Below are 72,089 nucleotides of genomic sequence, written 5' to 3' on the forward strand. Positions count from 1 at the left end.
ATCCTCCTCCCTCAACTCCCTCCTCAACTCGGCCATCTCCTTTCTCCACGCCTGGCTCGCGCGGGCGCCCCCCGTCGGCGGCCTGGACCGACGCCCGGCGGCCCTCCGAACGGACCCCCGTGCGTACGGGTTTTACGTTGGGGGCGTTGCCGTTCCTGTGGCAGCCGAACTGAAACTTTATCCCAGGAATCAACTGAATCGAGGTCAGAGGAGGCCTTGTCCTCTTCATTTGATTCTACATCCCAGGGATCAAGTGTATCGCTGTTAGGGAGGGCCTTGTGTCTACCTGGATGTTATTAGATGGGGCCTTTTGGAGTGATTGGGCCTCCTCGTCTGAATCAGAGAGGGCTTTCTCCACCTTCTCTTCCTCTTTTCTCTTTTCCCTCTCTGTCTTCTCTCTATCTTCCTCCTCTTTCAGTTTCTCCTCCTCTTTCCTGGCCTCCGGATGTTATTAGATGGGGCCTTTTGGAGTGATTGGGCCTCCTCGTCTGAATCAGAGAGGGCTTTCTCCACCTTCTCTTCCTCTTTTCTCTTTTCCCTCTCTGTCTTCTCTCTATCTTCCTCCTCTTTCAGTTTCTCCTCCTCTTTCCTGGCCTCCCTCTCCTCCTCCTCTTGGTATTGGGGCCTCCTCCTCTTCCTCCCTCCTCCTCCCCTCATCCTCCTCCCTCAACTCCCTCCTCAACTCGGCCATCTCCTTTCTCCACGCCTGGCTCGCGCGGGCGCCCCCCGTCGGCGGCCTGGACCGACGCCCGGCGGCCCTCCGAACGGACCCCCGTGCGTACGGGTTTTACGTTGGGGGCGTTGCCGTTCCTGTGGCAGCCGAACTGAAACTTTATCCCAGGAATCAACTGAATCGAGGTCAGAGGAGGCCTTGTCCTCTTCATTTGATTCTACATCCCAGGGATCAAGTGTATCGCTGTTAGGGAGGGCCTTGTGTCTACCTGGATGTTATTAGATGGGGCCTTTTGGAGTGATTGGGCCTCCTCGTCTGAATCAGAGAGGGCTTTCTCCACCTTCTCTTCCTCTTTTCTCTTTTCCCTCTCTGTCTTCTCTTTATCTTCCTCCTCTTTCAGTTTCTCCTCCTCTTTCCTGGCCTCCCTCTCCTCCTCCTCTTGGTATTGGGGCCTCCTCCTCTTCCTCCCTCCTCCTCCCCTCATCCTCCTCCCTCAACTCCCTCCTCAACTCGGCCATCTCCTTTCTCCACGCCTGGCTCGCGCGGGCGCCCCCCGTCGGCGGCCTGGACCGACGCCCGGCGGCCCTCCGAACGGACCCCCGTGCGTACGGGTTTTACCGCGCTCCGGGGGCGATACGGGCCCGTTCCACAAGAGGGCGACCATCCCTGCGGAGCCTGTGAGCGTTGTACGTTGGGGGCGTTGCCGTTCCTGTGGCAGCCGAACTGAAACTTTATCCCAGGAATCAACTGAATCGAGGTCAGAGGAGGCCTTGTCCTCTTCATTTGATTCTACATCCCAGGGATCAAGTGTATCGCTGTTAGGGAGGGCCTTGTGTCTACCTGGATGTTATTAGATGGGGCCTTTTGGAGTGATTGGGCCTCCTCGTCTGAATCAGAGAGGGCTTTCTCCACCTTCTCTTCCTCTTTTCCCTCTCTGTCTTCTCTCTATCTTCCTCCTCTTTCAGTTTCTCCTCCTCTTTCCTGGCCTCCCTCTCCTCCTCCTCTTGGTATTGGGGCCTCCTCCTCTTCCTCCCTCCTCCTCCCCTCATCCTCCTCCCTCAACTCCCTCCTCAACTCGGCCATCTCCTTTCTCCACGCCTCTCTCTCCTTCACCTGTTAAAAAACTGTGGCGGCTGTACACTTTTCGAGGGCTGTATACTCCACTTCCGTGGGCCACTGGGGCCCGCCAAAAATAGGCGGCCGGTCTCTAAAAAGCCGCCCGGGTCCATGGCTCGCGCGGGCGCCCCCCGTCGGCGGCCTGGACCGACGCCCGGCGGCCCTCCGAACGGACCCCCGTGCGTACGGGTTTTACCGCGCTCCGGGGGCGATACGGGCCCGTTCCACAAGAGGGCGACCATCCCTGCGGAGCCTGTGAGCGTTGTACGTTGGGGGCGTTGCCGTTCCTGTGGCAGCCGAACTGAAACTTTAACCCAGGAATCAACTGAATCGAGGTCAGAGGAGGCCTTGTCCTCTTCATTTGATTCTACATCTCAGGGATCAAGTGTATCGCTGTTAGGGAGGGCCTTGTGTCTACCTGGATGTTATTAGATGGGGCCTTTTGGAGTGATTGGGCCTCCTCGTCTGAATCAGAGAGGGCTTTCTCCACCTTCTCTTCCTCTTTTCTCTTTTCCCTCTCTGTCTTCTCTCTATCTTCCTCCTCTTTCAGTTTCTCCTCCTCTTTCCTGGCCTCCCTCTCCTCCTCCTCTTGGTATTGGGGCCTCCTCCTCTTCCTCCCTCCTCCTCCCCTCATCCTCCTCCCTCAACTCCCTCCTCAACTCGGCCATCTCCTTTCTCCACGCCTGGCTCGCGCGGGCGCCCCCCGTCGGCGGCCTGGACCGACGCCCGGCGGCCCTCCGAACGGACCCCCGTGCGTACGGGTTTTACCGCGCTCCGGGGGCGATACGGGCCCGTTCCACAAGAGGGCGACCATCCCTGCGGAGCCTGTGAGCGTTGTACGTTGGGGGCGTTGCCGTTCCTGTGGCAGCCGAACTGAAACTTTATCCCAGGAATCAACTGAATCGAGGTCAGAGGAGGCCTTGTCCTCTTCATTTGATTCTACATCCCAGGGATCAAGTGTATCGCTGTTAGGGAGGGCCTTGTGTCTACCTGGATGTTATTAGATGGGGCCTTTTGGAGTGATTGGGCCTCCTCGTCTGAATCAGAGAGGGCTTTCTCCACCTTCTCTTCCTCTTTTCCCTCTCTGTCTTCTCTCTATCTTCCTCCTCTTTCAGTTTCTCCTCCTCTTTCCTGGCCTCCCTCTCCTCCTCCTCTTGGTATTGGGGCCTCCTCCTCTTCCTCCCTCCTCCTCCCCTCATCCTCCTCCCTCAACTCCCTCCTCAACTCGGCCATCTCCTTTCTCCACGCCTCTCTCTCCTTCACCTGTTAAAAAACTGTGGCGGCTGTACACTTTTCGAGGGCTGTATACTCCACTTCCGCGGGCCACTGGGGCCCGCCAAAAATAGGCGGCCGGTCTCTAAAAAGCCGCCCGGGTCCATGGCTCGCGCGGGTGCCCCCCGTCGGCGGCCTGGACCGACGCCCGGCGGCCCTCCGAACGGACCCCCGTGCGTACGGGTTTTACCGCGCTCCGGGGGCGATACGGGCCCGTTCCACAAGAGGGCGACCATCCCTGCGGAGCCTGTGAGCGTTGTACGTTGGGGGCGTTGCCGTTCCTGTGGCAGCCGAACTGAAACTTTATCCCAGGAATCAACTGAATCGAGGTCAGAGGAGGCCTTGTCCTCTTCATTTGATTCTACATCCCAGGGATCAAGTGTATCGCTGTTAGGGAGGGCCTTGTGTCTACCTGGATGTTATTAGATGGGGCCTTTTGGAGTGATTGGGCCTCCTCGTCTGAATCAGAGAGGGCTTTCTCCACCTTCTCTTCCTCTTTTCTCTCTCTGTCTTCTCTCTATCTTCCTCCTCTTTCAGTTTCTCCTCCTCTTTCCTGGCCTCCCTCTCCTCCTCCTCTTGGTATTGGGGCCTCCTCCTCTTCCTCCCTCCTCCTCCCCTCATCCTCCTCCCTCAACTCCCTCCTCAACTCGGCCATCTCCTTTCTCCACGCCTGGCTCGCGCGGGCGCCCCCCGTCGGCGGCCTGGACCGACGCCCGGCGGCCCTCCGAACGGACCCCCGTGCGTACGGGTTTTACCGCGCTCCGGGGGCGATACGGGCCCGTTCCACAAGAGGGCGACCATCCCTGCGGAGCCTGTGAGCGTTGTACGTTGGGGGCGTTGCCGTTCCTGTGGCAGCCGAACTGAAACTTTATCCCAGGAATCAACTGAATCGAGGTCAGAGGAGGCCTTGTCCTCTTCATTTGATTCTACATCCCAGGGATCAAGTGTATCGCTGTTAGGGAGGGCCTTGTGTCTACCTGGATGTTATTAGATGGGGCCTTTTGGAGTGATTGGGCCTCCTCGTCTGAATCAGAGAGGGCTTTCTCCACCTTCTCTTCCTCTTTTCCCTCTCTGTCTTCTCTCTATCTTCCTCCTCTTTCAGTTTCTCCTCCTCTTTCCTGGCCTCCCTCTCCTCCTCCTCTTGGTATTGGGGCCTCCTCCTCTTCCTCCCTCCTCCTCCCCTCATCCTCCTCCCTCAACTCCCTCCTCAACTCGGCCATCTCCTTTCTCCACGCCTCTCTCTCCTTCACCTGTTAAAAAACTGTGGCGGCTGTACACTTTTCGAGGGCTGTATACTCCACTTCCGCGGGCCACTGGGGCCCGCCAAAAATAGGCGGCCGGTCTCTAAAAAGCCGCCCGGGTCCATGGCTCGCGCGGGCGCCCCCCGTCGGCGGCCTGGACCGACGCCCGGCGGCCCTCCGAACGGACCCCCGTGCGTACGGGTTTTACCGCGCTCCGGGGGCGATACGGGCCCGTTCCACAAGAGGGCGACCATCCCTGCGGAGCCTGTGAGCGTTGTACGTTGGGGGCGTTGCCGTTCCTGTGGCAGCCGAACTGAAACTTTATCCCAGGAATCAACTGAATCGAGGTCAGAGAAGGCCTTGTCCTCTTCATTTGATTCTACATCCCAGGGATCAAGTGTATCGCTGTTAGGGAGGGCCCTGTGTCTGCCTGGATGTTATTAGATGGGGCCTTTTGGAGTGATTGGGCCTCCTCGTCTGAATCAGAGAGGGCTTTCTCCACCTTCTCTTCCTCTTTTCTCTTTTCCCTCTCTGTCTTCTCTCTATCTTCCTCCTCTTTCAGTTTCTCCTCCTCTTTCCTGGCCTCCCTCTCCTCCTCCTCTTGGTATTGGGGCCTCCTCCTCTTCCTCCCTCCTCCTCCCCTCATCCTCCTCCCTCAACTCCCTCCTCAACTCGGCCATCTCCTTTCTCCACGCCTGGCTCGCGCGGGCGCCCCCCGTCGGCGGCCTGGACCGACGCCCGGCGGCCCTCCGAACGGACCCCCGTGCGTACGGGTTTTACGTTGGGGGCGTTGCCGTTCCTGTGGCAGCCGAACTGAAACTTTATCCCAGGAATCAACTGAATCGAGGTCAGAGGAGGCCTTGTCCTCTTCATTTGATTCTACATCCCAGGGATCAAGTGTATCGCTGTTAGGGAGGGCCTTGTGTCTACCTGGATGTTATTAGATGGGGCCTTTTGGAGTGATTGGGCCTCCTCGTCTGAATCAGAGAGGGCTTTCTCCACCTTCTCTTCCTCTTTTCTCTTTTCCCTCTCTGTCTTCTCTCTATCTTCCTCCTCTTTCAGTTTCTCCTCCTCTTTCCTGGCCTCCGGATGTTATTAGATGGGGCCTTTTGGAGTGATTGGGCCTCCTCGTCTGAATCAGAGAGGGCTTTCTCCACCTTCTCTTCCTCTTTTCTCTTTTCCCTCTCTGTCTTCTCTCTATCTTCCTCCTCTTTCAGTTTCTCCTCCTCTTTCCTGGCCTCCCTCTCCTCCTCCTCTTGGTATTGGGGCCTCCTCCTCTTCCTCCCTCCTCCTCCCCTCATCCTCCTCCCTCAACTCCCTCCTCAACTCGGCCATCTCCTTTCTCCACGCCTGGCTCGCGCGGGCGCCCCCCGTCGGCGGCCTGGACCGACGCCCGGCGGCCCTCCGAACGGACCCCCGTGCGTACGGGTTTTACCGCGCTCCGGGGGCGATACGGGCCCGTTCCACAAGAGGGCGACCATCCCTGCGGAGCCTGTGAGCGTTGTACGTTGGGGGCGTTGCCGTTCCTGTGGCAGCCGAACTGAAACTTTATCCCAGGAATCAACTGAATCGAGGTCAGAGGAGGCCTTGTCCTCTTCATTTGATTCTACATCCCAGGGATCAAGTGTATCGCTGTTAGGGAGGGCCTTGTGTCTACCTGGATGTTATTAGATGGGGCCTTTTGGAGTGATTGGGCCTCCTCGTCTGAATCAGAGAGGGCTTTCTCCACCTTCTCTTCCTCTTTTCCCTCTCTGTCTTCTCTCTATCTTCCTCCTCTTTCAGTTTCTCCTCCTCTTTCCTGGCCTCCCTCTCCTCCTCCTCTTGGTATTGGGGCCTCCTCCTCTTCCTCCCTCCTCCTCCCCTCATCCTCCTCCCTCAACTCCCTCCTCAACTCGGCCATCTCCTTTCTCCACGCCTCTCTCTCCTTCACCTGTTAAAAAACTGTGGCGGCTGTACACTTTTCGAGGGCTGTATACTCCACTTCCGCGGGCCACTGGGGCCCGCCAAAAATAGGCGGCCGGTCTCTAAAAAGCCGCCCGGGTCCATGGCTCGCGCGGGCGCCCCCCGTCGGCGGCCTGGACCGACGCCCGGCGGCCCTCCGAACGGACCCCCGTGCGTACGGGTTTTACCGCGCTCCGGGGGCGATACGGGCCCGTTCCACAAGAGGGCGACCATCCCTGCGGAGCCTGTGAGCGTTGTACGTTGGGGGCGTTGCCGTTCATGTGGCAGCCGAACTGAAACTTTATCCCAGGAATCAACTGAATCGAGGTCAGAGGAGGCCTTGTCCTCTTCATTTGATTCTACATCCCAGGGATCAAGTGTATCGCTGTTAGGGAGGGCCCTGTGTCTGCCTGGATGTTATTAGATGGGGCCTTTTGGAGTGATTGGGCCTCCTCGTCTGAATCAGAGAGGGCTTTCTCCACCTTCTCTTCCTCTTTTCTCTTTTCCCTCTCTGTCTTCTCTCTATCTTCCTCCTCTTTCAGTTTCTCCTCCTCTTTCCTGGCCTCCCTCTCCTCCTCCTCTTGGTATTGGGGCCTCCTCCTCTTCCTCCCTCCTCCTCCCCTCATCCTCCTCCCTCAACTCCCTCCTCAACTCGGCCATCTCCTTTCTCCACGCCTGGCTCGCGCGGGCGCCCCCCGTCGGCGGCCTGGACCGACGCCCGGCGGCCCTCCGAACGGACCCCCGTGCGTACGGGTTTTACCGCGCTCCGGGGGCGATACGGGCCCGTTCCACAAGAGGGCGACCATCCCTGCAGAGCCTGTGAGCGTTGTACGTTGGGGGCGTTGCCGTTCCTGTGGCAGCCGAACTGAAACTTTATCCCAGGAATCAACTGAATCGAGGTCAGAGGAGGCCTTGTCCTCTTCATTTGATTCTACATCCCAGGGATCAAGTGTATCGCTGTTAGGGAGGGCCTTGTGTCTACCTGGATGTTATTAGATGGGGCCTTTTGGAGTGATTGGGCCTCCTCGTCTGAATCAGAGAGGGCTTTCTCCACCTTCTCTTCCTCTTTTCTCTTTTCCCTCTCTGTCTTCTCTTTATCTTCCTCCTCTTTCAGTTTCTCCTCCTCTTTCCTGGCCTCCCTCTCCTCCTCCTCTTGGTATTGGGGCCTCCTCCTCTTCCTCCCTCCTCCTCCCCTCATCCTCCTCCCTCAACTCCCTCCTCAACTCGGCCATCTCCTTTCTCCACGCCTGGCTCGCGCGGGCGCCCCCCGTCGGCGGCCTGGACCGACGCCCGGCGGCCCTCCGAACGGACCCCCGTGCGTACGGGTTTTACCGCGCTCCGGGGGCGATACGGGCCCGTTCCACAAGAGGGCGACCATCCCTGCGGAGCCTGTGAGCGTTGTACGTTGGGGGCGTTGCCGTTCCTGTGGCAGCCGAACTGAAACTTTATCCCAGGAATCAACTGAATCGAGGTCAGAGGAGGCCTTGTCCTCTTCATTTGATTCTACATCCCAGGGATCAAGTGTATCGCTGTTAGGGAGGGCCCTGTGTCTGCCTGGATGTTATTAGATGGGGCCTTTTGGAGTGATTGGGCCTCCTCGTCTGAATCAGAGAGGGCTTTCTCCACCTTCTCTTCCTCTTTTCTCTTTTCCCTCTCTGTCTTCTCTCTATCTTCCTCCTCTTTCAGTTTCTCCTCCTCTTTCCTGGCCTCCCTCTCCTCCTCCTCTTGGTATTGGGGCCTCCTCCTCTTCCTCCCTCCTCCTCCCCTCATCCTCCTCCCTCAACTCCCTCCTCAACTCGGCCATCTCCTTTCTCCACGCCTGGCTCGCGCGGGCGCCCCCCGTCGGCGGCCTGGACCGACGCCCGGCGGCCCTCCGAACGGACCCCCGTGCGTACGGGTTTTACCGCGCTCCGGGGGCGATACGGGCCCGTTCCACAAGAGGGCGACCATCCCTGCGGAGCCTGTGAGCGTTGTACGTTGGGGGCGTTGCCGTTCCTGTGGCAGCCGAACTGAAACTTTATCCCAGGAATCAACTGAATCGAGGTCAGAGGAGGCCTTGTCCTCTTCATTTGATTCTACATCCCAGGGATCAAGTGTATCGCTGTTAGGGAGGGCCTTGTGTCTACCTGGATGTTATTAGATGGGGCCTTTTGGAGTGATTGGGCCTCCTCGTCTGAATCAGAGAGGGCTTTCTCCACCTTCTCTTCCTCTTTTCCCTCTCTGTCTTCTCTCTATCTTCCTCCTCTTTCAGTTTCTCCTCCTCTTTCCTGGCCTCCCTCTCCTCCTCCTCTTGGTATTGGGGCCTCCTCCTCTTCCTCCCTCCTCCTCCCCTCATCCTCCTCCCTCAACTCCCTCCTCAACTCGGCCATCTCCTTTCTCCACGCCTCTCTCTCCTTCACCTGTTAAAAAACTGTGGCGGCTGTACACTTTTCGAGGGCTGTATACTCCACTTCCGCGGGCCACTGGGGCCCGCCAAAAATAGGCGGCCAGTCTCTAAAAAGCCGCCCGGGTCCCTGGCTCGCGCGGGCGCCCCCCGTCGGCGGCCTGGACCGACGCCCGGCGGCCCTCCGAACGGACCCCCGTGCGTACGGGTTTTACCGCGCTCCGGGGGCGATACGGGCCCGTTCCACAAGAGGGCGACCATCCCTGCAGAGCCTGTGAGCGTTGTACGTTGGGGGCGTTGCCGTTCCTGTGGCAGCCGAACTGAAACTTTATCCCAGGAATCAACTGAATCGAGGTCAGAGGAGGCCTTGTCCTCTTCATTTGATTCTACATCCCAGGGATCAAGTGTATCGCTGTTAGGGAGGGCCTTGTGTCTACCTGGATGTTATTAGATGGGGCCTTTTGGAGTGATTGGGCCTCCTCGTCTGAATCAGAGAGGGCTTTCTCCACCTTCTCTTCCTCTTTTCTCTTTTCCCTCTCTGTCTTCTCTTTATCTTCCTCCTCTTTCAGTTTCTCCTCCTCTTTCCTGGCCTCCCTCTCCTCCTCCTCTTGGTATTGGGGCCTCCTCCTCTTCCTCCCTCCTCCTCCCCTCATCCTCCTCCCTCAACTCCCTCCTCAACTCGGCCATCTCCTTTCTCCACGCCTCTCTCTCCACCTGTTAAAAAACTGTGGCGGCTGTACACTTTTCGAGGGCTGTATACTCCACTTCCGCGGGCCACTGGGGCCCGCCAAAAATAGGCAAAAATAGGCGGCCGGTCTTACAGCCCTGGTCCTGAATGTTTCAGAGGGCAGATGATAACCTCCTTCTAATCAAGGAGCAGGTGTTCATAACTCTGCATCACTACACTGGTGACATTTTGGTTGTACCGTCTGATCACAACACTAAGAGTTCTAATCTAATTTTTTAACCTATCTGTCTACATGTCTGTCTGTCCATCTCTATCTTTCATTGTCTGCCCGTTTTATTATTGTATCTGAGGCTTCACGTTTGGTGATGGGACCTCAGTGGGTGAGAACAGACATGCTGAATAGACATAAAGATCTAGGCATGGGCAGCATCTTTCCATCCATTTAAAAATAAATATGTATTATTTTATGCCATCCTACATTCAGTCTAGCCCTAACCCTAACCTCAGAGTGCAGGAAGTGTCGGCCAGCTGTGTCGTGTGTCTCCATTCTCAGCGTCAGTACATCCAGTTTGATGGTTCACCTGGGCCAGTAGACTAAGCAGAGCCTCGACCCAAACAAGGTGTCCTGAATGGTCTCCCAGGTCCGCCTTGTACAACTGAACTGTCAGCCCAGTGTTTCAGTGTGGTCTACAAGCTATTCAATAAAACCTGGAGAAAATGATCTGTATCTTGTCTTTACACTTACAGCACACATGCTGCACAAATGGTAACCTTAATTGTATGACACTTGTTTTGTCAAATGCACAAGGGTATCTCTGACTTGGCTAGACTGTGGATGTGGTGACTAGTCCAGGCCAGTCAGCATGGTATAAGCTGCATACAGGTGAGCGGAAGCTGAAACGCTTGTTCCTTGGCTAGGCTCAAGGCAGCTTGCCAGCAGGGTCAGGCCTACGCCGGGAGGTCAGTACATTAGAACCCCCTTAGGCGGGCTGTATGTATCCTAGGTTCTCAAACTTATATTTGTGGTATAGAAAGGTAGAACTTGCTTGGTTGATTATGTAAGTGTGTGTGTGTGGGGTGCTGTTGATTTTCCTCCACACAGCTCTCAGCCATATGTTTCCCCTATGTGGATCTGAAAACAGTGATGGGGATTAAATTAGGTTGCTAAGAGAACTGCTAGTCACCAGAAGCATTCAAGAACATAACCCGTGCTGGAATACTAGTGTATGAACAAATCAATACAGGTAGAGCACATCTACTGACAGGCTGGCTGAATGACTAGAAGACTGACTTGGGACCTCCACTGAGGACATCCCAGTCCTGGCTATGGATCAGTAGTGATGCTCCCCTGCCCCTGTAGTCCAGGCATTTTATGACATAACCTTGAACAAATTGCAACAGAAATTATTTCAACTGTTGTAGTGTCATACATATGTTCTTTATAACATATCAGTTAGTCCCCCAAAATCCCAGTGGTGGAAAGTAATGAAAAATGCAGATGGAAGGTATGTGACAAATATACAAATTTTCGCCTATGTAAAAGAAAAAGGTTTATGCATGTTTTCTTGTCTGATGTCCACACAACACTGTCCCCAATCAACCAGAAACTATATAGGATGCATCACAGTGCATATACAGAAATATATTTTTAATTCTATTGGCATTTGGTGAAGAGAAAAGGGGTGAATGTCACACATATTGCAACAGAAAATCTGACGTGTATTAATCAAATAGCTCAAGAGTCTAGAACCCTGGAGAGGACAGTCTACAACCCTGGAGAACAGTCTACAGCCCTGTAGAGAACAGTAGAACCCTGGAGAACAGTCTACAGCCCTGTAGAGAACAGTAGAACCCTGGAGAACAGTCTACAGCCCTGTAGAGAACAGTAGAACCCTGGAGAGGACAGTCTGAGACGTAGAACCGTCCATAGCAGAGCAGCCAGGTGCTAGAGGGTCCACTTCAGATACCTGTGGGAGAAAATCACACGCGCGCGCACACACACACACGATTAGAGGGTCCACTTCAGGACAGAAGAGAACATGAGCAGGATGATAATAATAATAATAATAATAACTTGCATTCATCATCATCTTCATCATCACATGCCGCCTGATGTGAATTGACAGCTGCTACATGCAACAGAACACTCAAGGCCATGTTTCTTGCATGTGCACCTCAGGCTGCTGCAGTCTGTCTTGCAGGTGCATCTGAAGACCTTAAGAAGTTCTTGTGGAGCTGGTGGTAAGTCCGTCTGGACAGGGACAAGCCTCCCATCATTCTCTTTCCACCCCCATTCTGGTGGCAGGAGTTCATCTACAGGTCCCTTCCACTGTTGCACCTGGTAGTACACACGGAGACTCTGGTACTTTGCTGCTGTTGGTGGTAGACTCTGTGGCTGTACATGAGAAGTGCTGGTAGCCACCTTCTCACAAAAGCGCTTGTATCTTAGACTGTCAAGTCCCTCCCCAGGCTTCCCATTGTACAGGCACAGCCAAGCATTCTCTCCTGCTGACACAATCTCTGCTCTAGAAGCTGACTATGAGTCAAACACTGTAGCTTGCTGATAGAACTCGCTGCTGGCTCTGAACTTCTTGAGGGGAGCTCCTTTCCCAATGCCATAAAGGCAGGACGTAGTGTCACACCCAGCTATAGCATGAATGAAGAGAATGTGAGTGCACACACTGGGACCTAGCTGCTGCTTGACGGACTTGATGTTCCAGATGCGTGGCTTCATGCTTTTCTTGGACTCGTTTGAAGAAGAGGTCATGGGAGTTGAGGTTGGGGTGGTACCTGAGGAGGACGAGCAGATCTGTATCTGTATGTATGTCACCAGAATGGGGGTGGAAAGAGAATGATGGGAGGTTTGTCCCTGTCCAGACAGGCTTACCACCAGCTCCACAAGAACTTCTTGAGATCATCAGATGCACCTGCAAGACTGACTGCAGCAGCCTGAGGTGCACATGCAAGAAACATGGCCTTGAGTGTTCTGTTGCATGTAGCAGCTGTAAAGGATCAGGGTGTGCAAATTCACATCAGGCGGCATGTGATGATGAAGATGATGATGAATGCAAGTTATTATTATTATTATTATTATTATTATCATCCTGCTCATGTTCTCTTCTCTCCTGAAGTGGACCCTCTAATCGTGTGTGTGTGTGTGCGCGCGCACGTGCGTGTGATTTTCTCCCACAGGTATCTGAAGTGGACCCTCTAGCACCTGGCTGCTCTGCTATGGACGGTTCTACGTCTCAGACTGTCCTCTCCAGGGTTCTACTGTTCTCTACAGGGCTGTAGACTGTTCTCCATGGTTGTAGACTGTCCTCTCCAGGGTTCTAGACTCTTGAGATATTTGATTAATACGTATGTCAGATTGTCTGTTGCAATATGTGTGACATTCACCCCTTTTCTCTTCACCAAATGCCAATAGAATTAAAAATATATTTCTGTATATGCACTGTGATGCATCCTATATAGTTTCTGGTTGATTGGGGACAGTGTTGTGGGGACATCAGACAAGAAAACATGCATAAACCTTTTTCTTTTACATAGGCAAAAATTGGAAAATTGGTATACTTTATCTGCATTTTTCATTACTTTCCACCACTGGGATTTTGGGGGACTTTTGATATGTTATAAAGAACATATGTATGACACTAAAACAGTTGAAATAATTTCTGTTGCAATTTTTTCCATATTGACCCCTTTTGTCTCATAAAATGCCTGGACTACTGGGCTAGTGTAGGCCATTGCTAGCCTCTACCCACAAGCCTCCATTACATTGATCATAAGCCTACTAAGAGAATACCAAGGGGAGTCTTGGTAAGGCTTTTATCATCATGATTTATTAAGTCTTTCAAGATACATGATTTGCATTAAAAATATAATCTCTCTCACACACAGTCATGTAATCCAGTAAATCTAACTCCATAAGAAATTGCATTAGGCCTACGTAACTAGCAAGCTAACTATAGCAAACGAAGTCAATGTAGATAGCTAGCTACGTTATCAATTAGCTTAGCTAGCTACGTAACTAGCAAATGTAAATAGCTAGCGAACTAGCTATAGCGTCATTTCCACCACGCCCTTAGAGAAAGGCGATTCGCCAAATAGAAAGTGATTGACAACCGTTTCAGGCGAAATTAGTTTTTGATTGACAAGACGATTGTCAGCCTGTAATTGGCCAAAGTAAAAATTGATTGACAGTTGACCCGCCCCCTCGAAGTCTCCGGCCTGCAGAGATACACACTTGGAGAATTCAGCAGCCTGATGTTAATAGGTCTTGTCAACTCCATATATCATTCCGCAGCGGCACACTTGAGATAGTACCACCTTTTTTCCTCCACGGCCACGAGATAGTGTTATATGAAGAATATCCAATTATTTAGAAAGAGAAAATAAAGAAAGATGCATATTATACACAAAACAAATAATTTTAATGAAATTCGCTTTTGGAAGTGACCTCGTATGCGAGGCAAAGATTGCAGACAGCTACAGTATTTATCAAATGCTCACTAGATGGCGATAAAGGTTTAAGGATAGATCTAATTAGAGGGCTTGTGTGACTCCTCCATGGCGTTCCATAGTACACCAGAGGACCCACCAGCAAATAAGACGTCCTCTAAGAGGTCATAGGCAAGGGGGACTCAAAAAATGAATTATATACATTCTTCTTATGTTCTTATCATCCAGATCGCCTGGTTTGTCATTAGATAATTTATAATTTTACTTTGCTATAGGCCTACTGTCTAATAATCTAATTCTGTTAAATATGTAACAAAGCACCGGTGATGCTGATGCTGTTGGAGTTTACGACACTCTGAAGTCTCTCCTTGGTGAGGGAGGGAGAGGAGAGAGGGAGGGAGAGAAGAGAGGGAGAGAAGAGAGGGAGGGAGAGAGGGACCAGTCTGAAAGTAAGTGCCCACAGTGCTCAGCTGGATCATGGTGTTATGATGAGCTATTAATGTTGTTATTGTGATAATTTATCTGTGTTACATTATGGAGAATTTGACTACTGTTTCTATGTCGAGGACTACGGATGGAGTAGTCTAGCCTTGTGCTAAATAGTTTATCCTTAGTTTATCTTTAAATAGTAGTTGAGCCTTGTGCTAAATCCGTCTTTTTGTGTGTTGGCTGTAAGCCGACACACCAAGGAGACGGAATCCTTTTTGTCCGTGCCTCTTGCGTCGTGTTGTTGACCTGCAATTCCATTGCTGCTACCACAAGAGGCAGTAGTCCCAGAACATCAAAACCAAAAGACTCCACTGACCCCTACATGCATAGTTTCTCTCCCTATCTGCGTGTGTGTACGGGGTGTGCAGGGGGGGGGGGGGGGGTTGGGGGCATTGGCAGTAATAACAATGTCGGAGAAGACCCTGTGCAAGACCCCACGGTATGCTACTGCAGTATAGACAGACAGTCCTCATTACAATAGGAGTAGGACACTTCAAATCCTATAGTAATTCATTTTTGTATAGGATGTGATGCACCAGTCGCTCTACGCCTATGTGGTTTATTTTCAGTGATTAGACTGACTGTTGACTGGCACAGCTTCAGGTGGTGATGGAGAAATGAGCTTAATGTATTGATGCTTTTTTGTGCGTGACTGTAAGCCAGCGCACCTAGTATAGCGTTCGTCCGGTCATCACTCCCTCCCTCCCTCCCTCCCTCCCCTCTGTTACAGCGGACAATGTTGGCCTGCATTTCTCTGTTGGCACCACAAGAGGCAGTAGTCCCAGCACACCAAAATCAAGAAGGACACCAAAATCAACCCGCCGATCTACACTGCACAAGTAGAGTAGTGGTGAGAGCATTGGACTCCCACCCTGGAGACTGGGGTTGAAGACCCGGTGGGGATGACTTTATGGGACATTACCCCAAACCTCCACATGTTCATCCTTTCACTCCAACCTTTACCCCTTGCCTCATAGATCAGATCCTGTCCCAACCCCAACCCATATTCTAACCCCAACCCACACTAGGGACTGGAAGAAGGACACCAAAACCCACCCACCGATCTCCACGGCACAAGTAGAGTAGTGGTGAGAGCATTGGACTCCCACCCAGGAGACCGGGGTTCCTGGTGGGGATGACTTTATGTTATCATCAGTGTAACTGCTTTAGCCACTAACCGCTACCATTAATGTTATGGAAGCTGCTGCTAGTTGTTGTGAGCCCATGAGCTAACTGGCTATCCCGCTCTTATTGTGCTGGATTAGCATTAGCACCCGGCCTACCTGCCAGTTGTAGTACATGTGGCAGAGTTTGTAGGTCAGCCACTGCATGTGGTAGGGATTGAGGCCGCTGTTGTCGTACACCACGTTGTAGTGGGTCGGAGAGACGCTGCCCATGCGGACCGCCTGGCTCACGATGAAGAAGTCGTACCTGCGAACGGAGGGTAGTCAGTCTGGAGTCAGACCAGGGCGGACATGTTTGATTGGATTGACCGGAGTGATTAGCGGGGTCGGCGTACCACTCGGGGCGGGTGACCTCGGTGTCCACAACGGTCCCGGGGGAAGGGTTGGCCAGCTTGCCGTCGATACGGGCGAAGAACCTGGAGCTGATACGCTTCTTCACCACCACCACGGTCAGCTTGGGCCTGGGGGCGACAATGGAGGAGAGGACAGGATCAATGGGGGCGCCCCCCGGTGGCTCCTCGGTTAAGGCGCGAACCGCGTTAAGGCTAGTCCTTATCGCAGCGGCCCAGGTTCGAATCCGTCTAGGCCCTTTGCTGCGTATCCTCCCCTCTCTCTCTCCCACTTTCCCCATCACTCTACACTGTCTTATAGCCTATAAAAGCACAAATACCCCCCCAAATATCTTTAAAATATCTTAAAAAGAACAGTATCAATGATGGGAGACGAGCAGGTTGAAATGGCACAGCAGCCAGTGTTACTCTACGCCTCCAAGCTGGCTCTTACGCGTAGTCCTGGCCGATGGACTTGATGGACTCCATGATCTGGGGCACCTCGTAGTTGACCACGCTCTGCAGCATGCCGTCCCCCACGCCGTCACGGTAGATGATGATGCGCGATGGCAGGCAGTTGTTGTACTTCAGCCAGGACTTCAGCGCACCTGGGCGAGAGTGAAGATACGGACCATAAGCGAGGGTGATTACTTCCATCTTATTCATTCAGCCCAAGTCGACTTAGGGACGAGGGTCAGATGGGTGTTGAAAATGGAGCCTGTCCACTGTGGATGGTTTTTATATCGACTGAACTCACCCTTCAGCCGCTCCTTCAGTCCGTCCATGATCTCTTGGCCGCGGTCTTGGAGCACGCACTTGGAGTACCATCTGGAAAACCGCTCTGTTCATTAGCGAGCATCCTATAGCACGGCTAGTGCGGTCACTGAGCTACAGAATGTGCAAGGGGAAAATTGCAAACTGACGAGCAACGTCGCCAAAATGGCGGCTGGGTGGTTAATGTCAGCCCCTACCTGGACATGCCCTGGTTGAGACTGGCCACCAGGGCACCGATGGACCTCTTCCCAGCAGAAGTGTCGTGGTAACAGTCAATACCGATCACCATCAGCTGCTTGAGCTGTGGAGCACGAGAGAGATGCCAGACTGGTACAACTACAACAGTTTATGAGTGGAATCAGGGATGTTAACAGTTAATCGACTATCGATTAATTGGCGCTAAGAATTTACTCGAGTAAGATTTGGTTACTCGATTAATTGCTTGTTAATGGAACAGATTTTTTATTTTTTTTAAACAAACGTTATCAACGGGAGTTGCGTGAAATGTAATCCTGATGGTCTGACTGCACATGAGGGCGCCACGCCACGTAGTCAAGGCTAAATTGGGATGCCGGGAAATTTCAAAGATACAGCGGAAGACGACAAAAGTGAAGCGAGCAAAGTGCAGTCCGGCGTGGGACGTTCTTATCAATGAATCGACTATAGTTTGTTAAGGTTAACAGTTATCGATTAATGAAATTCCTTGAAATTTGAAACCCTAAGTGGAATGTCAGATTTTCAATACATACCGATAATTCAGCTCATGAATTGAAGTTAAGGGTCTAATTAGGCAGGGTCTAATTAGGGTCCAACTGCTGTCCTAGAACTGAGGTGAGGGTGGGGGGGTGTGACACTCACTGGGATCTCCACACTCCACAGCTCTCCTCCCATCTTGCAGTTCATCTGCAGGGCGATCTTGGTGGCCACGGTCATGAGCGCCCCGGGCCGGCCGAGGGTGCGGGACAGCACACACTGGCTGGGCGTGGGGCAGTCCACACACAGGTACTTCTTCACACTGTCATACTTGTCCTTCCTGTTGCTGGGCAGGACCACCACCACCTGAAGAAGAGAAGAAGCAGTTTCTGAGTTACAATCCCGAACCCCTCACCCAAACAACACCAGTTACACTCCGGTGCTGATTGACAGCTGCTAAAACAAATATTGATTGAATGAAAGAGAGAGAGAAAGAGAGAGAGAAAGAAAGAGAGAAAGAAAGAGAGAAAAAGAAATAGAGAGAGAAAGAAAGAGTAAGAAAGAAAGAGAGAGAGAAAGAAAGAAAGAGAGAGAGAGAGAGAAAGAAAGAGAATGGAGACGGACCATCTGGGTGCCCTCTCTGACGTTCTGCTGCAGGGCCTTGAGGAGAGACTCCTGCCGATCTTCGTACTGAATCCTGGATACAGGACAACCACTGATTCACCATCTCAGAATATCATGTAATACCTTCCTAAAGCTGCATAGTTATTATGCTTGCTGTAGCATAGCCATACAGGTGTAGAGCTGAGTCACTTATCCCTCTCCATTTATCATAGCAATACTAAAATCTGATGAAAATCTTACATACTGCATCTTTAATTGGGAACATTCACAGCAGGGCTCATTACCGGGTTCATAAAGACATTACTAAATGAAATGCATGGACTTAAGTACTTCAAGCATTATTTTTTCGTTTTCAACGACCTCACTCATTGATTGCAGCTAAAAAAAATAATCAGGTCACTGATAAAAATCTGTGGCACTGTCCATGGTGCTGAAATGTCTTTTTAAGCACTTTGTTATAAAAAGGGCTATTTTCAAGGTATTCCAGTACTTGATTTCCCCCTCAAAATTCAAACACCTTGTGCAAACCCTGTCATTGTTATAAGCGCTGCTTGTTGACACTCCACTAGATGGTGCCGTTGCCTTGTCCGATAACATCCCAGTGTGAGAGAACTTACATGACGGCCCTCTGCATGCGGACGCCCAGCGGCTGTGCCACCTTGTGGAGGGTCTGGAGGAGTGTCTGGGCCTCGTCCGCGTTGCGGCTCGTGTGAAACATGATCCAGTTCTCCAGGGGGCGGCTGCTGATCAGAGGTATCCCTCTCATCTCCTTGGACCAGTCGGCCGCCCAGGGGTTGTACTCGTACTGGGAGAAGCACACACTTTGATTAGTAGCAGTCTCGCATCGCCAGACCCATCTCCATATTTCACCTTCAGTCTCTACGGCCCAAAACTCTGGAACAAGTTGCCTGATGACCTGAGACATTCCACAATGTCTCAGTGTTGCATGTGTACAATGTTTTTTTGTTTCCCTCTGGAATATGTAGAGAGTGGGTCATATGCCCACCTCCCTTGTTCTCTGTAAAGCGCATTGTGTTGCCTCTGGGTATGAAATGCGCTATACAAATAAAGTTTTGATTGGTTGATCTGTATTGGTGGAGTCGCACCGTTCTGGGCCCCTGGACCATCCTCTCAGCAGGGAGGACTCTGCCTGTGAGGCTCAGCAGTTTGTTGTCAAAGTTGAGGCCCCAGGTGTTCATCTCCCTCTGGGCTTCGGTGTTCCTGAGAAACAGAGGAGGTCCATTACACTGTGTCCTAACTGCTTCCGACGTGAGCAACAGAACGCGACATCGCATGTTTGCTGTCCTAACTGAAACCGTTAAATGTCCTGTTCCGTTACGTCATTTGTCTATATTCCCAACTGAAGACAGACGCCTGTCAACGTGAGCGACAGGAGGAAAATAGGAACAGGGCTAGCGTCAAAAGGGCAGTTAAAACGTCTCTTCGCGCTGCGTCGCTCTCGTCCAGTTAGGACATAACAATAGAAAACAAAGCAATGGAACGCATCTTGTCACCAACGCTCGCTTGCGTCGCGTGTAGTTAGGACACAGTGTTAGAAGTTGTGATACATCCAGGCTATGCTGTTCGTACCAAGCTGGGAGGGAGTCACAAGCCATAGAAGATAGATCACGTTTAGTGTTAATAAAACCATGCTATAAATAGGCTCTTTGCACAAGCTGCACAACTTCCTGAAATTCTACAGGCATATTTATTTCCTGTCCTATACCATTGGATGGAAGTGATAAATCAGGTGTGCGGCAGACCCAGCGCACACCTGATTAATCACTTAATCCAATCATATTGGACAGGAAATAAAGATGCCAAGTGACTTTCAGTAAGTAGTGAAGCTGGTGCACAGAGCCTATCTGATAACGTTACGACAGTGCACTTACCCGCAGAGCCTGTGGGGGTGCAGTTCCGAGAAAACGCTATGTATTGCTTTAATATAGGGTGGTAACCTTGGCTCATCTTCCAAACTACACGCACACACATTTGTCTTGATCACAGCTGTAAATGAACACATACCAGTCTTTGACTCCTTCACATGTTCTATAGCCTGCTGGGTGTTGATTCCTGCATCATGAAAATCACGGCGGCTTCGACCTCGCTCTCCAAGTTTCACTTGCTGAAATCCTGCCGATATCTTTAGAACAGCTATGGAGGCCAAACATGAGAAGGGGAATAAGGCAGTTGATCAGAACAATACCAATCTTATTTGGTTAGTCATGGGGTAGATTAATCATTGAGGTTTAATCAATGTATTGTTGCCCAATTGGGAAAGCATTATGTATTATTTTAACATTCTGTCAAATAAAATCAGTTAATCAGTATAACATTAATATTTCTTTAGATATCATTATTTTATTAGTGTCATAGGTTAGATGTATCATGTGTTATATATAAGCAGAGGTGCAAACCGATCACAGGTGACAAAGGTGACAAACATACAAACTCATACAGATGTGGGAACATAAGAATGTAACTTGCTGCAGCATTTCACGTCGCGGTATTTGGCAGGGAAATCCCGTTGGAAATCTCGTGGGATTTCAGACGGGTGTTATTTCGTTTTAGTGATGCACCACCGCCAGGTGGCGTCTTTGAGTAGATTTAGCAGGCTGGGCTCTGTGTTTTTCTCCTATAGTCTACGAATGAAGCATCATTAAATTTCACATTCTTTAATTTAAATGCTCTGTTGTAAAGCACTTTGAGCTGAAGGTATCTGTATGAAAGGGGCTATACAAATAACGTTTAATTGTTATTATTACCTTGTTCTCAAACACATGTTTTATCCACCTCGATGTAATTTAATTATTACGAACACCTATAATATATCTAGGCCTACAGTAGCCTATCTATCTCGGCAACTGACGTCGGGTCAAGACGTGGTGTCTGTTAAGTCAAATGCGCAAAATAACAGTATTGTAAATATATTTGTTAGTAAAGATATGGTGAACGTGAGGGTTTTGCGTTTTGTTTCTGGAACGCATTCAACTGTTAGGCTACTCGTAAACCCCGGAAGTAAATTTGAAGCCAGGGCACCAGCTAATGTAGCCAAGTCTGAGCGCAGTAGGCTATATGGCTTCAGCACGATACAAAGACAAAATAAGCTTGATCGGAGGTGTGGATCCATACAAAATTGAAATAGTCGCCATGAGTAAAGATCACTCATTGCCAATCATATCCGGACATTAACTATCTTGTGCATAGCGGCAGGTTTGACAGTGAGACATCAACCGATAATTGTAATAATGCGATTATTGAAATGGTCTTGTGAACGCCTTTATCTGATTTCCAAAATCGGGGTAAGGTCCATAGGACGATTGTGGGTTTTCATTTGCACATAACTATATTTTAATAAAACATTGAAGTCCGCCTGTCAATGACTTTCCCTAAAATTGTGTTCTGTTGCACCCCCTATTGTTAAATTATAAATGAAAAAAACATACACAATATGTTGTTATTTGAATGATCTTGAATATATATATTCAAGATCATTCAAATAACAAAATATCGTGTATGTTTTTATTTATGTATACCGGCCGCCAGCTGTTCAATGAACGGCTATAGGGCTATAGGGAATGCGCAGTTTCGCGCTGGCTACAGCCTATTATATGCACAGTTTCGCGCTATGTAGGCTATTATAAATAGGCCTAAGTATTATTCATTGAGGGAGCTTGGACTCGCTGGGGAATGGTGGAGAGACGCAGAGCCTCCCCAGACGCGACATCTCCAGTTGGCTGTGTATTTGAGCTGCCGTCTCAACCGTGCGTATAAGAGCAGAGCGCATCATATAGCTACAACTAGTAGCCCATAGCCATTAAAACGGCTTATTGTTTTATTCATATATCAACTAGATAATTCGATAATAATGAGTAGCCTAGTAGGCTATAAAATGAATTCAATAGGGCAAGCCTTAAGTTGTAGCCTAGGCTACAGTACAATCACAAGACGCATAGGCCTAGCCTATCGTAAAAAGCGTTGCGTTCTCATAGGCCTATATTAACTTAGATAATTATTAATTATGCTCAGGTCATAATGTCCGTTGAAAATAATTCCCTCTAAGCAGAATTTGAATTGTATTAAAATAGGAAATGATTCCTTCTAGGTCTATATAAAAAAAAACATTTTTCTAATGTGTAGCCTATAGGCGATGAACAAAAAAGCCACAATGTAGCCTGCTTAGCGAGCGAGAGGGCAGTCTACCATAAAGTGTATAACCATAATGTAATATATCTAGACTACATGCATTGTGGTATTTCTTTATATAGCCAATTGTTTCTCAATAAACAGTTAGCCTAAGTCATCCTCTGAGTCCGAATGTAGGCTAATAGACCGGCAGCTCTAAATGCCTTCCCAATCAATGAGACATGGTTGTAAAAATGATGTTTTATTGATGAAAAGGGTAAAACTGAAGAGTCATTGCATTGATCGATGCAGTCCGCTACCAGCAAACACTGAAAATACAGGTCCTCCAGCGAACCTGGACTAGACTATTGTAACCCCCCCCCCCCCCCCCAAATTCTTTTATATTCAAATAAACTGGATGAACCGGTTCCTAGCCCTGGATCGTGGGAGGGGGGTAGCCTGCGTTAGCGGGTGCTTTGCCATGACCGGCCATTGAATTTATGTGTTGCCATTCATTTAAACCACCATCTCATCTAAATCCGTGTATGGTTCGTTCTTTGGTTTTTCTGTTTCAAAACGAAATTGGAAAAAACAAAAAACGAGTGAATTTTCGTTTTTCCGTTTTGGTTTTAAAACGAAAAAAGAGAAAAACCAAACCGAGAAAAACCGAGATGATTTGGTTTGGTTTTTCAAAACGGAAAAACCAAAAATCAGAAAAACTAACTCTGTGTGGTTTGTTTTGGTTTGCGTTCGGTGTACGCTCGGCGCATATACCGGCTGCTGCCGGGTGGGCGTCATCTGCCTGTCATCCATGGACTGACTATGAAACGTGCCTAACCCCCGAGTCGCTCTGGCTCCTTCAGACCGTAACACATCTAGAAATCACCAGGGGGGTGGTTATTCTACCTACGGCTCTGGGAACAAAGGGTGCTGTTCCTAAATAAACTAGGTTGATGCAAACTTTTGGCTTCTTCGATCAGTCCATTTTGAGGCAGCATTCCAGGGTGCTGAACCGATCGACACATGCGTAGCCTACAGCATTCATAATTGGCTACGTTGTTGATGGAAAATACTCTTTTACATTCTAAGTGCCTTATATATATTTCATATATTTTCATTTATGAATCACCAGTGACAGGCCTACTTGTGTTCCCCACAAAAGTGCCATTGCGCACGCAGTAGAATGTCTGACTCTGAAAACATCAACTGACGCAAATAATGTAGGCCTACAATAACCCTGATAAAAAATCGGAAAATAAATTAAATGGAAAAAAAAAGAAATAACATTACATGATGCCGTGACCCCAACAAACATAATGGGGAAAACGCTGAGATATGCATGGAGAGCAGGAGTCGAAGCCATGCCCACCAAATATCAACAGCTCACAGATGCACGGGACAATGTGACAGGTAGGGTAGAAATAATAGCAAAGGACACATTCAAGATGGCACAACAAACAACATGTATAGGCAACAAAAATGGCCCATATGATAGAGTATGAATACATGGCCAACCGTGGTGGCCTGATACCCAATGCACCAACTCCCCGTTGCTCGTGTGTGTGATGACAGACTATCCAACAGCTATCCAAATGGCAATCACATCCAATTACGCACAGCTAGGGCTATTGGTTAATGCAGACTATTGTATATAATGATCCGGGGGTAGTTACACACATTTGATGGGGATGAACTACTGTATCTTATACTGTATGTCCATTCAAATAAGGGATGGTTGCAGAATAATCATGGTCAAACCTGTTCCATCTCGCGGGCGGGTCCAGTGGGGACAACACCGAAAAATATGCACTACAAGGTCTACCTTGGTCCAGGTGTACCGCCGTCCGACAGCTTAATTATTTAAGGACATTATTTATTGGACATTATTTGCGTCAGTTGATGTTTTCAGAGTCAGACATTCTACTGCGTGCGCAACGGCACTTTTGTGGGGAACACAAGTAGGCCTGTCACTGGTGATTCATAAATGAAAATATATGAAATATATATAAGGCACTTAGAATGTAAAAGAGTATTTTCCATCAACAATGTAGCCAATTATGAATGCTGTAGGCTACGCATGTGTCGATCTGTTCAGCACCCTGGAATGCTGCCTCAAAATGGACTGATCGAAGAAGCCAAAAGTTTGCATCAACCTAGTTTATTTAGGAACAGCACCCTTTGTTCCCAGAGCCGTAGGTAGAATAACCACCCCCCTGGTGATTTCTAGATGTGTTACGGTCTGAAGGAGCCAGAGCGACTCGGGGGTTAGGCACGTTTCATAGTCAGTCCATGGATGACAGGCAGATGACGCCCACCCGGCAGCAGCCGGTATATGCGCCGAGCGTACACCGAACGCAAACCAAAACAAACCACACAGAGTTAGTTTTTCTGATTTTTGGTTTTTCCGTTTTGAAAAACCAAACCAAATCATCTCGGTTTTTCTCGGTTTGGTTTTTCTCTTTTTTCGTTTTAAAACCAAAACGGAAAAACGAAAATTCACTCGTTTTTTGGTTTTTCCAATTTCGTTTTGAAACAGAAAAACCAAAGAACGAACGATACACGGATTCATCTAGACTACTTCTGTTGCTGCATTTTTACATTTATGCTTTCATGATTTTAGAGCGCAATAAACATTTTCCAGGATTCCAAAAAGTCCATCCATTCATCCAACTTTGTTCTGAGCGCAGCGCAGGCTGGTATCTACTGTCAAGGATCACGACTGATGCACTCCCTTAACACGTCTCTTCCCAGACCATCAAGAGAATTTCAATATGAAAGACCTTGGGATTCCAGGAGTCAAGGCCGTTTCAGACGGGGAGCGACATTCCGCCTGCGTTCTGCTCGGAGCGGGGGACGCACGCGTCCTGCGCGCAACGGGGCAAGCTGACTACAATTCAGCTCTTGTCGCGGGCGGGCGCGCAGCCTAGTTCCATATGAGAACACTCCTCGGTCCAATTCCGTATAGTAGATCAGCCTGTGTACTTTCAACGAATGTATTATTAGACATAATATCATAATAATATATAAAGCCTTCAACGACCTCCTGCTGCCTGCCTGATGGTCTCAGGGCTAAAGAGACCGCGCGATCATTCCTCTAGCTGCTTTGCTGCTAATGCGAGTTCGTCTCCGTTCCTGCCCGAGAAACAGAAGTTGAACTTATAGCATCAAAATAGCTACAGGAATCATCGTTGTAAAGTTAGCTATCTGCTTTTTAGCCACCGACAGCTACCGTTAATATTATGGAAGCTGCTGTCGTGAGCTAACGTGCTATCACGGTCTCATCGTGCAGCTTCACAGCCTGCTATTAGCAGACAGCAAAGTTGACAAAATCACACTTGCACATCATTAGAATTCCAACCATTTATATGGGATTTATCATTCAACTAAACATGGAACCTGAATACTACCTGATATTTCAACCTGCTGCCATCTGTGATCGGCGCGTCTGCTTGTTTGAGTCATGAATATCTTACGCAGTTATATTCCATGTAGTGTCCCAAAACTGTTAAATCATTCCCCATGTAGTTCACTATGAGTCGCACTCAATACATCCATGGTAATAGGGAGGGAGTGAGTGAACCATTTCAAACACATCTCTGGTCATCTCCGTTAGCCATCTTACTCGTCCTGATGCCATGTTCCATATGAGAACACTCAGTTAGCCTAATGTATTAAACTTCTACTTGTCCCGACAGTTAACAGATATAGACCCGGCGACAGTTACAGAGATAGAAACTATAAATAGATAGGCTTTGTTCGTAATAATTAAATTACAACCAGACAGACAACAAGGAGTTTGAGAACGGTAGGCTAATCTAATGTGCGAGCCAGCAATGGGTCAATGAGTGGTATTACTGCGCCCCTATGGGCAGGCGAGCGGTGGTGCGGAATGACGTAAAGCGCCTGTTAGAATACCGCGGGTCAAGTTACATTCTTATGTTCCCACATCTGTACATAAACTGATCAAACAAATGACCTATTTTGGATTAAAAACGGCTATTTTCACCTAAAGGTGACAAGTCTGCACCCCTGTATAAGAACATGGTACCTTCAGAAGCCACCGCTCCTGGAGCCGTCCTCTGTCGACCTCGTCCAACCAGCTCGCTCTCGGACGGAGGGGGGATCGCCTGAGCCACTTCCTGAGAGGGGGTCTTCAGAAAAGCACAGAATCAATAGGGCTGGGTTTAAAAACACATCAATACTACAGCTGGGTATCGATACCCATTTCCAAAAATGAATGCATCATTGAATGAATTAATGAACTATTCATTCCTTCATTTATTCATTCATTAAATAAAATATCGATTTTGGGATTCATGAATCGATTCAGAATCAAATGATTCAGAATCGATTCATGAATCCCAAAATCGATCTTTTATTTAATGAATGAATAAATGAAGTAGGGCTGGGTTTAAAAAAACATTTGATTCAGAATCGATTCTGAATCAAATGATTCTGAATCGATTCATGAATCCCAAAATCGATATTTTATTTAATGAATGAATAAATGAAGGAATGAATAGTTCATTAATTCATTCAATGATGCATTCATTTTTGGAAATGGGTATCGATACCCAGCTGTAGTATTGATGTGTTGCATAACTTGGCAGTCATATAATTAAGGTTACAGCTTAAAAAAAAAAAGGTATTAGTAACACTTACCTAATCGATATTGAATCGAATCGTGATAATCGATTTTGAACCTTGTGAATCGGAATCGAATAAATTCTTGAAATTTTAATCGATACCCAGCCCTAAGAATCACATATGGCCAACACTTAACACGAGTTAGTTCATAGTAAATGAGTACAATCCACAATTATGACAATAAAGGGGGTTGTGAGAAATCCCGTAATGTGGATCCATCCCCTTCCTCCTATTTGCTTTGCACTTGTGGTTTCCGGCCTATGAGGATACTGTCCAAAAACAGGCCTACCCATAAACCTAGGATACAATAAGGCAAGGCTACTCCGTTTTGTATGTCCATGTTTTAAAAAAAATAAAGTTAATTCGTAGCGACTGGCGAGACTAGGCTGCTCGATTCGGCATTTGTCTGACAGATAATGGCGGGTTCTACTCCGGAAACTAAGCAAATAGAAAATGGCCGCGAGGCCACTCCGCGCTCAGACTAACGATACTCACCCCAGATACTCACCCCAGATACTCACCCCAGATACTCACCCCAGATACTCACCCCAGGACCCTCGAGACCTTGCTCTGGCTCTACCTGGCATTTTCTGTTGCTGCAAGATATTAGTTTGTTAATTATTATTTCAATACTGACAATTCTAAGGTGACAACTTGTGACATTAACATACCAACTAGTAACATTTACATGTTAGCTAACTAGCGGCATTAGCCACCAAAACCACTTTTAACACTTAGCTAAAGTTAGTTAACCTTGCTAGCGAACTGTTTAGCTAGCTAACTTTGCTGTATGCAAAAAATAACTTTCAAGATCAGTTGGAACCCCTTTTAGTTGAATAACTCTGCGTGCTTACCTAGTTAACGTTAGCCAACTACAATATGCATACATGATTCCCTTTGGTTAAAGTTTAAATGAGTCCACTGGCGCCCATGTTAGCTAAAATAAACCTCAACCGTCACGTGCTCAGGATTCCCTCAGGATTCGCCTCGTGCTCGAGGTTGAGAAATGTTACATTTGTGAGAATACAAATTTAGAGCGGCCTATATTGAGAACATATTATATGTTATATATATGTTAATATAATACTTAGTTACAGAGACTTCATTTACATCAAATATTACTGTAAAGTTAAGTATAAAGTTCATGACTTTTGGCTAAAGTTAGCTATTCGACACTAATGGCAATTTGACGGTTAGCTAGTAGCTAACCTATTGCTGATAACATTTTCAAAGTTAAGTTTTTCAGCCACCTGTGTGAATCCTAGAGCTAGATTTACCTTTACACTACTTGTCAAATTGTTTTGGCATTATCATTCTCTTTCTTATAACATTATCTTTAGTTAGTTAGCTACTTACATTCGACTCAAGTTTTTATAATGACCAGCAGTGATGTGAATGAAGTTCTGCCGGTGGAGATTCAGCAGCCTGATGTTAATAGGTCTTGTCACCTCCATATATCATTCCGCAGCGGCACACTTGAGATAGTACCACCTTTTTTCCTCCACGGCCACGAGATAGTGTTATATGAAGAATATCCAATTATTTAGAAAGAGAAAATGAAGAAAGATGCATATTATACACAAAACAACTAATTTTAATTTGCTTTTGGAAGTGACCTCGTATGCGAGGCAAAGATTGCAAAGACAGCTACAGTATTTATCAAATGCCCACTAGATGGCGATAAAGGTTTAAGGATAGATCTAATTGGAGGGCTTGTGTGACTCCTCCATGGCGTTCCATAATACACCAGAGGACCCACCAGCAAATAAGACGTCCTCTAAGAGGTCATAGGCAAGGGGGACTCAAAAAATGAATTATATACATTCTTCTTATGTTCTTATCATCCAGATCGCCTGGTTTGTCATTAGATAATTTATAATTTTACTTTGCTATAGGCCTACTGTCTAATAATCTAATTCTGTTAAATATGTAACAAAGCACTGGTGATGCTGATGCTGTTGGAGTTTACGACACTCTGAAGTCTCTCCTTGGTGCCACTCTGTTCTGTCTCATCACCAGCGTCTGTTTTGATGTAGCAAAGATCAATGGAAAATGCCGGTTTTGGCGGGGGGCTGACAGACAGTACTAAACAACTATATTTCTGGATCTGAGCACATAATTTGTTTTGGAAGTTCAAAGGGAAAGTGATCAAGAGCTATGTGTGATTTGACCCTATTTATAAGATTATATGGTGGTGTGTTGTGTTTGGATGTTTTCAGTTTATGCTAAGCAGAATAAGTAGTTGTAATAAGTAGATGTAACAGATAAATGTAATGCATATTTTGGGATAAACAGAGTACACTTGTTCTCTCAATGCCAATATATATTTTTGCTTGATAGGCTACCATCTTAAAGTTGTCCTGACTTCATAGGAGCCACGACCCCTGACAGGATTGCATGAACCTAAAATGTCAATAGGCTAAGTATTGGGCTCTAACCCAATTCGACATCCACCATCATTAAGGAAGCCAGACGTGTCCTAAAAGACTGGAAAGGATCGTTTCCTTTCTCTGTGTTCCTGACCTTGTCAAAAGTTGAATGATTCAGATGTTTAAGAATTGAGGGTTTTGTGACAAAGACCCTGTCATACAGGAGGGCCAGACTGGAGGTCACCATTTCTCTCCCCTCCCTCTTCCCCCTCACCCTCCCCTTCATCCTGTAGAAAAGAACCTGGCACCTCAGAGGCCATTTTGAGGAAGATGTGTGCGAGTCTTTCATGTCTGAGATCTAAGACTGATTAGAGATTCAGACCTAAGAGACCAGGCTGAAAGGAAGTTCTCCAGTCACTGTTTACCTGCCAGGGAGAGGGAGAGAGGGAGGGAGAGGAGAGAGGGAGGGAGAGGAGAGAGGGAGGGGAGAGAGGGAGGGAGAGGAGAGAGGGAGAGGAGAGAGGGAGAGGAGAGAGGGAGGGAGAAGAGAGAGGGAGGGAGAAGGAGAGAGGGAGGGAGAGGAGAGAGGGAGGGGAGAGAGGGAGGGAGAGGAAAGAGGGAGGGAGAGGAGAGAGGGAGGGGAGAGAGGGAGGTAGAGGAGAGAGGGAGGGAGAGGAGAGAGGGAGGGGAGAGAGGGAGGGAGAGGAGAGAGGGAGAAGAGAGAGGGTGAGGAGAGAGGAAGGGAGAAGAGAGAGGGAGGGAGAGGAGAGAGGTCGTCTTAGCTGGCTGGGTTAGTCTCATGGTCTAGACTAGACTGCCCACAGTGCTTAGCTGGCTGGGTTAGTCTCATGGTCTAGACTAGACTGCCCACAGTGCTTAGCTGGCTGGGTTAGTCTCATGGTCTAGACTAGACTGACCACAGTGCTTAGCTGGATCATGGTGTTAGTGAAACGTACACTGCAAAGCTCTATCTGTATCTTATTTTAATGCTTGTTGTTACTGTCTGTGTGAGGACTTAATAAAGCATTTCTTTGTAAACATACCCACACCTTGTATATACAGTATGACAAACCTGAACTAGTCGCTCTCACTGTAGTGTGTTCTGTGCCCATGTATTGTAGTTCGTTTTACTTTGTCTTAATGTTGTTATTGTGATAATTTATCTGCGTTACATTATGGAGAATTTGACTACTGTTTCTATGTCGGGGACTACGGATGGAGTAGTCTAGCCTTGTGCTAAATAGTTTATCCTTAGTTTATCCTTAAATAGTAGTTTAGCCTTGTGCTAAATCCGGCTTTTTGTGTGTTGGCTGTAAGCCGACACACCAAGGAGAGGGAATCCTTTTTGTCCGTGCTTCTTGCGTCTTGCGTCGTGTTGTTGACCTGCAATTCCATTGCTGCTACCACAAGAGGCAGTAGTCCCAGAACATCAAAACCAAAAGACTCCACTGACCCCTACATGCATAGTTTCTCTCCCTATCTGCGTGTGTGTACGGGGTGTGCAGGGGGGGGGGGGGTTGGGGGGCATTGGCAGTAATAACAATGTCGGAGAAGACCCTGTGCAAGACCCCATGGTACGCTACTGCATTATAGACAGACAGTCCTCATTACAATAGGAGTAGAACACTTCAAATCCTATAGTAATTAATTTTTGTATAGGATGTGATGCACCAGTCGCTCTACGCCTATGTGGTTTATTTTCAGTGATTAGACTGACTGTTGACTGGCACAGCTTTAGGTGGTGATGGAGAAATGAGCTTAATGTATTGATGCTTTTTTGTGCGTGACTGTAAGCCAGGGCACCTAGTATAGCGTTCGTCCGGTCATCACTCCCTCCCTCCCTCCCCTCCTCCAGAGGACAATGTTGGCCTGCATTTCTCTGTTGGCACCACAAGAGGCAGTAGTCCCAGCACACCAAAATCAAGAAGGACACCAAAATCAACCCGCCAATCTACACTGCACAAGTAGAGTAGTGGTGAGAGCATTGGACTCCCACCCTGGAGACTGGGGTTGAAGACCCGGTGGGGATGACTTTATGGGACTATACCCCAAACCTCCACATATTCATCCTTTCACTCCAACCTTTACCCCTTGCCTCATAGATCAGATCCTGTCCCTAACCCCAACCCATATTCTATCCCCAACCCACACTAGGGACTGGAAGAAGGACACCAAAACCCACCCACCGATCTCCACTGCACAAGTAGAGTAGTGGTGAGAGCATTGGACTCGCACCCAGGAGACCGGGGTTCCTGGTGAGGATGACTTTATGTTATCATCAGTGTAACTGCTTTAGCCACTGACCGCTACCATTAATGTTATGGAAGCTGCTTCTAGTTGTAGTGAGCCCATGAGCTAACTGGCTATCCTGCTCTTATTGTGCTGTATTAGCATTGGAAGCATTGGAACTGATGTGTCCAGGTGACAAGACCTATCTTTATTTATCAAACATTACCGTCCTACCAGAAACAAGCCAGCCAACACACATAAGCCAGGCTGGACCTGGCCTGGTTTACACATTGTCGTGTATTGATGTTTTTAATGAATCCATTTCATGTATCTGTGTTCATCAAAATGCATTGTCCCGTCAAAATAAACAAATAAAGTAAAGTAATAACTTATAACTGTGCTCACATCACCGCCTAGAGACGACAGGAACTGCATGTGGTTCGACAGAAAGAATCAGATGCAGTCAAGAGTTTAAATGTAAATAAAAATCAGAACACTGTCAAATCCAACGCAGACATTTTAATGAAATAATAAAAATGTATAAATGAAATGCCCTTAATATGGGTGGTGGATCCAGCCTCCTGCTCGTTCTTCTCCAGGTCCATCTGAATCCCCTGTTCACTCCTTGGAGATCACTCAGCTGCTTCAATGACACACAATATCCAAGGCCTGCATAGGCTACAATCAAACCACCATGGAAACACAAGGTAAACAAAATAGATTTAGATCGCTCTGATAATTCCACTTAGCAGTGGAGGTCAGAAATGTTATATAATTTTTTTTTCTATTTCAAAATTATTTATTTTATTCACAAAAAATCCTCCATAATGTCCCTCATGAGAAGGAGCTGGGTACCTTCGCTGGACTGAGGCAGGATGGTATCAAGGGCTGTGTCCTTCACCTTCTCCTCCTTCATATCCATGAGAAGCTTCAGCTTCACTAGCCAGCACTTGCCTGGTATCAGCAGATAGCTCCTGGCTCTCCTGGAGCAGCATGTTGTCATCCACAGGTGTCTGGAGCTCCTCGCTAGTCTTCAGCAGGCTGGCTCCATAGACGGCCACTAGTTTCAGGTCAGCGTTGGGCAGGATCACAGCAGCGTCGTCCAGAGCTGCCTCACCTGGTTGGAGCAGGCTGGAAGCAAGAGGATCCACCAGTGGCGCCCACTCATCATAGATGGATACTTTAATGATTCTTCTAGGGGGAAATTTGGCATTTCAGCAGTGGAAAAATCACAGCAAATTTGGAAAATAAACTAAATAAAGAGGAGTAAGCATAACAAAGAGGACAAACAGGGACTATATGCATCTATATGTAAAGCATGTGTATAGTCTAGAATTATTTTGTTTAAGTACATACACACATCCAGCCTGTATAAATAGATATATATGTTTAGGAGCACACATATCCATACATACAAACAGGCTGTCTAGTAATACACATACAGTACATACATACATGCACACACACACACACACACACACACACACACACACACACACACACACACACACCTCCATAACACTCAGAAAGCTATGGCACTGTTAGACTTACAGTCTGATGGCTGCTGGCACAAAGGAACATCAGTCTGGGTTGAACTCAGCCCAGACCTGATGCATGTCAAGATGTAGGAACATAGCAGTATCTGTTCCCCAGCACAGCCCTGTAACTGTGGGAGATGTAATCGCTGTCCACTCCTTGGAGAGCACTCAGTTGCTTCAATGACACACAATATCCAAGGCCTGCATAGGCTACAATCAAACCACCATGGACACACAAGGTAAACAAAATTGATTTAGATCGCTCTGATAATTCCACGTAGTAGTAGAGGACTGAAATTTAAATAAAGATTATTTTTGCTGCTTCAAAATCCTGCTTCTTATTTTAAATAGATTTTTTTTTTAATCCTCCATAATGTTGTTTATGACAAGTTGCTGAGTGCCTTTGGTGAACTGAAGCAGGATGGTATCAATGGCTGTTTCCTTCACCTTCTCATCCTCCTTCCTATCCATGAGAGGCTTCAGGCCCTCAGTAGCCAGCACTTGTCTGGTATCAGTGGATGCAGGCTTAAGGTCCTGGGTATCCTGGAGCGGTATGTTGCCAGGCTGGATTCATAGACAGCCACTGGTTTTAGGTCAGTGTAAGGCAGGATCACAGCAATGTTATCCAGAGCTGAAGGCTAACCTAGGTGGAGCAGGCTAGAAGCACTGAGCGTAGCACCATGGAAACGCAAGGTAAACTGAATTGATTTACATAGCTCTGATAGTTCCACTCAATAGTGGAGGACTGACACTTTAACTTTAAAATAATTATCAAATTTTACTCACAAGATAAATTAAGCTTCAGTCCTCAGGGCCATAGGTACCTCAAGGGGCGGTAACCCTCGGACACTGTGGTGGACACCGGTGGTCAGGGAAGCCGTCCGACTGAAGAAGGAGGCCTTCCGGGATATGTTAGCCCGGGAGACCCCAGAAGCAGTTGCAGGGTATCGACGGGCCCGGAGGGCTGCGGCTTCAGCCGTGACCAAGGCAAAGCAGAGGGTGTGGGAGGAGTTCGGAGAAACCATGGAGAAGGACTTTCGGTCGGCACCAAAGTGTTTCTGGAAGACCATCAGACACCTCAGGAAGGGAAAGCGGGGGACCATCCAAGCTGTATACAGCAAGGAGGGGACACTGCTGACCTCAACTGAGGAGGTTGTTGAGCGTTGGAAGGAGCACTTTGAGGAACTCCTGAACCCGACTAATCCACCCTCTACGATCGAAGCAGAGCCGGAAGATGATGGGGGGTCGTCAATTTCCTTGGAGGAGGTCACTGAGGTAGTCAAACAACTCCACAGTGGCAAAGCCCCAGGGACTGATGAGATCCGTCCAGAAGTGCTGAAGGCGCTGGATGTTGAGGGGCTGTCTTGGTTGACACGCCTCTTTAACACTGCGTGGAAGTCTGGGTCAGTGCCAAAGGAGTGGCAGACTGGGGTGGTGTCCCAATATTCAAAAAAGGGGACCAGAGGGTGTGTGCCAATTATAGAGGCATCACATTACTCAGCCTCCCAGGGAAAGTGTACTCCAAGGTGCTGGAAAGGACGGTCCGGCCGATAGACGAACCTCAGATCGAAGAGGAACAATGCGGATTTCGTCCTGGTCGTGGAACCACCGACCAGCTCTTCACTCTCGCAAGGATTTTGGAGGGGGCTTGGGAGTTTTCCCAACCTGTCTACATGTGTTTTGTGGACTTGGAGAAGGCTTACGACCGGGTCCCTCGAGAGGTCTTGTGGAGGGTTATGCGGGAGTATGGGGTGAGGGGGTCCCTACTTAGGGCCATCCAATCCCTGTACACCCAGAGCGAGAGCTGTGTCCGGGTCCTCGGCAGTAAGTCGTCTTCCTTTCCGGTGGGGGTAGGCCTCCGCCAGGGCTGCGCTTTGTCACCAATCCTGTTTGTGATTTTCATGGACAGGATATCGAGGCGTAGCCATGGGGAGGTGGGTTTGCAGTTCGGTGAGCTGGGGATCACGTCGCTGCTTTTTGCAGATGATGTGGTCCTGATGGCATCATCTGCCTGCGACCTCCAGCACTCTCTGGATAGGTTCGCAACTGAGTGTGAAGCAGCTGGGATGAGAATCAGCACTTCTAAATCTGAGGCCATGGTTCTCAGCAGGAAACCGGTGGCCTGTCCGCTCCGAGTAGGAAATGAGTCCTTACCCCAAGTGAAGGAGTTAAAGTATCTGGGGGTCTTGTTCATGAGTGAGGGAACCATGGAGAGGGAGTTTGGCCGGAGAATCGGAGCAGCTGGTGCGGTTCTGCAGTCGCTTTACCACACTGTTGTGACGAAAAGAGAGCTGAGCCAAAAGGCAAAGCTCTCGATCTACCGGTCTATCTTCGTCCCCACCCTCACCTATGGTCATGAAGGATGGGTCATGACCGAAAGAACGAGATCACGGATACAAGCGGCCGAAATGAGTTTTCTCCGGAGGGTGGCTGGGGTCTCCCTGAGAGATTGGGTGAGAAGTTCATTCATCCGGGAGAGACTCGGATTAGAGCCGCTGCTCCTTTGCGTCGAAAGCAGCCAATTGAGGTGGTTCGGGCATCTAGTGAGGATGCCTCCTGGGCGCCTCCCTAGGGAGGTGTTCCAGGCGTGTCCGGCTGGGAGGAGGCCGCGGAGTAGACCCAGGACTAGGTGGCGGGACTACATCTCCGCACTGGTCTGTGAGCGGCTAAAGATTCCCCAGGCAGAGCTGGTTGATGCTGCTAGGGAAAGGGATGTCTGGGGCCCCCTGCTGGAGCTGCTGCCTCTGAGACCCGACCCCGGATAAGCGGATGAAGATGGATGGATGGATGGATATCTTAGGACAGCCCTATTCTGCTCCACCATGAAGTTAATCATAAAAGCCTGAAGAGTCTGGTCTGATGAGTCAACTCTCTCATCTGTGCAGCGAACTCCGTTCAGTCCAGGGTGTCCTGGAGTCACGACATTCAATACTTTGACACACAACACTGACGTAACGTGTCTGACGAGCTGACATGTTGTCATTGGCCTTCCAGGTGAGGGGCTAGATTTGACAGTGACCGTCAAGTAGCTAACTTCGCTGAAGGTGGATAAAGGCTCTCCAACTGAAGTGGAGGGTCCAGTGTTGATGTTATCCTCAGATCTAAGAGAAATTATATAACAAGAAAAACACAGCAGTGAAGTTATCTAAGCACCAGAACCGCTACAGAGAGCTATTCCTATGATAAAATAGGCCTAGGCAAGTGCAAATATAAACTACTCCTAAAAACATACTCACGCACACATCATCGGCGGTCAGTCGGGGTGGAGTGTGACTGTCCTCCTTCTTGGTCCCTGTGGGTCTTCAGGTGGCCGAAGAGGCCGATCCTGGAGCCACATACTTTGGTGCAGTGTGGGCAGGGTGAGGGTGGTGGTCCTGGGTCTAGTTTGGTGCAGTGTGGGCAGGGTGAGGGTGGTGGTCCTGGGTCTAGTTTGGTGCAGTGTGGGTAGGGGTGAGTGGTGGTGGTCCTGGGTCTAGTTTGGTGCAGTGTGGGCAGGGTGAGGGTGGTGGTCCTGGGTCTAGTTTGGTGCAGTGTGGGCAGGGTGAGGGTGGTGGTCCTGGGTCTAGTTTGGTGCAGTGTGGGCAGGGTGAGGGTGGTGGTCCTGGGTCTAGTTTGGTGCAGTGTGGGTAGGGGTGAGTGGTGGTGGTTGTGGGTTTAGTTTGGTGCAGTGTGGGTAAGGTGAGGGGTGGTGATTGTGGGTTTAATTTGGTGCAGTATGGGCAGGGGTGAGGGTGGTGGTCTGAGACGATCTGATTGACTGATTGATTGATTGATAGGTAGATTGATTGATTGAATGGGAGGACTCTGTTAGCCAAAAACCAAGCAAGACTTTTCTCAGTTGTGGACAGGAGGGAAATGCCACGGTAATTTCAGTTGCCATGTCTCCCTTCTTAAAGATAGAAACAAATAGGGCGTCCCTAAGTTATGGGGTGGTGTGGAGAGAACAGCAGGCTGTGGCTGGGGTGGTGTGGAGAGACCAGCACAGGGGAGAGCAGGCCATGGCTGGGGTGGTGTGGAGAGACCAGCAGCAGGAGAGCAGACCATGGCTGGGGTGGTGTGGAGAGAACAGCAGGGGGAGAGCAGACCATGGCTGCGGTGGTGTGGAGAGACCAGCACAGTGGAGGGCAGGCCATGGCGGTGTAAGGAGAGACCAGCACAGGGGAGAGCAGGCCATGGCTGGGGTGGTGTGGAGAGACCAGCAAAGGGGAGAGCATGCCGTGGCTGGGTGGTGTCGAGAGACCAGCACAGGGGAGGGGTAGTGTGGAGAGATCAGCAGGTGGGAGAGCAGGCCGTGGCTGGGGTGGTGTGGAGAGACCAGCACAGGGGAGAGCAGGCCGTGGCTGGGGTGGTATGGAGAGACCAGCAGATGGAGAACAGGCCATGGCTGGGAGGTGTGGAGAGACTAGCAGGTGGAGAACAGGCTTTGGCTGGGTGGTGTGAAGATACCAGCACAGAGGAGAGCAGGCTTTGGCTGGGCTGCTGTGGAGAGACCAGCACGTGGAGAACAGGCCATGGCTGGGTGAAGAGACCAGCAGGTGGAGAACAGGCTTTGGCTGGGTGGTGTGGAGAGACCAGCAGGGGAAAGCAGGCCATGGCTGGGTGGTGTGGAGAGACCAGCACATCGGAGAGCAGGCTTTGGCTGGGGTGGTGTGGAGAGACCAGCAGGGGAGAGCAGGCTATGGCTGGGTGGTGTGGAGAGACCAGCAGGTGGAGAGTAGGCCATGACTGGGGTGGTGTGGAGAGACCAGCAGATGGAGAACAGGCCATGGCTGGGTGGTGTGGAGAGACCAGCAGGTGGAGAACAGGGTTTGGCTGGGGTGGTGTGGAGAGACCAGCAGGTGGAGAACAGGCCATGTCTGGGTGGTGTGGAGATAGCAGCACAGAGGAGAGTAGACCATGGCTGGGTGGTGTGAAGAGACCAGCAGGTGGAGAACAGGCTATGGCTGGGGTGGTGTGGAGAGACCAGCAGGTGGAGAACAGGCCATGGCTGGGTGGTGTGGAGAGACCAGCAGGTGGAGAACAGGCTTTGGCTGGGTGGTGCGGAGATACCAGCACAGAGGAGAGTAGGCCATGGATGGGTGGTGTGGAGACACCAGCACATCAGAGAGCAGGCTTTGGCTGGGCTGCTGTGGAGAGACCAGCAGGTGGAGAGCAGGCTTTGGCTGGGTGGTGTGGAGAGACCAGCACAGAGTAGAGCAAGCTTTGGCTTGGTGGTGTGGAGATACCAGCACAGAGGAGAGTAGGCCATGGCTGGGTGGTGTGGAGAGACCAGCAGGTGGAGAACAGGCCATGGTTGGGGTGGTGTGGAGAGACCAGCACAGAGGAGAGCAGGCCATGGTTTGGTGGTGTGGAGAGACCAGCAGGGGAGAGCAGGCCATGGCTGGGTGGTGTGGAGAGACCAGCAGGTGAACAGACCATGGCTGGGTGGTGTGAAGAGACCAGCAGGTGGAGAACAGGCCATGGCTGGGTGGTGTGGAGAGACCAGCAGGTGGAGAACAGGCTTTGGCTGGGGTGGTGTGGAGAGACCAGCACATCGGAGAGCAGGCTTTGGCTGGGTTGTGTGGAGAGACCAGCAGGTGGAGAACAGGCCATGGCTGGGTTGTGTGGAGAGACCAGCAGGTGGAGAACAGGCTTTGGCTGGGGTGGTGTGGAGAGACCAGCACATCGGAGAGCAGGCTTTGGCTGGGTGGTGTGGAGAGACCAGCACATCGGAGAGCAGGCCATGGTTTGGTGGTGTGGAGAGACCAGCAGGGGAGAGCAGGCCATGGCTGGGTGGTGTGGAGAGACCAGCAGGTGAACAGACCATGGCTGGGTTGTGTGGAGAGACCAGCAGGTGTGGAACAGGCCATGGCTGGGTGGTGTGGAGAGACCAGCAGGTGGAGAACAGGCTTTGGCTGGGGTGGTGTGGAGAGACCAGCACATCGGTGAGCACACTTTAGCTGGGTGGTGTGGATATACCAACACAGAGGAGAGACCAGCAGTACATCGGAGAGCTTGCTTTGGCTGGGTGGTGTGCAGAGACCAGCAGGGGAGAACAGGCCGTGGCTGGGTGTTGTGGAGAGACCAGCAGGTGGAGAACAGACTTTGGCTGGGTGGTGTGGAGAGACCAGCAGATGGAGAAGAGGCCATGGCTGGGTGGTGTGGAGAGACCAGCACATCGGAGAGCAGGCTTTGGCTAGGTTGTGTGGAGAGACCAGCAGGTAGAGAACAGGCCGTGGCTGGGTGGTGTGGAGAGACCAGCAGGTGGAGAACAGGCTTTGGCTGGGGTGGTGTGGAGAGACCAGCAGGTGGAGAACAGGCTTTGGCTGGGTGGTGTGGAGAGACCAGCACATCGGAGAGCAGGCTTTGGCTGGGTGGTGTGGAGAGACCAGCAGGTGGAGAGCAGGCTTTGGCTGGGTGGTGTGGAGAGACCAGCACATTGGAGAGTAGGCCATGGCTGGGTGGTGTGGAGAGACCAGCAGGTGGAGAACAGGCCATGGCTGGGGTGGTGTGGAGATACCAGCACAGAGGAGAGTAGGCCATGGTTGGGTGATGTGGAGTGACCAGCAGATGGAGAGTAGGCCATGGCTGGGTGGTGTGGAGAGACCAGCAGGGCAGAGAGCAGGCCGTGGCTGGGTGGTGTGGAGAGACCAGCAGGGGGAGAGCAGGCTGTCGGGATGGGAGCGATCTCTGCTGATGCTGAAAGTTTTTTTGGGCTTGCAGAGCTGAGTACCGGTCCAACAACTGTGCACTGACTACAGCATGACATTTCTAGTTAGCATAGCCTATAGCATCATTTTTCAGATGTGGAAGGAAGTCATTTGGCCTCAAACACACTTAATTTTTTTTGGTAGAAAAACATTTAAGGTGTCATTTCCAACCAAATTGGGGATGCCCAATTTAGTGATACTTTTGAGACTGCCAGAACTCAAGGACCTGCATTTACAAGGTCAAGTTACGTAGCAAGTGCTCTAATATTCTGCTTGAGTATTACCTCGGTTGTAGGAAGGTTCTCTAGTTCTAGACCTCTGTGTGGAGAGACGTTTACCTGATTCCTGGTCTGGAGGAATGTTCTTTAGTTCCAGACTTCTGTGGAGAGCTGTTAGCTGGTATCATTCATGCCTGTGCCACTCTAGGTTGGGACGTATATCTGCACCAGTAATCTCTCTAGCAGTAAGACTGATCCTTCACTGACCTCACTGGGCTGCATAGAAGTTAACTGAAAGCATGATTCACCTCTGAAGAAGACCTCCATATCTCCCCATCATCTGCCCTCTACCCACCAATGCAGAAGACTGTCACACCCGGCAGGGCCGGCCTAGGCTGCTCAAATTAATTAACAACACATCTCTTTGAAAACAATGTTTATTAAAGTGACTGACTAGTAGTCATAATAACCAGGTAGACCATCTGTCAGCAGTTGTCATAGTCAAATTTATTCAGATATTATTTATATAGCACATGTTCATACAAGCAAATGTATCACAGTCATGGTAACCAGGTAGACGTTCTCACGGCAGTAGTCATGAGCTGTTCGAAATCGTTCCCTCGTTTACTAACTCCTTATTCCCTATGTAGTGTTCCCTATATAGTGAACTACATAGGAAACGATTAAAAGGTTTCAGACACAACATGGAACGTCATTGCGTCGGATATTCCTATGTCCATGTTTAGTTTTGAATGTTAAATCCCAAATAAATTGTTAAAATTCTAATGATGTGCAAGTGTGGTTTTGTAAACTATGGTGATGTCTGCTAATAGCAAGCTGTAAAGTTGCAAGACTGTGATAGCCAGTTAGCTCATGACGTACAGCAGCTTCCATAACATTAACGGTAGCTGTCGGTGGCTAAAGCTGTTAGCTAATATTACTATGATTCCTGTCATCATTTTGATGCTGTTGGTTCAACTTATGTTTCTGGGCATAAACGGAGGCAAACTCAAACTCGCATTAGCAGCAAAACAGCTAGAGGAATCATCGTAATGTTCTAACTGCTTTAGCCACTGATAGCTGCTGTCTTCTTCTTCACGTCTTCTCCTTCGGTAAAACATGACAGCGTTGCATTGTGGTATATGTGAGAAACTGTAGAATATATCTTCTGTTCACTAGAAATCAATGTGAATTGTGAGTATTTTGTAGTGGACTATATAGTGAATTAAATTAACCGTTGAGAACTCGAACACTACAAAAAAATGGCGGACGCACTATATAGTGCACTATATAGGGAGGGAATAGGGAACGGTTTCGAACACAGCTATGGAAACCAGGTAGACGTTCTCTCATCAGACGTAGTCAGGTGACATGTCTTGGTGGGTAATAACGCCGCTGAAACGATAAGACATTAGATCAGTATGAGTTATTAAATAAAGGCTGATCAAGACATTACACAGGTGTGTTATATGCATCGCCAGGCCTGTTTATTAAACACACAAAAGGCCCTATGGTTCGTTAGTCTGGAACTATTTGGGGCAACTTCGCTTAATATGTTGTATTATTATGCAGTCCTACTCATGCTAGCAAGCAGAAAGACATAAAGCTTGTTCTAAGAAAAAAGTTTCCGCAAAAAAGAATAATATGTTCATTACAATCTATCCAGCAGCTTAAAATTATTGTGGCTATGTTCAGTTTAATTCGGTCTGAATCAAAATACAAGTTTAGTGTCGCAAGAAAACATGCTAGCTAGCTAGCTAACAAGCAAAGCCTTATAAACAAGGAGGCTAACTATCTTTTTTGAGCTCTAAGCCACTCTCCTTATTCATCATCAGTACTAGCCCTCCATAGACACATTAACATAACTAATGTACTAAATCATATCACCATACTAATCTAACTAACCTAAATTATATTGTAACTGGTCTAAACAGCAAAAAAAAGCTGGTTTTGAACTATCTTTTTAAATAATTCTGAATGTTTATTTTCACTCAGATTATTATGGATGCTTAATGAGACACCACAGTTTGATATCACATAATAATAATAATAATAATAATAATGATAATAATAATAATAATAATAATTTTTATTTATAAGGCGCCTTTCAGGTCATCATTTTAATAAATAAATGAAATTACATACCTGGCTACAGCACTCTTCTGTTCTTGTTTTCCTTTTTCTACTACAGTAGAAAACTGAACTATTACAGTGTTTATGCCAGCGGCCAGCCCTGAAAGCATGAAGGAGTGGGAGAGTCCGGCCTAGTTTACACCACAACCACAACGGTCCCTGTATAAAACGACAAACTTTTGTTGCTGACTAGGGGTGGTCTCAGACAAAAATGTTGTGCACATAACACACAAGGTTGCACAAAATGCTGTCAAAACTTTCTTTTATAATTACCTCCATAATTCTGTTTGGTCAAATATTGAAGGGAATTTGCAGTGGAATTTTTACTTGACTACTATTACTATTAATGACCGTCTCTCACTTGCCACAATGAACCCAACACAGTCTGATTCTCCCAGTCCTTCATGCTTTCACCGAGTCTGAAAATGTATTCTGCATTTGCTGGTAGAGGACAGGAGACTGCCTGGAAAATGTGGAAGTCCTCCAGAGGTGAATGGTGCTTTCAATGAACTCCTATGGAGCTGGAAGTGAAGTCAGTGAAGGACCAGTGTGTCACTGCTGGAGAGATGACTAGTTCTGATGCGAGACCCGGCCCACAGTAGCACAAACGTGAATGATGCCAGCAAACAGCTCTCCACACAGAAGTCTGGAAGTAGAGTACATACCTCAAACACAGGAACCAGGAGAACAGCTCTTCACACTAGAGAACATTCCTCCAACACAGGTACCCCTCAAGCAGAACACCAAGAGCACTGTGACATAATTTAACCTTGAAAGAGGTAGATGACTTCCGTCCACACCTGGAAGTAAACCTTATAGTACTGTACTATAGAAACGTCATGCGCAATTGTGATGATGTCTGAGGGTCAGTGTCCTGGTCTCAGTGTTTTTCTGCTGCAAATATTGAATAATCTGCAAGAGGAAAGAGAAAAGAGGAGAGGAAAGACAGGAGTCTGAATCAGTGACAGCGTCATTACAAACAGATTCACATGACCTCATATCCACGGTATTGTTAGTCACTGGTTGTGCTTTTTTCAAGTACTGTAAAGAAAACAGGTGATGCTAAAGGTATAGTGTGTGCCTAATACACAATTCTCTCTTTCTCTCTCTCTCTCTCTCTCTCTCTCTCTCACCTTTACACTTTCCAGGCACTTTTTTTTTATCTCTTGTAAACGGGCATAATTCTCCCATATCTTGTGTATATAATTCTTATATAATATCTTTTTAATAAAAAATAAAATTCTCCCAATCTCTCTTCTTTCTCTCTCTCTTCTCTCTTTCTTCACTTTTCTCTTTCTTCTCTGCCTTCTTCTGCTGCTTTTTCTTTTCCTTCTCTGTCTTCTTTCTATCTTTCTCCTCTCTCCGTTTCCGTTTCTCCTCCTCTTTCATGGCCTTCCTCTCCTCCTCCTCTTCTATCCTTGCTTTCCGCTCCTCCTCAGCTTGCCTCCGATACTCCTCTGCAGCTGACTTGTTCCACTGCTCTCTCTTCACCTTCTCTTCCTGTTTTTCCTTTTCCTTCTCTGCCTTCTTTCTGGCTTTCTCCTCCTGTCTCATCTTATTGGTTTCTGTCATCTTTTTCCGTGCGCTAAAGATGCTACCAGATACCTTCTCACCCTCATGCCTGTCAGAGGGGGCCTGGTGGTCTTGGGCCTCCTCATCTCCATCCCAATCAAAGAGGCCCCGGGTAGACCCGACATCCTGGCTTTGAGATGAGGCCTCCTGGTCATCCTGGGACTCATATTCATCTGAAATGTATTCAAAGATGGACTCCTCATCTGTATCCAATTCAAAGAGGGCCTGTTCTACCTGGCTGTTGTTAGACAAGGCCTCCTGGTGTTGCTGGGCCAGAGAGTCAGAGAGGGCTTTCTCCACCTTCTCTTCCTCTTTTCTCTTTTCCTTCTCTATCGGTTTCTCCTCCTCTTTCCTGGCCTCCCTCTCCTCCTCCTCTTCTATCCTTGCTTTCCGCTCCTCCTCAGCTTGCCTCCGATACTCCTCTGCAGCTGACTTGTTCCACTGCTCTCTCTTCACCTTCTCTTCCTGTTTTTCCTTTTCCTTCTCTGCCTTCTTTCTGGCTTTCTCCTCCTGTCTCATCTTATTGGTTTCTGTCATCTTTTTCAGTGCGCTAAAGATGCTACCAGATACCTTCTCACCCTCATGCCTGTCAGAGGGGGCCTGGTGGTCTTGGGCCTCCTCATCTCCATCCCAATCAAAGAGGCCCCGGGTAGACCCGACATCCTGGCTTTGAGATGAGGCCTCCTGGTCATCCTGGGACTCATATTCATCTGAAATGTATTCAAAGATGGACTCCTCATCTGTATCCAATTCAAAGAGGGCCTGTTCTACCTGGCTGTTGTTAGACAAGGCCTCCTGGTGTTGCTGGGCCAGAGAGTCAGAGAGGGCTTTCTCCACCTTCTCTTCCTCTTTTCTCTTTTCCTTCTCTATCGGTTTCTCCTCCTCTTTCCTGGCCTCCCTCTCCTCCTCCTCTTCTATCCTTGCTTTCCGCTCCTCCTCAGCTTGCCTCCGATACTCCTCTGAAGCTGACTTGTTCCACTGCTCTCTCTTCACCTTCTCTTCCTGTTTTTCCTTTTCCTTCTCTGCCTTCTTTCTGGCTTTCTCCTCCTGTCTCATCTTATTGGTTTCTGTCATCTTTTTCCGTGCGCTAAAGATGCTACCAGATACCTTCTCACCCTCATGCCTGTCAGAGGGGGCCTGGTGGTCTTGGGCCTCCTCATCTCCATCCCAATCAAAGAGGGCCCGGGTAGACCCGACATCCTGGCTTTGAGATGAGGCCTCCTGATAATCCATCTCTGTGGGGAGCTGGTCGTTGCGCCATTGAATTGACATGGAATAATCCATTGCCGTATATCTGTATTCAAAGAACAATATGTGTTAAATTAAAAATAGTACCATTTGATATCTTAAAAGGACCTGGCCATGGTGACACTCACATTACACAGAGTGAGTGTACATAGCACACATTGATTGATTGATTGATTGATTGATTGATTGATTGATTGATTGATTGATTGATTGATTGATTGATACATAGCACACACGCAACTTAAGGGGTCGCAGGTGGCAATTGGGGGGGGCGGGAGCTTATAATAGGAATCTCTCAATCTATATAAAAAAAATTCACTTGAATGAAATATTTCTTATTTCCTTTGTCATATACATGTTGCGGGTCCAGAAAGTGTAGTGTGTTGTCTTCTTTGTGTGTCTCTTGTTTTGTCCGGAGGCCTGATTGAATCTATTCATGAGTTTCAAATGTAGTCCTAGACCTGCCATGTTGGGGACCAACACAGGTGTTTCAAATGAGTTAATGAGTTCTACTGCAGTAGAGCCAATCAGATAAATTGAAACACCTGTGTTGGTCCCCAATATGGCAGGTCTAGGACTACATTTGAAACCCATGAATTGGGTAGCCTATATGCCTAGACTTTATCGGTGTTCACACGTGTTCTAGGCCTCGCCTGTCACTTTTAACGAGGGGGTATCCTGGGCTTAGCCTACGTAGTGACGTTACTTGGCCCGCCGGTGTTTTTGTGAACGGTGGCGCGTGAATGTCACCGAGAAGAAGAGAAGAAGAGATGAAGAGATGAAGAGAAGAAAAGCTGCATATTCGCTCCGAGTGAAAAGTGACAGAGAGTCCAAATATCTACAGCTGCAGCTCATGAGTTCCATGCCTGTGACCGATTCTGTGTTAGATAATAAAGCTGTGTTGGAGAAAACGCCACCGTTGCCCCGGTATTTCCCTCAACTGAGTTATCAGTCACGTTAGATAGTTACGAGCAGTGCTCCTAGTTGGCTTGGAGCTAAAGCCAGCTGAAAGATAACAGACGGTCTGTAGTCTCTGCTTTCTTCAATTTGAGATGTTGTCAAAGAAAGCAATACAGAATACTTGTAGAAAATTACAACTCAAAATGCTGTCCATCCCCATTATGAACTTACGTGTTGTCTCTGTCAGTTTGTCAGATCCGTTATCCAATTCAAACCGCTAGATGATGATCACTGATGAACAAATGCAGAATGCAGATGGACTCAGATCACTGACTATTTAAGTGTCTGCTGCAGTGACGTCTACTAGGTTACCTGACATCATAAAAGCAGTGACGTCTACTAGGCTACATGACATCATAAAAGCAGCGAACACAGATCGTGGGCGGGGCTAATTAATTCATAACCTTTATTTAGCGGGAGTGTGGGGTCAAGTGTAACAGTGTTTACTCTTTTCTAAATGACTTTGAGACTAGTTCAGATAGATTAGTCATGTTTTGCTATACAGTGGGGAGCCCTTGGGGGTAGTAATCATATCCGCGGTATCTCAACGCGCCGACTCCGTCATTCAGCAATACCGCTCGCATGCCCATAGAGGGAGTAGTAATACTCAGGCTGTGTCCGAATGTCCATACTACAAACTATTTAGTACACTACTCCACGAAAACACGTTTAGTACAGGTCCAACGGATGCCCCACTGTCTCCCGCAGACCACCCTGAGTCTGATAGACACCCCTGTGTCTGCTGTGGATGTCCAGTACAGCCACTAACCCTGTCCTCCTCCCTCCTCCCTAGCGTCTCTCCCTCTTATACTCTAAACAGGTCCTGTAGACATCCCCCTGTCTCCTAAAGGCCACCCCGTAGCAGGTCTCGGAGAACCCCCCACCACCGCCCCTCAGCCAAGGTCCATCAAATGGCTCCTGGAAAGGCCCCCTGACTCCTTGTGATAGCTCCTTTGTCAGCTGTCCCTATCCAGCCAACCCCACCCCTTTTTACTCTTGGCTCTCTGCTTTCTGTCTCCCCACCCCTGCTTTGCGGTATTCTCTATGAGCCTGTCCTGCTAAATGCTTACTGTGCTTGCTATATGATTCACTTAGGCCCAAATATCATATTAGAGACGAGCTAACACATAATGGCCTACTATGTAGACAAACATTTTCTAGGAGCTTGCTTGATCGTCTCGTTGAGGTCAGGGAAGAATTTTTACAGCTCACTTTTCTGGCCCCTGGGTGAAACTGTTTTTTTTGCTTCCCTCTATAATATGTAGGGGTGGGACCTATGCGCCCCCCCTCCCCCATTGCTAAAAAATGAACTGAAAAAAACTCACGGTACGCTGTTTGGTTTTGAAAAGAATGGCTGCAATTACCGCTTATTGCCAAAAGGTGGAGCCAAAGACAATGAAACTGAAATCCTTGAGATTGCCACTTCAACATTACAGTTTTTCACAATTGATAAACACAAAACCTAATACTCTAAACCAAATGACCAGTTCCCTAAACACATTTAATAAAACTAGCCCCCATTTGCCAAAACCATAAACACATTTCACCTATAGACACAATTCACAAAAGTCAATCCCCTTTTCTCATAACTCTAAACACATTTTGTCTTGCTAAAACATGTTGCAAAAAACTCTGATCAAATGTTCACATTGAAGCTCATTTGATGCAAAATGCCACAGTCAGCAAAGGTTGAACACAATGAACACACCTGGTGTCATTGATTAAACACAACGACTCAAAACTGAAGACACTTGATGTGACCTCACCTATTAAGCCAGTGATGTGACCACACCTTTATACTGTAGACCAGTGATGTGACCACACCTATATACTGTAGACCAGTGATGTGACCACACCTATATACTGTAGACCAGTGATGTGACCTCACCTATAAACTGTAGACCAGTGATGTGACCTCACCTATATACTGTAGGCCAGTGATGTGACCACACCTATATACTGTAGACCAGTGATGTGACCACACCTATATACTGTAGACCAGTGATGTGACCACACCTTTATACTGTAGACCAGTGATGTGACCTCACCTATATACTGTAGACCAGTGATGTGACCACACCTATATACTGTAGACCAGTGATGTGACCACACCTATATACTGTAGACCAGTGATTTGTCCCGTATGGGGATAATCCCACGGGGAGTGGGGTCCCATGGGTCTGAGTCTGACGAGGTCTGGGAACGGAGACTAATGACATGATGTTACACTCTTGTACCGTAGGTGGCGGTATGCACCTCTAAGTTGTTTGGGATCCGCCAGTAAACCCAGAGAAGAAGAAGACTGTTCAGATTTCACACTGGTAGCATTTCCTAATGTTAAACCGTAAAAATGCCCAAGCTACAGCTATTCAGAGATTTTGTCAACGAGCGATTAGCTTTGGCAGCTTTGGAGATATTTGGACAGCATGAAAAAATGCTTGCAGAGTGCCAAGAAGAAATCTGTCTTTCCCAGGAGAAATGCGTAGAACTGCAAAGGATTTTGGACGTTGTTATTCAACCCGAGCTCAAGCTAACAGGTATATTTATATTTTATATTTATACCCTCATCTGCAGTGGTTAGAGTCACTACTTCATGTTCTCATTTAAATGTGCCCATTGATTGTTCTCTATGTATATCTATATAGGCTACTATGGGTTAGGGGTCTTCCCAGCCGTATTTCATCTTTCTGCTATATGACTGCCTATTCAAGTCATCATTGGTTAACTGATCAGCTTAAATAGACTATAAAACAGTTATGTTCATTAACCAGCTATCCGTTGCTGCCTATCCAGGCAACCTGGCTATCATTGCTAGAGCTAGGTGACTACGACGGCGTGAGCTTAAGCTAGCTATTACCTACACACCATAAACATGTGACGTTAACATAATGCTGCATAATAAAGCATACACTAGCTAGCGTTAGCCCACTGTGCAAAGCTTTCAAAGATGGCTACCCATTCATTCATTCATCCATCCATCCATCCATCCATCCATTCATTCATTCATTCATTCATTCATTCATTCCAATGAGCAGGCCAGTAACATAGTTTTTTTTTAATAGTATAAGTAGAAATACAAACCTCTTGTTTGCTAGGTGAACTTTCACCTAAAAGTATGTTTTTTCTGCCTTTTGAAAAACATTCCTAATAAGAAGATTGCGGCCACTCAGGCAGGATTCCTGACTTGATTCCTTCCCTGTGATCAAAAGGACTATTTGTCAGAAAACCATCATGATGGTTCTCTCACTAAGGGAATTAAGGGAAGTGGGCATGCTAAAATGGATGGTAAATTGACTTATATAGTGTTTCTATCCAAAGCGATTTACAGTGGCCTCTCATTCACCCATTCACACACCAATGGCGTTAGCAAGGTGCTAGCCTGCTCATTGGGAGCAATTCGCGGTTCAATGTCTTGCCCAAGGACACTTCAACATTTGGACAGGAGGAGCCTGGATTCGAACCGCTGACCCTTCGATCATTGGACGACCCGCTCTACCTCCTGAGCTACAACCGCCCCGCAATGGAATGGGATGCACCCTATGAGTCTACTCTGAGATTACTCTGCACTTCAAGGCTTGACCCCAAATTGAATTGTTGGAAATTGCCCGTAAAAATGTTTTTGTAGACATGATTACTGGGGGTAATTCTCTCATCTTATTATGCTTGATAAAAATTACTGTTTGGACTGAAATCAAATTCTAATGTGGCTGTGGTTAGTAGTTTAAAAAAAAAAAAAAACCTTCTCTTAAATGGATTTCCCTGGTTTTCACAGTCGGACATGCTGGGTTGTAGAATAATGAAGTAGGCTTCATCCTAATACTTCTCTTCCTTTCCCCCAGATGTCCAACAGCTCTCTCTCCCAGAGGTCCAGCAGCTCTCTCTCCCAGAGGACCAGCAGGTCTCTCTCCCAGATGTCCAGCAGCTCTCTCTCCCAGAGGTCCAGCAGCTCTCTCTCCCAGAGGTCCAGCAGCTCTCTCTCCCAGAGGTCCAGCAGCTCTCTCTCCCAGAGGTCCAGCAGCTCTCTCTCCCAGATGTCCAGCAGCTCTCTCTCCCAGAGGTCCAGCAGCTCTCTCTCCCAGAGCCCCCGCAGTTTAAAGAGGAACAGGAGCTGTGGACCAGTCAGGGGGGAGAGCAGCTTCGAGGGCTGCAGTCTGATACTACACCCTCCATATTCACTTCTCCCAGAGAGAAAACCCACTGTGATCCAGAAGACTGGTCTCAACTCCCAAGTCTCGACCAAACTTCAACTGTGGAGGAGAGAAAAGGAGACTTTCTACCCACCAACACAATCGAGGTACAAATCAAAGTAGAGTCTGATGAAGAGAATTATGGAGGACCAGAACCAGGCAGTGACTCTCAGCCCACGTCTGTAACTCCAGACTGTCCTACAGCTCAGAGATTAGAAGAGGAGGAGAGAGGAGGGGTGGTGCCAGATCTAAAGCTGAAGTCAAATAGAGCAGAGGCTAAGTGTTCTAGTGTTCCCAGCCCTGACACCTGGCTCAGGAACAAAACCAGCCCCAGTCCCTGGACCAGGCCTATTCTCAGCTCCCGCTCTGGCACTGAGAGTGAAGATGTTTCTTCTGGGGAGGCTGAGAGCAAGACAACAGAGAGACCATATCAGTGTGAGGAATGTGACAAAGCTTTTAGTCAACAGCGTAGTTTAATCAAGCATAGAAGAATCCATGCAGGAGAGAAACCATATCAGTGTGAGGATTGTGACAAAGCTTTTCGTGGAAATAATTTGTTAGTTATCCACAGAAGAACCCACACAGGAGAGAAACCATATCAGTGTGATGAATGTGACAAAGTTTTTAGTCAAAAGCGTCATTTAGTTGGCCATAGAAGAATCCACACGGGAGAGCAAACATATCAGTGTAAGGAATGTGACAAAGCTTTTAGTATTAGGAAAATTTTGGTTAGGCATAGAAGAGTACACAGAGGAGAGAAACCATATCAATGTGATGATTGTGACAGAGCGTTTAGGCATAAGACTACTTTAATCAACCATAGGAGAATCCACACAGGAGAGAAACCATATCAATGTGATGATTGTGACAGAGCGTTTAGGCATAAGACTACTTTAATCAACCATAGAAGAATCCACACAGGAGAGAAACCATATCAGTGTGAAGAATGTGACAAAGCTTTTAGTCAAAAGGGTAATTTAGTCTCCCATAGAGGAATCCACAATAAAGAAACCATATCAGTGCCAGGATTTTGATAAACTATTAGTTGAAAGAATATTTAGTTTAGAAGAATGATATCAGTGCCAGCAATGTGACAGAGTTTAGTGAGTAGAGGAGTTTAGTTTTTCCAGAGAAGAATCCACAACAGATACAGTAGAAACCGATAGAAACAGAGAGAGGCAGTGAAGTTGCTGTTCAGTGGAAATAGCCTGCTTTCCCACAGACCTCAGAGTGGACAGATGTCCACAAACATACTTCAGTAAAGCCCTGAATGTATTCAGAGGGATCTATCTTCTTAAATCTTTTTTTACAATCCTCTTTTGTACTGCGCTTTGGGTTCCAGAAATGTGCTTAATAAAATGTATTTATTATTTATTATTATTATTAGTAGTAGTATTATTTCTCATTTGTTAATAAAGATTAGTCTACAGTGCCCGTGGGGAACGTGTGGTTTCGATCCACCGATCAATTTTCATACACTTAGCAAATTGTGACATTGTGAGGTTATCAAATAATGTTTGGATTCCAGCTGAAGTGGCAAGTGTTGACAGCTTTTATACAGATAGACATTTTAGATTTCATTCTTACTTTGGGTTTATTAACACACAAGGGAATTATAAAATAATGTAGACCCAAAGACTAATATACTAATAAATCAAAAAAGGTTTCCATTTCATTATCTGCTTTGAAAACGCTGGTTCAACTATTATAAACAAGCTGTGAAGTCTATTTTAACTTGATAGGAAAAACACATTGAAGTAGTGACTGTCTGAAATATACTACCTAGCAAAGGATCATATTGTAGCGAAAATTTGAGAGAATAAATGTAATTGTATTAGTCACTGGTAAATGAATATACAATTGCCATATTGTGACATAAGGTTGCCAATTGATGTTTGGGTTCCAGCTCAAATGGCAAGTGTTGACATCGTTTTCACCGTTGGAAGAGGGGACATTATGCAAAAGTCTGCCGATCAAACACGGTAGAGGAAATAAACATGGCCGACAGTGACAGCGAAGGGGACGTTGCATTACTGGACTCCATCAATGCAGAGGATTCTGAAATCCTGCGGCTGATCAACCTCAAACTAGCTGCCACAGAGACAGAATTCAAAATGGACACAGGAGATGTTGTGACAGTAATCCCAGCAAGCCTGCACAGCCCAGGGAAGTTCAGCGAGCTGGAGAAGACAGGGAAAACCCTGCTAGGCCCAGGACAGCTCCCTTTTAGGCCCAGGACAGCTCCCTGTTAGGCCCAGGACAGCTCCCTGCTAGGCCCAGGACAGCTCCCTGCTAGGCCCAGGACAGCTCCCTGCTAGGCCCAGGACAGCTCCCTGCTAGGCCCAGGACAGCTCCCTGCTAGGCCCAGGACAGCTCCCTGCTAGGCCCAGGACAGAAACAGCTGCCCTTACAAGGGACATTCTCAACCACTCTCAGTAAAGGAAATGCACACACAGCTCAGGAAGTAACGGGTCTCAGACTCCCACTGGGCCGCCCTGCCATAAAAGCACTTGGCTTAGGCAGTCTACTCCAACCCTCTTTAAAAAAAAGTTCTGTTCTTTAGAAAGAGAAGAAGCAAAAATAGTGTCTGGAAAGGGAACGCATTAGGTTTACATGTGAAGAGGTGCTTAGTATGAATTCTGTTCACGTGGGGTACAGGGTGCTTACGTGGGATACGGTGTAGTTATCATAGACCGATATAACCCATTCTGATCCACACTCCAGCTCAGTAGGTGGTGGTTATGTAAGTAAGGTAAGTTGTTTGCCAACCGCCATAAAACGACAGAAGAAGAAGAAGACGTTGGACGTCGCGAACGCGCCGGAAAAGGGGCGTGACGGAGTGATTGCGGAATAAAAATAAAGTATCATGGAGGCCAGTGGAGATGTTCCGGTGGACATGGTTGCTTCTGTTTTATATGTTATCCAGTCTCTTTTTCAAACTCAGCGCCGATGGAACAGTGTCCGAGTGCTTGGACGGAGACGGACGGAATTCGTGGCTGAGATGACCCAGAGTCTGACCCAGAGTCTGACCCAGAGTCTGACCCAGAGTCTGACCCAGAGTCTGACCCAGAGTCTGACCCAGAGTCTGACCCAGAGTCGCAGGAGTTACCGACGGAGGCGACAAGCATTAATTGCCTCCATGATGGCTGATATGGACAGTGCCCGGACAGGTCGTAGTATCTGGGTCCGAGATCGAGCCCACAGTGCTTGGTCAACTATACAACATTTTGACGACAATCAATGGAAACTCCGCTTTCGTATGTCACGGGCAACATTCGACTATCTTGTCGAGCTCCTTTCTCCGGCCATCACACGGCGAACCACCCACCTCCGCAGTCCTATAGAACCACCCACACCCGCAGTCCTATAGAACCACCCACCTCCGCAGTCCTATAGAACCACCCACCCCCGCAGTCCGAACCACCCCGCAGTCCTATAGAACCACCCCCCTCCGCAGTCCTATAGAACCACCCACCTCCGCAGTCCTATAGAACCACCCCGCAGTCCTATAGAACCACCCCCCTCCGCAGTCCTATAGAACCACCCACCCCCGCAGTCCTATAGAACCACCCACCCCCGCAGTCCCATAGAACCACCCACCTCCGCAGTCCTATAGAACCACCCACCTCCGCAGTCCTATAGAACCACCCCGCAGACTCGCCATAGTCCTGTGGTGGTTCGTCACCCCGGGGGAATATCGCACGATTTCTAGTTTGTTTGGAGTTGGAATAGCCACCGTGTGCAAGCTGGTTTGTCAGGTAACAAATGCATTGGTGGATACGCTGTATAAGCGTTTTATTTCCCTTCCGACTGGACAGTGCCTTGCCGACACCGTTAGAGGGTTTGTGGAGCGTGGTTACCCGCAGTGTGCCGGTGCCATAGACGGGACACACATTCCTATAAGGGCCCCCAGGGACAACCCTGTCCACTACTACAACAGGAATGGATGGCATTCCATTATCCTCCAGGCTGTGGTGGACCACAATCTCTGGTAAGCGTAACTTTATGAGAAAAATACATTTTTTCCTCTCTTGATTTTTACTGCCACTTAAAAACGCTTTTCTATCCTATTTAGTTTCACAGACGCCTACGTAGGTTGGCCTGGATTTACCCATGATGCCACGGTGCTTGCCAATTCACACCTGTTCATCACTGCAGAGGAGCGCCAACATGGATATCTCTTCCCCAGAGAGGTAAATGCATACAAGGGTTTATTGTATAGAGGGTTTTCACGGCCGGCCATGTTGGAGGTTTAAGCTTAGGTTTAGCAGGTGTAAGCTCAGGTTTAGGCTAACGACTAGATAGGTAGATGGATAGATAGATGAATACACAGGTAGATAGACCTATCTATCTAGCTAGCTATCTACATTCAGTAGCTTCAACCTCCAACATGGCCGACTGATGACGGGCAGTGAAAACCCTCTATTGGACAAGGGGTGTGTTCTTCAGACTAAACTGCTATCCAGCCATCCGTGTCAATGTAATGTTCTTTCCCTGTAGAAATCCAAGATGGTGGACGGTGTGGCAGTGGCGTGTCCAGACCTTTTTGACTGGGGTGGCCCAAGTGGGGAACTGACTTATGTAGGGGTGGCATGAAGTACGAGTGCACATCGGGGCGGGGGGCACGGAATAGCATTAATTTACCATTTTTGTCTCTACTATCCATATCTACTTTAATTACTTTATAGTGTCTTACATTCCTGTGTTTAAAGTTTAATTTAAAAGATACACAGACCTACCAATCTCAACAGAGTGACACCATACAAATGTAATATAAAACTTCCATACTTTATTCTTTAACAACTTGTACAGTACTGTATATACAAAAGAAAATGCACATTCTCAGAGTAAGTGCCAACAAACTTAAAATAAAGTACGGTAATAATGCCAACAATATTGAACGGTCACAGTATAAAGTAAAGTGCCAATAAAATAAATAAAATAAAAAACTGTCACAGTATAAAGTAAAGTGCCAACAAAAAAACCAGCCCAGATACATTTAAAACAGTTGAATTCTCCTGTTCTTGTGTTGGCTTGCAAACACTTTTATAAAGTCATCCATGTTCAATGCCTTAGCTCTTCTTGACTCAATGCTTAGCACACCTAAATGGCTTAGCCTGCTATCTACCATTGTTGTCCTCAAATGGTTTTTAATTAGCTTTAGAGCAGAAAAGCTCCGCTCACAGGCAGCACTGCTGACTGGAAGGGCTACAGCTATTTTGCACAGCCTGAAGAGCTCATGAAACACCTCTTGGTACGGTTCTAAAAACACAGTCAAGTCTAGAATGCTTGCCAACTCTCTTGCCCCACTCTCAGCCTTCCTTTTCAAAATTCTCCTAGCCTGGTGAAGCTCATGAGTAAGATCTTCTTGATCACAACCATACATTTCACCCAAGCCAAATACTTGGTTGTCTTGAAGGAATGTACTGCTTTTAGGGTTTAGGGCCTGTAAACCCTTCATTATTAAACAGTTAGGTTTTGAGAACCTTCTTTCCAATTCACCAATCATGGAGTCAAGGATGGGGTAGAGTAGTCTCTGTCTGAATGTATCTTTGTCATCATTACCCTTCCGCAGGCCTATAGTACATGTCACATAAGACCCACCAAGTTTGGAGCTAACTTTTTGTGATCTCTTCTTCTCACCATTCTCAACAGCTATATTGCACTGTTTGGCTGTCTCTACTATGTCATGCCACAGTTGATCACGTCTCAGTCCTGTACTCCTGAAGTGTATCGTGAAGTGACTCCACCATGTCTACTGCCATAGCTAAATCAACTGAGGGTGACTGTAGCAGGTCAGAAAGCAGCTTTGTGTTTCCGAACAGTTTTCGGAAGGTTGCAAGGAGGGATATGAATGTGAGGTCAATCTGTGCAAGCAAACCTCGAGCATCAGTGGATCTGTCTCTATGATTTTCTTCGCTTATATTTTGAAGGACACACAACACAGCTGGTAACCTATCCATGAAGTTCCTGCAAGCCAATGCTCTACATGCCCATCTTGTGTCACTAAGTTTTTGTAACTCCCTAGGCTGGCCCCCATACATCTCCTTTTGAACATCCAGCCATTTCTGGTGCACATAAGATCCTGACATGTACACATAGAGCTTCTCAAGCAGTGAGAAGAAGCAATCAGCCTCTGGAACTGACTTCACAGTGTCAACTAAGACCAGGTTCAGACAGTGCGCATTACAGTGGACATAAAACGCATGTTTAGCCTCTGTCTTAATTCTGGCTGCCACACCTGTGTGTTTGCCACTCATCACTGAGGCCCCATCATAACCTTGTCCAACAAGATTTTCTTTGTACTGAAGGCCATATCTTTCTAAACACTGGATGATCATTTCGCTGAGCCCCTTAGCATCTAGATGTTGGGCATGTTGGAAATCAAGAAAGCTTTCATGCACAGCCCCGTTGTAGTAATACCTAACTACTAATGACAGCTGCTCCTTCTTTTTCAGATCTTTGGTTTCATCAGCAATGACAGAGAATACCTCACTCTCCTTCACTTCCTTCACAATCTCATCACGCACCATACTTGCTAAGCACTGCAGAATTTCATTCTGTATGGTATTGCTTGTGTATTTTGCATTGCGTTGTCCCTTCATTTTTTGGGCTACCATAGGATTGTGTTTAGCGATCATTTCTAGAATTCCTAAGAAATTCCCTTTGTTGTCATATTCTTCCGATTCACGGTGACCTCTTTGTGCTATATTCTGTGTTGCTGTCAAAAGCAGTACATCTGCAACTGTTTTAATGTAACTGCGATTCTCTTCAACTTTCTTTTTGTACTCTTTGTTAATCATATCTAAGATAGAAGAATCTGTAAGCAATAGCCTCTTGTGCTCATTCCAAGCAAACATGGCATTAATGTGAGACTCAGATTTCTCATGCAACTTAAAGCCAGCATCTTTGTACGTTGCTTTTTTCCAGTGTGAAAAGCCTGATTCTGAGGAGAAAACAGATTCTGACGCGCCAGGCAGGGAGAAGTGTCTGCATGCGTAACAGTAGGCTGAATCTTTGCTTTGTGAGTATTCAAGCCAGGAATTGTGGTTAAACCACACTGGATTGAACGCCCTCCTCTTCTCACCTTGGAGGGTTCTTGGAAAAACCTTTAAACGAGGCTGAGAGGGACCTGCTGCTCTTGACTGTGAAATATCTGAAAGTGACAAAAGCATGAGAATCGGATCAGTGTCATGTACTTGTTGGGACAGAAGTGCTCATTGGGGCATTAGTACAGATGAAAGAATTGAATTAAGTACAATATATTTCATATGAAATATTAAGGCATACCATGAGGTCCAGGTGGGGCCACAAGGGCTGCTGCATCACCATCCCCACGTGTCACTGCATGGCCTGCAGGTACTGCTGGATGGTTCTCAGTGTCAGTGTCATTGTCAGAGAGTGGCTGACTTGACACACACACCTGAAGTAATATAGGGATTTTAACAGTTGTATCAATTTATTTGTATGTCAAATTAGTCATATTTAGCTTTTTCACACCTGTATTGTTAAAAATAGGGCTTTTCCCTGAATCTCAGTATAAGCCACTATAAGTATAGCAAAAGTGAAACATCCCCATCCCAAGTCATAGCAGATAGTTTTATAAAGATGCATACATTACATACCCTGATGTGCAAGTGAAGATGAAGGGCCTTCATCACCAGTATCCTTGTCTGAGTCTACAAAAACACATACGTTGTCATCAGAATGATAATAAAATCAGCCTTTTTGTAAGTAGGCTAAGTGGTATGTTACGCAACCCAGATGACTAAAATGAAATAATGACTATTGCACTTCTACACTAATTGAGAAGTTAGTGTCAACTTTAGTTTCAATGTCTGGCAATTAACCACAATGTCATTGATATTATCAAGGCAATCAAATAAGTGCTTACTAAAGAGAAATCTGGAACTATCAGGATTTTACATACCCATGTGTACAGCTGAAGCTGGAGGCTCCTGCTGTACATCCCTAGCAGAGTCAAGCTGGCTCTCATCCTCAGACTGACTAGCACTGCTGGCTTCTGCTGCTCTGTCCTGCTCTGTTGTTTTGGATTTCTTTCTTTTGAAGAATCCCTGAATGTTCTGATTTCTTTTCATACTGTAATAGTCGCATGTCATGATGCATGTCACTATATCTTGCACAATACATTTAGCCTAATTATGAATGCATGAATGAATGTGACATGCAAAACTTACTCAGGCCTAATGTTACAAAGTTAGAAGAGAGTACTCTGGCGTACTAGAGTCTGGGCCACTTCGCCACCCAAGCTGGTGTTCTGAGGGCGTATCGATGGGTCAAAATTGAGTGACAGGTCATAGCAGCAAATGTGAGGTGCTAGCCCAGGTTAGATGGGCGGGGCATATCTCTGGGTGAGAGCGCCTGATCGCGAAAGTTGTTACGGATTGTCGTCGCTGGGATTCCAGTGCTACCAGTGAATTGCCAGGATTTGAGCACCAGATTTTAGCATGAAGTGTCCCAGACCCATAGAGATCTGCAGGCTCCTCCCACCTAGGTGCAAAACAGAGGTTCAGGCGTTCCTTTGTGCCAACAGTCTTCAGACTAACAGTGCCCGTGTTTTCTTGAGTGTTGTACATGTATATATGTATATACATATTTATACAGATTGTATCTATATATTCTATTTTATACTTCTTGTACTCTTATGTATATTCTTTACTATGAATATTCTTTACTTCATGTTGTACATTCTCACTGCTGAAATGCCCAAATTCCTCCCCCCCAGGGATTATTAAAGTTTGTATGATATTTTCGATTCACAATATTTTTAATAATTGTAGTAGTAGACATCTTTCACACGTGACATTTTCAACATCAATAAAATACTCAAACCAACAAGGCTATTGGTGGTAGACAGCAAGTATTTAATTGAAATGAAATTAAAAGAATAAGTACCAGCTCTATTGCATTATTGTAACATTGTTTCTGTAGGGGTTATTCTACGTTTTTTCTCGTTGTCGTACTGAACACAAATATACAAGGAACATTCAGCTATCACAGATTGCACACTAGATACTGTAGTAATGCAGTCTAATACAAGACCACCAAAATAATTCATGATTTTTTTTTCTCGATCAGTCCTTCAATTCCATAAAGAGTACAAAAGTCCACCCAGAGTCTAGGAATTATCTCCAGCACTCCTATCATAACTGTACACATATCTGTCGCTCAGGGCTTCAAACAAATCATAAGACAATGCCTTGGGAAAAGAACCAAAAAAACAAAACAATAATAATGCCAAAAACATGTACATTGCACTGACACAGAAAGTCAGTTGTGTTAATAGACATGCAACAAGTAACAAAACTTGCTGAAATTACAATAACCCCCCCAAAAAAGCAAAACTTTAAAATCAGTATAATTGCATAAATACTTTATACAGTTCATTTCACTGTGGAGAAATGCAGCCTCTCTTAAAAATGATAGATAGCCCACAACATAACATTGCATTCAATAAAAATCATGATTCCATTTCCACGTTTTTGGACATGAGAAGGTGCACAGGAACTCAGAATGATATATGCCATCTGTTTTTTTATGCTGCTTTCTGGCAGCCAAATCCTATCAGTTAGATGTTATGATTGCACGCTAGATACAGTACATACATGTAGAATGATATAACAATAATGAGTGCATATTCAATGGCAGGGGGCAAAAAGGGGTAGACTGGGATTCCTAACCTACTGCACTGGTGTAACAGCTCTCTAGAGGTGCTCCTATGTGTTTGAGACTCAACAAGTCAAAAAAGTGGAAATTAAAAAGTTTGTAAATTAAAAAGTTCTTTCTAGTAAAGAAAGCAGCACTTCAATGCACAGTTGCCCACAGCATCGCAGATAGGACACTCAGCCCACGAGGAGGAATAGGCGTGTCATGGCGTCCACACAGGAACCTGCCGTTCAGGACTAACACTAACCAACGCCACGGTATCTAACACCAAGAGGGAAATGTGAAAACATCAATTTCTCACAACAAAACAGGATGGATTTCATGCTACAATCCTCTTCCAGATATATTGATCCGTGTCCCTAAATGATCCAGTTTCAACGTCCTAACGTCAACAAAAATCTAGTTGCCAATGTCTGATGGTGGTTGATATGACGGACATACAACATCTCTCAGTCCATGACATCTTCCAATACCAGATAATGTCCTTTTAAGGTTATTTACACGTCATACTGTATGACCAACATTCTATGTCATCTCTCTTTCTATGCTATAATAGCAGAGTGAAAGTAAAGAGTTGTGGGTATTTCGCTACGGGTGCATGAGTGAAGGAACATTGATACTGCTGCTGCGCCTAGCCACCTACGCTAAGGTCAGCTAGGTTAAGTTTGCTATTTTACTGTGCCTGGCGGTCAGGACATTTCGTAACAGATACACTCCAGAGAATATTAAGCTATATTACCATTTTCAAACCTACAGTTGGGTCATGGAAAATGTCAGCGCAAACCAGTGACACGTGCAGGTGGAGATGAACGGGGAAAGAGAAGAAGAATCCCTTGTTTGTGTGCAAAGTGTTGGAGCCCAGGAGAATGACATGCATACAGTAACACAGGGATTGAAGGGAAACAGAATTGGACTACTGTAACGTTCATATTACATTTCACAGATGATGAACCCATGATGTGTTCCTTCTAAAAGACGCACAATTAACTCTTAAATCTCTCGGCGAAAATTTTCAGTAAAATGTGACCGTAAAATGAAGTAAAAACTGAAATGATTTCCCCCATTTTTGACAAGCAGCAACAACCTTAACAGGTCCTAAAACTGGCAAAGTATTACAAATTAACAACACCTTTTAGACCGTAGGATAGGTAAAAATCAACATACATACCACAAACATGATATATCAAAGCAATTTGGCAAAAAAAAAACTAAAAGACAACAATCTCACTTTGATGGCGATGGCTTGATACTGTGGGCAACACCAATAAATCACGTTGTAAACAAAACCCAAAAACATCTAAGAAATGAAGAAATTGCATAACTAGACGCACTAGTAATGTCAACCCACATACATTTATTATTAACATTCATATTTCCCCATAGTATTCCCTCTGGGCTTCCGTGATCAGTGACATAACAGACTAAACACAATCTTTTTTGTTTTATAGCCAAGAGTGGTTAGTCACAACGCTATGTTACAGGCAATGACTTTTTCTTCTTCTCAGTAACCATTATTTTTATTTTCTCTTCGCGTTCCTGCTCGAGTTAAAAAGGCCATTGTAAGTATTTACAATATAAACAAGTTTATCTCACGTTCCGAAAGAGGCTTTCTTCCCCAGACTGTTGGTCTACAAGCTAATTAGCCGGCATGTCCTTTTTTACCTTCTTTTTAATATAACGAGTGTGGACCGTGAAAGCAGAAATTAGATCACTAACGAACCCTAGAGCTCTGAGATCACTAACGAACCCTAGATCTCTGAGATCACTAACGAACCCTAGATCTCTGAGGTCAATAACAAACCCTAGATCTCTGAGGTCACTAACGAACCCTAGATCTCTGAGGTCACTAACGAACCCTAGATCTCTAAGGTCACTAACGAACCCTAGATCTCTAAGGTCACTAACAAACCCTAGATCTCTGAGGTCATTAACAAACCCTAGATCTCTGAGGTCATTAACGAACCCTAGATCTCTGAGGTCATTAACAAACCCTTGATCTTTGAGGTCATTAACGAACCCTAGATCTCTGAGGTCATTAACAAACCCTAGATCTCTGAGGTCATTAACAAACCCTAGATCTTTGAGGTCATTAACGAACCCTAGATCTCTGAGGTCATTAACAAACCCTAGATCTTTGAGGTCATTAACGAACCCTAGATCTCTGAGGTCATTAACAAACCCTAGATCTTTGAGGTCATTAACGAACCCTAGATCTCTGAGGTCATTAACAAACCCTAGATCTTTGAGGTCATTAACGAACCCTAGAGTTCCTCTTATGTCTTCTTCCCTTCTCTACCTGTCCCCTCTGCTTCTCTGTGGCCAAAGTTATGGACCAAATGACACTCTGCAATCGGATGATCCCTTTTAGTCTATGTCAGTGCGTTACATGTGGTTACTGTGTGTTTGCGTGTGTTTGTGTGTGTGCGGTGTATTTGTATAAAGGTACGCAGGGAAGGGTGGGGAGTGTTTGGGGGCGTGTTGAGAGAAAGAGAGCGGGGAAGAGAGAGCGGGCCAGGAGGGCGGGGCGACTCGGCCCCCTGCTGGGGAATGACGTCACGCCGCCGCGGCCCTCAGTTCTTGCAGCCGTCCTCGGCGCTCCTCTCGTGCTGCAGGTTGTAGAAACAGTTCTGACACACTCTCACCGGCGAGGAGATCTTCAGACGCTTGATCTCTGACTGGAACCGACTGCACCTGAGAGAGGAAGAGGAAGAGAGACAAAGACGAGAAAGAGAGACAGAAAGACGAGAGAGAGAGAGGAAGATTCACAGTGGTTAGACCCTCAGTTTCACGGTCACACTAGCTAGAACAGAAACCTAACAACAGGAGCGCAGATATCCATACTCTGTGTGAACACTTACACTGAACACTTATACTGAACATGGTCAAACTGAACACGGTCACACAGAACACTGTCAAGGTGCATACACACCGCCCCAACCAACGCCAAGCAACACCAGCCAACAATCACGCTGGATTGGTGTGCCGGGTTTGTTGGTGACAGTTGCCGTCGGTTGGATGGATTTTGAATTTTAAACCGCCAACATTCCAACAACCAACTGCCAACTTTAGAACGGCGGGTGTCAGGAGACTCTGGACACGCTGTGCTTACTGGACACGCTGTGCTTACTGGACACGCTGTGCTTACTGGACACGCTGTGCTTACTGGACACGCTGTGCTTACTGGACACGCTGTGCTTACTGGACACGCTGTGCTTACTGGACACGCTGTGCTTACTGGACGCGCTGTGCTTACTGGACACGCTGTGCTTACTGGACACGCTGTGCTTACTGGACACGCTGTGCTAACTGGACACGCTGTGCTTACTGGACACGCTGTGCTTACTGGACACGCTGTGCTTACTGGACACGCTGTGCTTACTGGACACGCTGTGCTTACTTCTGGCAGAACAGCTGGCCACAGTTCCGGCAGTGGTGGCGTCTCTCGGTGAGGGAGAAGCGCACGGCGCAGCCAGAGCAGCTGTCCACCACCTCGTCCTTCACCCAGTGGTCAGCCGCAGAGCGACCCGGCTGGTCACTCACCGACCAGCTGAACACACGGCCACGCCCGTCCCCCACCAGGATCTTACTGTGGTCCCTGTCAACACACAAAACACCAGGATCTAACGCTCAGCCCTGAGGCAGGGAAATATCAGCATGTACATCTACTACTATCCACTTGTTCTATAAAAAGATAGTCAGTCAGTATATACTGAAAAAGGTCACTCGGTTGGCAAATCATATTGATGAAATGTGATGGATTATTACCATTCATATTAAAATTCATAATACAATTCATATTAAAATTCATAATACAATCTGTTAAACATTTTAATCCTACCTACATCCAAGTTAGCAACAGTCACCAAGCATTATTTTAATGTTTATGCAAACAAAAAGCACATAGTGCTGCTAATTATTATTTGTGGTTTTCAATATATAACTTGGTGAAATTAATTCAGTCTGTATCAGTAATTTCTGAACATTCTCAGCACATTTGAACAATATCATGATTATACTGATAACTGTGATCATTTAGTTCACTATAATGGTGTGAAATTGTCATACCGTTACAGTACATCTCTAGTACATGCGCACACACAGACAGGAAATACACACACACACACACACACATACACACACAGACAGGAAACACACACACACACACACGTACTTGGAGATGGCCAGGGAGGTGATTTCGGCGGGGTGGGCGTTGTCCTTGCGGTCGAACGCTGTGTGCATAGTGAGTTTGCTCCGGAAGACCAGCTGGCGCTCCCATCTGTAGCCTGCTCCAGAGAGAACACACACACACACGCACACACACACACACACACACATACACACACACACACGCAACACACGCACACACACACACACACACACACACACACACACACACACACACACAACACACACACGCAACACACACACACACACACACACACACACACACACACGCAACACACACACACACACACACACACAACACACACACGCAACACACACACACACACACGCAACACACACACACACACACACGCAACACACACACACACACACACACACACAACACAAATATGTACAGTACACACACAAACATACACGTCAGAACAAGCAAGCACACACTGACACACCTGCTAGAATGCACACATACGATGGAAACAGACACTATTCCCTGAAACACAACAAACTTTCCGTGAATTTCCTCTCCATACTGTACGTGCCCCAGCAGTCACAGGTCTAACGAGGAGAAGCTACAGTCTGTTCTCTACAGTTCTACTTCTATAATGAGCGCTGGAGATGGCCCATACCTCGTGTACCTTAGCAAAGTGTTTAGCGTTTTGAGTCCACTGTGCAAAGCTAAAGTGAACATAGATAATACCGAGCGAGACGCTTTGTTTCATGCAGTTCCAGCGCTGGAGAAGCAGGTCTGGCTGCAACCTATTATCATTCTGAGAAAGAGGACATTGGGTATTTGTTTGAACCAATCACAATCATCTCGGGCAGGCGCTAAGCTTTAAAAAAAAATAAAAAAAATAAAAAAAATTAAGTGTCGGGGGATTGAATCTGATTGGCGGCGCTGGAATTGAGCCGAGCCAATGAGAGGCTTATCTCAAAAACCTCCATGATCCGCTGAGCCAGACTGTGGTTAGAGCCAGACTGGGGTCGGGGCCGCCAGGGTCAGGGGTCACCTACCTGCTCTCAGCTGGTTATAGGGCCGTGCCTCCATGGTGGTGGGCTGGAGGGGGGGCTGAGCGGCGGCGGCCCCCGGGGGGCCCTGCCCCTGGGCGGGGTGGGGAGGGTGAGGGGGGGGGTGGGGGTGCGGGCCGGCGCTGGCGCCAGGCTTGGTCTGGCCCTCCGAGTAGTTGACAAACACGAAGCCGTCCTTCTCGTCCAGGCTGAGGGCGTCAGACCAGCGCCGCGAGTCGTCCGAGCCGCTGTCCACCGACCACGAGGCCCCGGCGCGACCCGCTGGACCTGCGGGGGCCATGAAGCTTGATTAGAACAACGTCAGGATAACGTCAGGATAACGTCAGGATAACCATCCCAGGATAACGTCGGCATAACCATCCCTGTTGCAAGGACTCAATTATTCACGCGGTTCAACGTAAATGAAACGAAACACTAAGACCTGTCATTTTATTGTAATACTTGCCGGTTCCACACTCTTTTCCAACTGAACACACCCCTCTAACTCTGAGTCTGTCAGCGTTAGGATGATGGACTGAGATGAACAGTTGAAGTGACATGAACTGGAGGTGAACTGGTTGGTTAGAGTTTAACTGGAGGTGAACTGGGTGGGTCAGGAGGGTCGGAGGGTCACCTTTGGGTCGGTGCACGGCGCTGCCCGGCTGGCTGCCTGTTCCCGTGGAGACGCGGGGGAGGGGCTTGGGCTCCTGGCTCAGGCTGGGCTCGTCCCCGTCCGACTCGCTGCTGTCCTCGTCGCCGTTGTGGCTCTCACTCCCCTCGGCTGGACACACCAGGCGTGTGTGTGTGTGTGTGTGTTGGGGGGGGGGGGGGGGGGGCAGGAGGGGGGCATTGTTAGGCCGGACTCATAGTCGACACAAACTACATAAGCGCAAGCCACTGAGCTGGTGGTCATCGGAGGGGCCAGGAGATGTTCCTCTGGTGTGAACACGTGATTTGTAACCGTCACTCAGCCTGGATGACTCACCCAGCTTGTCCTCACAGCAGTCTGGCACATCCGGCTCCACCGGCTCAGGAGCAGGGGTTTCTGGGACTTGTAGGAACTCCATCCTCCAGAACTACAGGGAACAGCAGGTATAATGTTGGCGTACAGCTCCATAAAACCCCCAAAACAGTAAAACAGACATCAGAATAGTGTGAAATAAATCAGCATTTACTTCTCAATTATTTCAGAGAATGAACGTTTTAGACGGAGCGTCACACTCTGATCATCTCATTAACTCAAAACACCTGCAAAGTTTTCCTATGTGGTTAAATTGTATCTCAGTTTGGTTCAGTATGGGGAAGACTGCAGATTTGACAGCTGTCCAGAAGACCATCATTGACCCTCCAGAAGATTGGTGAGCTAAGGAGGCTGGCTGTTCACAGTGTGCAGTATGTCAGAGCACTAACTCTCATGTCAGAGCACTAACTCTCATGTCAGAGCACTAACTCTCATGTCAGAGCACTAACTCTCATGTCAAGAGCACTAACTCTCATGTCAAGAGCACTAACTCTCATGTCAGAGCACTATCTCTCATGTCAGAGCACTATCTCTCATGTCAGAGCACTAACTCTCATGTCAGAGCACTTACTCTCATGTCAAGAGCACTAACTCTCATGTCAAGAGCACTAACTCTCATGTCAAGAGCACTTACTCTCATGTCAGAGCACTAACTCTCATGTCAAGAGCACTAACTCTCATGTCAGAGCACTAACTCTCATGTCAGAGCACTAACTCTCATGTCAGAGCACTAACTCTCATGTCAAGAGCACTAACTCTCATGTCAAGAGCACTATCTCTCATGTCAGAGCACTAACTCTCATGTCAAGAGCACTAACTCTCATGTCAGAGCACTAACTCTCATGTCAGAGCACTAACTCTCATGTCAGAGCACTCTCTCATGTCAGAGCACTAACTCATTTCTTTCCCTCAAAACATCTCGTTAAGCCAAATTAATTTCTATACATCTCAAGTTCTACTTGCTTTTACCCATGCGTCCACCGCGCATCTCCTGCGGTTCTTGGGTTGGCTGCGCTTTGGCTGCGCGCGTACGCAGGAATCAACACACCGCAGAATAAGCTGCTAGCGTAGTTAACGCCAATTCCTTCGTTTACATGTATTGGTAAACAGCAAGTATACTGCAGGCTTTAATCACACGGCTCAAACACTAGAGAGATATCACCCTGACATCCACCGCCCTGACGGCAAACCTCCGAGGCCTCAACCCGGGAAAGCGAACGCGGGTTACCCTGACGACGCCGTCGGAGTGACCGGTGACGTTCTGCGTGTCCCACTCGTTCATCTCGGAGACGCAGCAGCAGAGGATCTGCTGGCTCCGCCCAGTGAAGGTGTTGGCGCTGGCGATGGGACTGCCGTTGATGCTCCACAGTGAGTCTGATAGTGACACCCTGTTAGAGAGGAGAGCACCAAGCAAAGTAGCCAAGAGGAGGAGAGAAGAAGCAGAGACACAGCTGTGTGCAGGGCCAAGCAGAGGAGAAGAGAGGAGGAGGGGAGAGGAGAGGGGCAGGGGAAAAGCAGTGAAGAGGAGAGAAGAGACACAGACATGTGCAGGACCAAGCAGAGGAGAAGAGAGGAGGAGGGGAGAGGAGAGGGGCAGGGGAAAAGCAGTGAAGAGGAGAGAAGAGACACAGACATGTGCAGGACCAAGCAGAGGAGAAGAGAGGATGAGAGAAGCAGAGAGGAGTAGTGGAGGAGCACAGATGTGTGCAGCTGAAGAAGATAGAGGTAGGTATTACGAGCCAAACTCTCCATGTGACTGTCTCTTGGACAGCTGAGTGGCCTGGTGTTGAGTATTTCATGCTAACCTTTTTAATTTTGGGATTTCCAGAAATAATCTCTGCTACTGCAAAATATATTACACACAGCTATCGCTCCATATGGCAATCTCCATTAGGCCTACCTCAGGGTGCTCTTCAGTGACCCTTTCTAGAATCTTCCCTGCCGCACTTGCCATGTCATTTCCTCCACTTCCTGACATACCTTCTGTGTAATTTCCTAAATGAGCTATGGGCCGTCATATTATATACATTTCGTTTTCGCTTATAATGTGTTCACACCAAAAGCGTTGCCGCGCAGTGAGTTTACATAGATAGTCAATACAATTCACGCGAATTGGGTGGCGGTCAAACTGGGTGGCGCGTTAAAGGAAAATGCTCGTTTTTGACAACCTGGACCTTATTTACGACATATTATAAGACGTTTGACTCACCGAGATCACTTTGGTGTTGTTCGGAGGCCTGTAGAAGAAATTTAAAATCCAGCGCGAGCCAGTATATCCATTTAATCGCGTCGGACGGGGCAACGGGAATGCAGTTTCTCAAAATCCATTTTCGGCCGCTAAACGGTTGTTTTCATCAATCAGATTGAATGAATCGACAGTTGAGATTCCTCAACGCGAGCCATTGTAGTGGTTTTCAAATACGAGGTCTTTAGCCTCTGTAATATGATCTTTACACGCCTTTCCCCCACTTGCTCCAGCACGCATGCGCACAGGCCAGCGCGCAGACTGGCTATTCTCCCTCACATTCTCTGCGCTACGATCGGATTGTTGCTGACGAATGACGACGACAATATTCTCGGCACCAACAACGATCGTAGCGCAGAGAATGTGAGCCGGAGAATAGCCAGTCTGCGCGCTGGCCTGTGCGCATGCGTGCTGGAGCAAGTGGGGAAAGGCGTGTAAAGATCATATTACAGAGGCTAAAGACCCCTTATTTGAAAACCACTACAATGGCTCGCGTTGAGGAATCTCAACTGTCGATTCATTCAATCTGATTGATGAAAACAACCGTTTAGCGGCCGAAAATGGATTTTGAGAAACTGCATTCTCGTTGCCCCGTCCACCGTCATTACATGGATATACTGGCTCGCGCTGGATTTTAAATTTCTTCTACAGGCCTCCGAACAACACAAAAGTGATCTCGGTGAGTCAAACTTCTTATAATATGTCGTAAATAAGGTCCAGGTTGTCAAAAACGAGCATTTTCCTTTAAGGGCGAACCTGGCGGCGCGGCACAGGTGAATCACCGTACAGCACGGGCGAACAGGCCAACCACCGTGGGCGGCATTCGCCCAAAGTTCAATTTTTTCAACTTTTGGCGGTGTATTTGCGCAGTAACCCCACACATCACCGCTGGATCCAGCGGCGAGACCAGGGCGAACCGCGCGGAATGAACGTTGCGCCGCTCCCCGGTGTGAACACAGCGTTATAAAAGAAGGAGCTCACTTCTGCTCGTGGACAAGTGATGACATTCTCCAGGTTGAAAAAAGACCGTCAGCTTGTCTTTATTATCTCTGCTGCATAGCGATCTTTTCATTGACATGTCTGCTGTGTGCATCCTCTTGGTCCTGGCTTACCATACCTTGTTCTTAAGCTGCATCGTATGCCTCACATTCGTCACATTTCTCTTTCAAACATATTTCCCTTTAACATGCTAGTCTGACTTATTTTGGTGTACACTGTAAAAAGTGAACATGGGCTGTCATTCATGTAAGGAGTGATTTCAATTTGAACTGACCCAATACAACTATGTTTCTGTCTTTTCTTTGGTTTAAGTATTGTTATCACTTTCATTCAATTTAAATCAAGGCCTCATTGGTTTAAAGTGCTTAACTGACTTTGAATCAAACAGCAAATTTCCACTCAAACGTTGCATGTCACGTGATTAGTGACGTAGCCAAAGTTCAAGTTCCATTTTTCCGCCATCTTCCTTTCTCGCATGAAGAGGCAAGACACACCACGGGAGAGATGAGCAAAATAAATCGGTAAAAAATATAACATGACTGTTGAATAGCTAATATGTTTACATGACATTTACACGCAGATGGGATTTTGATTGGACTAATAACTGTTAAATGAACTTAACGTCATCATTTATCACACAACGTCGTCGATACTTTCTTAGCTCACGTTGGCTCGCTAACGTCAGACCCCGTGATTTTTTTTACCAACCAACTTCTGCCATAACCACGCCCCCGCGAGTTTTCATTGGGTTAGGGTTAGGATTAGGGTTAGGGTTGTCCAATGAAAACTCGCGGGGGCGTGGTTATGGCAGAAGTTTGTTAGACCGTTATTCTAGCGAGCTGATGTCTCTTCGTTGTCCGTGAATGCTACAGTCAGGGATGTGATTCACTTGAGGATTATGTTCGCCACTCGTATGGTTCCTCGATGCATTTCTTGTGCCAGGTAACATTTGCTAATTAGTTAGTAATTTTAAGCCCACGACGTGTAACGTTAGGCCATTGTAAAGGATTTAGCTGTGCTAGCTAACGTTACCATCCGGGACTGTTTGCTATGGCGTCGACATGCTGACAGGTTTGTTAACTTGGGGTTATACTTTTATATCATGTCGTTTTTGATGTATGCTACAGCCATGTTAGTTATTATTATTGCCATTCTTAAGCCCCCTGACCTCCGCACCACACATTTCTTGTGATGGCTAACTCATATTAGCTAGCCATTCGGCTACACGTGTAGGCTCGGTCTGGCACGTGTAGCTACGCACCAGAAATGTGCCCGCGTTGCATTAAGGCAGGCAGGAAGTCTGGGGGGGGGGGGGTTAGACGGTGTTAACATGGGTTTCAATGGAAAACACTGGAGTCTTTTTTATCTGTTACTTTGCTATTATTAATAAATGGCTCCCTTTCTTGTAGGCCTGCCTGAGGTGATTGCACGTATGCACTGTCACAAGCTGCACATTTTAAGGGGTAAGTTTTTTCTTGATTTATAGTTGAGTATCAGGTGTAAGGTTATGTTCATAATTATTATAAGAAAAGTTATTCTTGCTTCATCACCTGTGATGGGGAGTATCATTTTATGCAACTGAATCCAAAGGGGAATTCGAGGTGTCAAAGCAAATGTGTGTGGTAGTAGAATACATGGGACGTCTTATATATCATTCAAAATATGGTAATGAAAGAAAGAAAATAATGAAAAGAAAAAAAGAAAAATATGAATTTCAAATAGTCCTCAATTTGCCAAATTTTGTAAATGTGGTGTCTGGTGGCCTTACATTATTATTCATTATTAGTATTCATTAGCAGACAGCACCGTTTGAAGTGATTGGTGACTCATGCTTGGATTTAAAATCAACTGTTTGGTTCAGAATGAATGAACTACTGCAATCACCGCTTATTGCCAAAAGGTGGCACCAAAGACAATGAAACTCAAATACTTGATTACCAGTTCAAATTAAACTTGCCTAATATATATTGCAGAATTGTATCACAATATTATATAATCATGAGGACTCCACAGAAAGATTATATTTTGTAATATATATTTATGAATTGTGTTTTCTATATCACCCCATACCAACAATCCAAATGTAATTTCGGGCTTTTATGCCCCACCCCTCTCCCCCTCTACAGTAATCAACTGAATGTGGAAATGTAAAGACTGTGGTGTCACTAAATCACGAAGATCAGAACTTCTAAAGCATTACAAACTTCAGCATAGGCATTTTGGACGCCGCCATGCTTACCCTTGCAAAGGGAACAAGGTTGAAAGTCAGTCCTAGGATGAAGTCAGACATTCTGGAAAAAGTGTCTGATGAGATCTACAAGTATAAAGCTTACCCAAAAAGCTTAGGCTTCTGTGAGGTTTCAGAGGCACTGATCAAGAAGCACCCCTGCTTGGCAGAGCCGGGGTCTTGGAATGGCTGCTATGGGTGGACACAGAGACTTAACCAGGATGGGAAACCTCCGTACCCAACTGAAGGGACTTGGATGCCCTGAGCTTGCTGTCAATGCTCTAAAGACCAAAGCTGCAGATGACGCCCATCCAGCAAAAAATGTCAAGCGACCTAAACGTGGTGAGGCCAACCATGTGCCGTCCTATCCAGCTGGCGAGACGGCAGACAATCTTGAGCTGGAGCGGCAGGTACTTTTGAAGGAGGTGAAGAAACGGAACAACTTCAGGATTATCCGAGAAAAAATGGCCAAGACATTTGCCCTTCGTAGACAAGAAATAGTGGAAAAGCAGGCCAGGGTGGAAGAGCTCCAGGAGCGATGGCCAGCGATGTTTCAAGTAGAAGAGGTATGAGTTGAATCACTGTCATATTTTACTACTATATTTTTGTTAGTATGTTGTGCTCTTGTTTTGCTGTGAAATTAGATCCCTGAAAGTAATTTAAGCATTTACAGACAATAGACATTAGACACCAGAACAGGATCACTGGTCACTCTTCAGTAGTCAAAGCTTCAAAGTATTCCTGTGTGAGAATCTGACAGAATCTAGAATCATCTCTCAGCACTATCCAGTCAGGCAAACAACGCTGTATATTTTCCTGCTTTTTTGTTCTATGCCAGTCATATGCATTAACATGTAATGTGTTGTCTGATTTGTATATTTCAGATCAATTCTGAATTCCTACGGATCACAACGGTACCTCTACAAGCAAGATTCTTGTC

The 72,089-nt window shown here is 47.2% G+C and overlaps 3 protein-coding genes across 3 annotated transcripts in view; 1 reads left to right on the plus strand and 2 right to left on the minus strand.

Annotated features, from left to right (window-relative positions):
- Positions 1-8,736: 8,736 nt before the first annotated feature.
- Positions 8,737-44,050, minus strand: LOC311310184 (piwi-like protein 1; the record flags this gene model as incomplete). Its single annotated transcript, XM_084439607.1, has 16 exons — positions 8,737-8,952; positions 15,548-15,695; positions 15,784-15,909; positions 16,232-16,385; positions 16,535-16,605; positions 16,749-16,852; positions 17,410-17,610; positions 17,869-17,941; positions 18,486-18,673; positions 18,975-19,089; positions 19,459-19,462; positions 19,894-20,022; positions 26,042-26,132; positions 32,189-32,355; positions 43,430-43,655; positions 43,967-44,050. The coding sequence occupies 16 exons, from the start codon at positions 44,048-44,050 to the stop codon at positions 8,737-8,739; spliced, it is 2,097 nt and encodes a 698-aa protein (XP_084295733.1).
- A 17,727-nt stretch (positions 44,051-61,777) lies between these two features.
- Positions 61,778-69,058, minus strand: LOC311310185 (WD repeat and FYVE domain-containing protein 3-like; the record flags this gene model as incomplete). Its single annotated transcript, XM_084439608.1, has 8 exons — positions 61,778-62,161; positions 62,868-63,065; positions 63,642-63,756; positions 64,664-64,945; positions 65,292-65,438; positions 65,643-65,733; positions 66,907-67,066; positions 69,036-69,058. The coding sequence occupies 8 exons, from the start codon at positions 69,056-69,058 to the stop codon at positions 62,041-62,043; spliced, it is 1,137 nt and encodes a 378-aa protein (XP_084295734.1). The 3' UTR covers positions 61,778-62,040.
- Positions 69,059-69,983: 925 nt separating this feature from the next.
- The window catches only part of LOC311310186 (uncharacterized protein), a gene marked incomplete at both ends in the record, with an annotated part of 7,748 nt that continues 5,642 nt past the window's right edge, over positions 69,984-72,089 (plus strand). Inside the window, 3 exons of the mRNA XM_084439609.1 lie at positions 69,984-69,993; positions 71,522-71,715; positions 72,034-72,089. The exon at positions 72,034-72,089 is cut by the window's right edge and continues 100 nt beyond it. Coding sequence (XP_084295735.1) covers positions 69,984-69,993; positions 71,522-71,715; positions 72,034-72,089 — 260 coding nt within the window. The remainder of the gene's footprint in view (positions 69,994-71,521; positions 71,716-72,033) is intronic.

The sequence above is a fragment of the Borostomias antarcticus genome (genome assembly GCF_949987555.1).
Source record: "Borostomias antarcticus genome assembly, chromosome: 6".
NCBI classification, from domain to species: Eukaryota; Metazoa; Chordata; class Actinopteri; order Stomiiformes; family Stomiidae; genus Borostomias; species Borostomias antarcticus.